Source organism: Natrix helvetica, assembly GCF_964273705.1.
Source record: "Natrix helvetica genome assembly, chromosome: 2".
NCBI lineage: Eukaryota > Metazoa > Chordata > Lepidosauria > Squamata > Natricidae > Natrix > Natrix helvetica.
Window position 1 is genome coordinate 154,560,045 of NC_138552.1, and position 72,089 is coordinate 154,632,133.

The 72,089-nt window shown below is 38.4% G+C and overlaps 2 protein-coding genes across 2 annotated transcripts; both read right to left on the reverse strand.

The window, feature by feature from the left end:
• Positions 1-22,148: 22,148 nt before the first annotated feature.
• On the reverse strand, positions 22,149-46,890 carry LOC309387970 (uncharacterized protein). The gene is made up of 8 exons (XM_081944915.1): positions 46,831-46,890; positions 45,990-46,038; positions 38,586-38,648; positions 37,365-37,421; positions 35,436-35,459; positions 32,376-32,436; positions 22,921-23,055; positions 22,149-22,222 (listed from the first exon to the last, which is right to left on the reverse strand). The coding sequence occupies exons 1-7, from the start codon at positions 46,863-46,865 to the stop codon at positions 22,961-22,963; spliced, it is 384 nt and encodes a 127-aa protein (XP_081801041.1). The 5' UTR covers positions 46,866-46,890; the 3' UTR covers positions 22,149-22,222; positions 22,921-22,960.
• A 2,703-nt stretch (positions 46,891-49,593) lies between these two features.
• Positions 49,594-60,619, reverse strand: DCDC2C (doublecortin domain containing 2C; the record flags this gene model as incomplete). The annotated part of the gene is made up of 5 exons (XM_081943874.1): positions 49,594-49,735; positions 52,777-52,908; positions 54,940-55,016; positions 55,844-55,895; positions 60,348-60,619. The coding sequence occupies 5 exons, from the start codon at positions 60,617-60,619 to the stop codon at positions 49,594-49,596; spliced, it is 675 nt and encodes a 224-aa protein (XP_081800000.1).
• Positions 60,620-72,089: the final 11,470 nt, after the last annotated feature.

Below are 72,089 nucleotides of genomic sequence, written 5' to 3' on the forward strand. Positions count from 1 at the left end.
AATAAGATCACAATGTAGTTGGCGGATGAACAGCCAGAGCTGGTATGGATCACTGAAAACATGAAGATGCTTGTAGCTTTGGCCAAAAATTGCCTAGGATATGAAAGTCAGAAAACAAAGATTAAAACAATTGTTCTCTGCTGCTGATGTGGATCAGATGGAGGATCCTAGGTGAAGCATTTTATTGTCTAGATCCTTTGCAGTGAGGATTCAAATCCAGGCATGAGAGGATCTAGTAGCAGTGGTCGCTCTGGTAGATTACCTTTGATAGAGGACCTAGCAGGTGGATTCTCCTGCTATTTTGATACTATCAACCATTGCTGGACCTTTTTGTCAGCTGCTAAATTCACTATGATCAGTGGACATTCAAGCAGTCATAATGGGGAAAGAACAGGCAATCTCAAGGTTGCTCCAATATAAGGTGCCGTAGAGTTGGACCAGGTTAGGAACAGATTGTCATGGAGAAAATCTATCAGTGTGGTTGCTAAGAGGCAACAACTTGATGCCCCATCATTATCATTATGTTAGTGGGCAAGGGTGATTATTGTAATATAATACCATTCTCTGATTGCTTCTATGATGATGAATGGGTTTCAAAGTCCAACTCAGTGTGATGCCTTGGTCTCAAAACCTTTTATGAATCTGCCTCCAGAAAATCTTTGGGCAGTGGTTCCCAATATGGGGCCATTTGATTTTTAATGGGGGCAATTTGAACCTTGTTTAAACCAAGTTAATGGTCTTTTAGGCTTCCGCCGCATGAGTAGAGTTCACTTTTTTGAGTGAAGTAAGAATTATATATCACCGGGGGGGGGGGGATCAGGATTTTAGAAATGCTTAGGTTGGGCATGGCCAAAAAAAGGTTGGAAACCACTGCCTTAGGGATTATCTCCCTCAGGTAGAATCTGCAGGGAGGGGATGCAGGTGGACATTGGGTACCCAAAGGGTAGCTCCTCAGTGCTGGTTGTGAATACTTTCCCCCCGGAGTGTTTTGGCACACACTTTCTTGATTTTCCACAAAGCTGTGAAGATTGTTATGCTTCAATGGGCACTCGGAGCTTGAGTTTTCAGTACTGTTTGATTTGTGTACTGTTGATGTGAAATTTTTATGGTCACTGGGCTGCTGTTTTTATAAAAGTTGTTTTTATAGCATGAGATTGTTTGGTTTATTGAATTTTTAATCTGATTATTGTAAACCAGCCAGAGTATAGGAAAGCAAATACATGCTGCTTATTCATGACTGAGGAAAAGACAAAGGCAGCATCAAGAAACAGGACATGGCATGCATAAAAAATGATGTTTGTGTTTTCATGTCTAGACATACATTTAGACGTATTGACTCTCTCTTAAACAGCAAAGTCTCTTATGATCCACAAGGGATTTAACAATCCTATTCTTCTTGCTTTAGCTTTAGTGAAACACAACTGGCTTATTAAGACACAGGGACGTCTGCAGGGGTGAGCAAAAGACCAAGATGGCAGATACGGCCATAGGAAAGAAAGTCATTCTTTTTTTACAAGCATAACTCATCAATGGACTTTGAGTTGGGGTTCATTTGCATGGTCAACTCACCATCTTGTCATTTGGCTCCCTCTCACAGGTGCCCCTGATGAGATACATGGGAAAGGCACATGGCTATGATGGTCAAAAAAGTCAAGATGGCACACGCAACTGGACAATTAAAGTCTTGCACTGCACTTAAAAAGACAATGCTTTGGTAGGGCAGGCACATCCATTGTCTTGACTCTTTTTGACTTCAACAAACCTCTGCATAGAAGGATAGAATAAATGGCATTAAGATCTGTCACAGAATTGGATTCATGTCCCTATATCAGTGCAACATGGCCCAGATTTAATGGTTAGCAGCATTTGCAAGTTAGGTGGGTTGCAAACAAGTACTGCAGAGGTCCACTTGCAAGACTTGTGAGATGGAATTTTTATTGTGCTGAATTAAGTTGAAGATTATGGATGTATGTCACATCTTCGAGAAGATTCTGAGTACATAATATGCCTGTTCAATCATTTAAGCATTCCTCTCTCTCATTACATCTTTACAGCAGACTATCCACATCCTTTGCAGCAATAATGAAACTTGAATTGTTTTTTTTTTCTAAAACAGAAGTACAAGTTATTTCTAATGTCCTATCTTAGCCCTGGTCTAATCTAACCAAAACACATCCCCAAATCAAACCTGTAGAGCTGTTCTATGATCAAATTAGCAGAAACAGGAAAATAGGAACTATTACAAACCCGTTTTAACAAGACAGTCTAGGGTGGACAGTGTGTGTGTGTGTGTGTGTGTGCACGCCTGCACGCCTGAGGATGCATCTCATCTCTGAATAAACCGTAAGTATCTCCAGGGCAGCAAAGTTCAATGATGTACACCACTTGACAAGTACAATTCAATTTAAGCAGATGAGAGAGAGAGAAACCAGATCTCTCTGCCTGAGAAGCTATAATCAAGGAGGATAATGAAGGAATATATTTAAGTGCCCCAATTCCAAGAGGATAACCGGAGCCAAATTATTTGTCAATGTCCTTGTTCAGCTCACACTAAGGCAGGGGGCTTTTCTGATGCCATGATGTATTGCACAAGGAAAAGAATAATGATGTTTAAGAACAATTAAGGCAAAACTCCTCCAGTTTGGGTAAGTTTAAAAGGCCTTGATTGAGAATTTTGTGAATAATGTTACTGCTTTAACATATACTAAAAAGCTTTAAGAGGACATCTTTTTCCATCTCTTAAGTCAAAAAGGAAGGAAAAATATTCAACAGGAAAAATAATTTGTATTTTGTTTTTTGTTTTAAATGGGTATTCCTTGGCCTTTATGAGCTTTAGGGAGGGAATATGTTTGCCGTTATCTGGAAAATATTTTAATGTTACACATAATCTTCAACCTCAATGGGAAAAGGTACACAGAGACATATATCAGAAAATGGAATAAAAAGATCAGAAAACCCCACCAGCAACCAGCACCCAGATGAGCATAGATTAACTCCAAGATTAACATCAAACCAACAATCAAGGAAATAATACCACAATCAAGGAACTGCCAAAGAAGCCATATACAGCCCAACCAAAGAACCTCCAAGACCACCCCCACCAACACTTACAGGGCAGACCACTAGAATATAAATTGAGAGCAAACCCCAACAGTGTTGACGTTACCTAGTTTGGTAAACTCAGAGAGCACCAAGGACCCTTCATATCAGATATGGTGTTATAGTACACAAAATGGCATGGAATTGTGCACAAGCCTTAGTTGTGCATATCATATTTTATGCACCTTTCAAAATTTGGATTATGTGTATTGCAGTGACGTGCGGTGAGGTTTATGACTGGTGAGGCACTGACACAGTGCTGAGTTTCAAATATTTTTAGACTTGTGGACTTCAACTCCCAGAATTCCACAGCCAGGCATGCTCAGTTCCAATTTAAAGCGACAGCATTTGTTTTTCTCCTTTGCTCCTTCTTTCTTTTTCTTTTTCTTCTCCTTCCCCTCCTTCCTCCCTCTCTCCCTTCCTCCCCCTCTCTCAAACACACACACACACACACACACACACACACACACACACACACAGAAGTTGGATTGGACTATCTCTCCTACCCCTTTCCTCTCTCACTCACTCTCAAACAAACCCCCCACACACACAAAAGTTGGATTGGATATCTTTTCCAGTGGCTTGAAAGCAGCTCCTCTGCAATCCCCCCCCCCATTCCCCTGCTGCCTTTCCCAAACACCTCCACCATTGCAAATGCAGCCTGCTGTCTGGGTGGAAAATGCCTGGAACACAATAAAGCCCACCCACCACCTCCTGCTGGCAGGCTGGGGTGAGAGGAGAGGCAGAGAAGCCGGAGGGGAGCCGAGCTGAGCCTTCCAAAAGAAAGAGGCTGGGGGGAAGTGTGTGTACTACAGCATGGCTCTTTGCCTGGTTTCCTGCCTCCTCCTGTGGTCTCCTCAGTGCTCGCTTGTGCTCTCCCTCCCCAAGTGTAGTTTGGTTGCAGGTGAAGCCACGTTGCCTTTTCAAACTTGTAATCAGTGAAGCTGGGCTAGATTTTTATATAGTTTTATCCAGCTGTGTGTGTGAGAGAGAAATGAATGGGGGCCTGGGGAGGAAGTCACTACACTTGGGGAGGGAGAGCACCAGTGAGGTTAAGCAGAGTCATCCACGGTGAGGCAGCAACTAGCTCAGCTTTTTCCTTTTACTTTTTTTTTCATGATGAGAGTGGTGAGGCTGTGCCTCACTTGCCTCACCTGACTGCACGTCACTGGTGTATTGAGTACACATATGCCTGGCCAGTGGTGGGATTCAAAAACTACCAGTTCTGTGGGTGTGGCTTGGTGGCATGGCATGGCTTAGTTGGCGTGGCAAGGAAAAGATACTCTAAAATCTCAATTCCCTCCCCACTCCAGGGGAAGGTTACTACAAAATCCCCATTTCCTCCCTATCAGCTGGGACTTGGGAGGCAGAGAATAGATAGGGGCAAGGCCAGTCAGAGGTGGTATTTACTGGTTCTCCAAACTACTCAAAATTTCCACTACCGGCTCTCCAGAGCTGGTCAGAACCTGCTGAGTACCACCTCTGGCCTGGCCGTTCTCTCATCAAAGATAATGGCTGCCTACATGATAAGAATTTCCTACAGTAGCATATTTCTTATATTGATATTTCCAGAATTAGAGTAATTAGAAATATAATTTCCCAAACTTCTGGATTTCTATCCTAAAGTTACATAGAAGCTCTGTATTCTCTAAGCCAATTGAGAAGGGCAGGGGGATTTCTATAAAGGGTATAGAACAGGGGTGGATTCCTGCCAGTTCTAACCTCTTCTATTAGAAGAGGTTCCACAAATCTACAGTGCCTTTTAAAACCGGTTCCAGCTCTCTCCCCACTTCAGCAATTCAAGATGAAGAGCGAGAGGAGGAATTCTGGGAGTTGAAGTCCACAAGTCTTAAAGCTGTCAAGTTTGAACACCTCTGGTTTTTTTTTAAAGGGTTAGGGGTGCAAGGGTCTTGGTAACTTGACAGCTTTAAGACTTGCACACTTCAATGCCAGAGTTCCTAAGCCAACATAACTGGAGGAGGAATTCTGAGAGTTGAAGTCCACAAGTCTTAAAGCTGTCAAGTTTGAACACCCCTGGGTTTTTTTTTCCAAAGGGTTAGGGGTGCTTGTAACTTGACAGCTTTAAGACTTGCATGCTTCAAATGCCAGAGTTTCTGAGCTAACATTTTGATTGCGTTGTTAAGTGAGTTTTACCACATTTTACAAGTTGGCCACGCCCACCCAGTCACATGACTGCCAAGCCACTCCCATCCGGTCACATGGCTGGCAAGCAACTCCCACCCGGTCACATGGCTGGCAAGCCACTCCCACAAAGCAACCCAACACCTACAGAAGAGGTTCTAAAAAATTTTGAAACCCACCACTGGTATAGAATATATATCATATAGATATACATGTAATATAGATGTGAATATTAATGGTCTTCCTAGAGTTTTCTTTTTATAATGCATACTTTCCCTTCCACCCCCATTTATTTATTTATTTAAAATCATTTAAAGAAATAATTAAATCCCTGCATAAAAAAGCAGGATATAAGAAAAGAAATAGTGGCTGAAAAATATAATCTTAGTTCGTGAACAGATAATTTGTAATTGTCATAAAAATTAGTATTCATTATTTCATTGATTAAATAATAGAATATATAAATCTAAAATCATTGTATCATCTTCAGAAACAATTAGAGTTTGTACATAACTCTAAACTGCAATGTTTATATTGATATTACTACTCTTTATCATTAGCTAAAATAAACACACCTGATCTTATAAAAGAAAAAATACAAAAATAAATGCTACAAGCAATAAGTGAAAACAATATTTTCCCATTGTACCCAATAAATTGTACGTCAATTTATTTATAAACATTAAAACTGCTTCTGAGTAATACTTTACATCAAATATTTTCAGAATATGATTCTTTAATCCCATTTCTCATTGTACACTAAGCATTTCCAATAATAAGATTACTGCAAGAATATTATTATTCATAGGCAACGGGTTAGATCTCTGGGTTTCTCTATCATGAAGACAGAACAAAACAGAATATGAAACATTCCTAGAAAGAACATTTTGCAAATATCTCCAAGTGGCTCTGGGAGAAAGAAAAATACCAAATCGCTTGAAGTATATCTCAAAAATATTCAGCATATTGGAAGTGTTACAAAAGAGGACATCAGTAGCTTGGTAAAACTCCCTGATGTTCTGTCCATGTACACAGCAATATAAAATATTGCAGAAAAGAAACAAAACATAGAAATGATCCTAAAAGACACTGGTTTTCTACTCTGTCAAAAAATAAGTGGGAGGAGTTGCTACAGTAGCCAATTTGGTAATCTGTGGGGCTGCAGCACTTCAGATTCAAAGACAAAAAGCTACTTTGGTGGCTATTGTGGTTTCGGGGACATAACGATTGTCCTTGTCTACAATGCCTGAGAGACATCGCACCTTTTCCTAAAATTGTACAACTGTCGTTCCTGTCTCACAATTCCAGGAAATGGTGTGACTGGATTAGAGACTGAAACGACAGTGGTCCTCAGCAACCACAATTGGGGTCCACAACAAGGTCTATGAGCAAAACGACTACTAAGTGAAACTACAACGGTGCCTATGATCGTATTTAAACTTTTGTTTTACAGGCCTGCAAGGATTGTAAGTGTCACTGTATGAGGCTGGCACTAAATGAGGACTATATGACAGGAGATCCACAGCGTAAATTCAAAATAACTTCATGCAATCCCCAGCCCAACAGTACCATTTTGCCTTCAGATGTGAAGATGTGAATCACTGTGTCATCATCACTGTCTCTCTTTTTTTTAGGTATGTTTCCTTGAGTTATTTATAAGCTAATAATAAAAACAGGACAAATAAATATTGTTTAAACATGCATATCCTTCTTTATTTTTTATTTTTAGTACCATATACTAAAATATTATAAACCAGACAAACTTCCACATTGAATAAATGTAATTAAATAAAACATTCTGTGATAATATTCTGACTTTGAAAACTTTCTTTTCCTTCTTCTACCTCTGACTATCAACAATTGGGTATAATCATTTTGTTGGTTTATCTGTAGCAATTCCAATTATTGTCTCAAGACGCCTGATCTTATGTTCGCTGTTGGATCCTTTCCTAAACATTTCTTCTCTGCAGCCAATATTTGGATCGATTCATAGGTTAGTGATACATGTTATCAAAGATGCCTTGGAAATATGCTGGTGCGGCTGTTCCTTTTCTGGCATCTCGGAATCATTAGGATTCTGCTTGAGAAAGGCCCCAAACATTTAGAAATGGATTGTGTTGAGCTTTCACTTTTAGCGAGTGCCCAAAAGACCTATTTTTCTTTCAGGCAATTAATTTTGCAGTTATGTTTGCCTTTAAGAAAACACGAAATGACATTTGTTCCTGATTGTTTTATATTAAACCATTCCCTCCCCTAAACACATTTCTGCATCAAACAGTACATGCCTGTTATGCGTTTATAGGCCCTTATAAAAATGTCAGAGCAAATTATACAAATCCTGTCAGTTCCCCAAGGCAGTTTTGTTGCTGGCAATGTTTAACTTTCTTATGCAGTGGTGTCCCACCTGGAGATTGTGCAGAAGCCTCCCTTATGCGCCTCAGAAGTCACTGCTATGAATAAGGGAAATGTACAGTACACTTTGATCCCTCGATTTGCCATAGGCTGCAATGCAGTGTAGTAGAGGGGAAAGTGTTGAATTTCAACTGGAAACTGAGATTCTGTTCCCATGAAGAGGGAGGTCAATTTGGCCCACTTGGTTTCTCTTTTTGAAAGCTGCTCTCAGTTTCTCCAACTGGAGAAAGTTCTCCAAGAAATTTAAAAAAAAGTCTCAACTGACTTTGTTAGAGTACTATGGTGGAAAGGAAGGAAGATATCCCTTCCAAAAGAAGATGGATTATTCTGCCAGAGGTGTGTGTGTGTGTGTGTGTGTGTAAACACACACCAGTGACGTGCAGTCAGGTGAGGCAAGTGAGGCACAGCCTCACCGCTCTAATCATGAAAAGAAAAAAATGTAAAAGGAAAAAGCTGAGCTAGTTGTTGCCTCACCATGGATGACTCTGCTTAACTGTTAAAAAAAAACCTCTAAAAAGCGCCCTCTACTATGAGGCAGGAGAACTGCATGCCTCATCTAGTCTGACTTTAGGCATTTTATGATCACTCGAGCAGAGTTAAGCAAGGGTTAAAAGCCTAAAAATTTCTGACGTAGGTGAGGCCCGCAGTTCTCCTGCCTCATAGTAGAGGGTGCTTTTTAGAGGCTTTTTTTAACAGTTAAGCAGAGTCATCCACGGAAGCCAGGCAAAGAGCCATGCTATAGCACACACACTTCCCCCCAGCCTCTTTATTTTGGAAGAATCGGATCGGCTCCCCTCCGGCTTCTCTGCCTCTCCTCTCACCCCAGCCTGCCAGCAGGAGGTGAGTGGGTGGGCTTTATTGCGTTCCAGGCATTTCCCACCCAGACAGCAGGCTGCATTTGCAATGGTGGAGGTGTTTGGGAAAGGCAGCAGGGGAATGGGGGGTATGGCAGAGGAGCTGCTTTCAAGCCACTGGAAAAGATATCCAATCCAACTTTTGTGTGTGTGTGTGTGTGTGTGTGTGTGTGTATGTGTGTGTGTGTGAGAGAGAGAGAGAGTGAGTGAGTGAGAGAGGGAAGGGTAGTCCAATCCAACTTTTGTGTGTGTGTGTGTGTGTGTGTGTGTTTGAGAGGGGGAGGAAGGGAGAGAGGGAGGAAGGAGGCGAAGGGAGAAGAAAAAGAAAAAGAAAAAAGGAAACTTATTTTGCAAAGGAGAAAAACAAATGTTGTCATTTTAAATCGGAACTGAGCATGCCTGGCTGTGGAATTCTGGGAGTTGAAGTCCACAAGTCTAAAAATATTTGAAACCCACAACTGTGTCAGTGCCTCACCAGCCATAAACCTCACCGCACGTCACTGACACACACACACACACACACACACACACACACACAGAGTCCTTGAGTTATGACCACCATTGAACCCAAAATTTATGTTGCTAAATGAAACATTTGTTAAGTGAGTTTGCCCCAGTTTACAACTTTTCTTGCCAAAGTTGGTAAGTGAATAATTGCATTTGTTAAGTTAGTAACATAGTTGTTAAGTGAATCTGGATTCCCCATTGACACTGGTTGTCAGAAAGTCACGAAAGCTGATCACATGACTCTGGGACATTGCAACCATGGGGAGGCTGCAATGGTCATAAGTGTGAAAAATGGTCATGTCACTTTTTCCACTGCCATTATAACTTTGAATAGTCACTAAATGAACTATTGTAAGTCAAGTCACTACTTGTGTGTATATACGTACATACATACATACATACATACATACATACATACATACATACATACATACATACATACAATAACATAAGCATCTAAAAACCTGAAAGGGAGATGAATTTAAGACTTCCATCATACCTGTCTTGTCATTCTTAGTAAGTTAAGAAAGTTCTCCCCATATAAAATAAATTATTTGAGAAAAAAATTCTTTCACATTGACTGGAATGGATCAGTCTAGAAATTCATCAATCAATCAATCAATCAATCAATTTTAATCAAAATTGGAAATGATTACTTCAGACATGGAATATTCTTAGTTCCTCAGCTCCACCTAGTTGTTCAATTTCATTTTTCCTTCAAAACTGTTCCTAACAGATGTGGTCCTAAATTTGGTGAATTTATCATATATTTATATTTATTCTTATTCATATTGACTGTGAATTTTAGCAAATCCAGCTCCAGGGTATCTGAAATATTTCACATTAGCCATTTTGACATTGTTACTAAAAATAATAATAATATATATCAACAAAACCCACAAACTCTTGCTATTATATTATTGTAATAACAATAATGAACAAAACAAAGATTGGATAGCAATTTAAAAAACAAGTTAACCTGTTTTAGTATATATCTAATCCTAAAAGAGAAATATAATGTGAATATCCAGTCAATATTTCTATCCTCCTAAAAATACTTTTGTCTAGATAGAAGTATTCTGCTCATCATTACTTTATGAATATAATTAAAGAAACAAAGATCAAACATGGACACAATAATCCATAACTGAAGCATTCTTCAAAACTTCAAAATCTTATTTCCCAGACGTATTTTAGGTTTGTAGTATTTTAGTAAATAGTAAATCAGGCAACTGTTAATTTCTTTATGTATTACAAATGCTTCTATGACACTCTGTTGAATTATTATTTTTTATATTGGACCCTTTTATAAGCCTTTGGGAAAATGGACAATAAAACTAGCAATGAAATTAATTACCAAGTTTACAATGTGTTGGCTAATTTTTCAAATTCCTTCATAAAATAACAAAATTTAGTAATAAACCCTGCCACTAAATGTAGTAATATGTCAATATTTATTTATTTTTGAAATTTATCCCGGTCTCAGCGCTAATGGATTTTAGGCAGTTTACAAATATTAAAAATATGTAAGATAAAGATATACACTGACAATGAAATTATTATACCAAGTATAGGAACCACTGACTTCATTGTCTGTCCCAAAAACCTTCCAGAGGTCCATGCTAATGATTCCCTCTCCTGCCCCTCCTCCCTGATTCTTAAATAGGCCCCACAGGGTTATCTAGGCAGAATCAATTTAGAAAAGGTTCTCTCTTTGATATCCAGCCTCTGATAAGCGAAAGGCTTTAAAGATAACAACCAGCGCTTGGAACTGCAGTTGGACACACAATGGCAACCCGAGGAACTCTTACAACAGTGATAATCCCTTTAGTAAGGGATTATTTTGTCAATGCTGGTCAATGCTGGACCAGTGACTCTGAGCTTTCCCTAACCCAGGTGGAGTAGTAGGGGGTGTGACGATGTAGCTATGATGACCAAAAAGGAAGGTCCTTCCTTCAGATTCACAGGTAAGATTGCAAGATGCCCCTCTATCATGTCTGTAGATTCAGCAGCTCCTAACCTGGAGTGAATGAGAGAAATTATACCCACAAAATGTAAACAATCACAGTTTAGTACATTTGCTTCTTCCACCCAATGTCTAATATGATCTGATGCACTCAAAATACTAATTATACTTATTTATTTATTATTGTTATAAACAATCTAAGGCTGCAAAACATATCCAACACATCTTCCTACTCCTATTTTCCCCACAACAAGAAGCCTGTGAGGAGGGCTGGGCTGAGTCACCCCCCAGCAAGTTTTCATGGCTCAAGGACTTGAACTCACAGTCTTCTGCTTTCTAGCCTGGTGCCTTAATGCAAATAGGGTAATTGGCAATATGCCATAGAGGTAATTAGGGCAACAAACTTTTAAATAAGGATTTGTGATATCAAAATTTGCTGTAGCGGATTGCCAATCCAGTTTAAATTTAGAATGTATACATTAAATGTTTGCTAACTTAAGTTTCGACTAAGGCCTACCCTGACAGACATCTAGCTCTTTCAAACAGTAATATCACACCGTGGGCCACATCTTTTGCAAGTAAACTACTGAATTTTAATTTCCTTCTACACAGAGAGTGTGAAAATGGTGTTTTTGTGATAACACTCTTAATGCAACTTTTATTTCAGACACAGCATATTATCTGCTTCCTTTTCTTGTTTGATAGTTTTCTTTTTTTTAAAAAATGCACATGTTTAGAAGTTGCTTCTTATGAGGTTTTGTGATTGTTGGCACATTACCAACTCAATAATGGCAACATTTGAGGCTTAATTAGTATCATGAAGGCATTCGGAAACTAAAATGTGCAGTGTGCAGGTTCAAAAGCGTTGATAGTTAGCAACAACTACTTAGGGAGTTGGGAAAATTTCAGTAACACTCTCAAGAAAAATTAAGGCTTGTTGGCAGCAGGTAAGGTTTATTTCATTCAAATGGATACTAGCTCTTCTAAATAAATTCTGTTCCAAATTCAAGCCTGAAATATAAGGAAAAATAGTAATTGCAACAAACACAAATCATTGTCATATGTTAACAGTGAAACCCAATAACAAAAGCTCAATAAGAAGAACAATAAAGCTAAATTAATCAGTGATGCAAATACCTTGAATTGTTTCATAGGTGTAGAGAAGTACTGAGATGACCTTGGAAAAGGTATGCAAAGACTGTTAATAAAGCATGAGTCCAGTCTAGGAAGGCAAAAAAAAGTGTGAGAGAGAAACTCAAGACTGCCTCCTCTTGACTTTCTTTGGTATAAGAGAGAGAGAGAAGGGGAAGCATTGTCAGGTTTTCAAAATCTGCTGTTACAGCCTTGATCAATGGAGCAGAATTCTACAATATATCCTAGTAGCAAGCTTAATCTAGAAGAATATGGTCTCTGTAGAAACGGGTTATAATGATCTGCAGTGCCTCATTAATTTAGACATTAAGCATAGTGCCCCAAATTATGCCCAAGCCATCTTTATGGCTTTTCTGTTGCATTTGTTTGCACACTTAAAAAACCCCAATTCCTCCCATCAAACTGTTCTCTATTAGAAAAGCTCCAAGGGATCACATACCCCTAAAGGCTTCTCCATAACTCGGGAGTCAGTTCCTGTGTTAGAAATGATGAAGCTTTTTGCAATCCTCTAACTTCCTGTACGGCTTTTTACAAGCCCTGGGCTTCATTTCCACGCTTCACTGATTTAATTCTCCATGCTGGGCAGCCAGGCACGCTTCCATTCTTCCAGAAAGGTGGTCTTATTTCATTCCCTCTTCACCTTGCAAAGATCAGCTGTAAAACAACGAGGAAAACAGGGCTTATGCCCTTTCCTCCCACCAATCCCAGCTACTCTGATTACCCAAGATTTATAATGTATTTACAAAAAGCAGAAGGGGAGGGGAGAGGCTTTTAATTTCTTTCTGCCAAAAGGATGATTGTAAAGATATAGTTTCCACACTCACTGCCACAACCTTTTCTAAAGGACTTTCTTAGCTAACAATTAGATGTGCCAGCACATATTTTTACCTTGCACAAAAAAAACCAGGAGGAGCGATCTGCAGAGGGAAGGCTGGCAGATAGTCGGTCCTAGTGGGAGCTACCTACAGATCTGGATCAAAGAAACAAAACGAGTCGGATTCTATGATGATGATAGTACAGACAGCTCATCTACCAAGCTGTGGTGTTTTTTATCTACTATAGAAAGCCAGAGCAGCGCTTGGAGACATTCATGCAAAAAAGGCCTCGGGCCCTTTCTGCGTTCCTGATTTATAGCATCTTACAACATCATCCAGCCATTGCTGTGTTAATAGAAATCCTGTCTTCGTTACTGATATATCGCCACAGCGATGGCCGGATGACGCTATAAGACTCTATAAATCATTGCTGTGGAAATGGCCTCAGTGTCTTATGGTTTATGAACTCACTGGGAATAGGGAAAATGAAGACAGAAATTGATTTCTCGGAGTCAAGGGGACTGAATGGCATGAGAAGGAACATTAGTCATCATGGCATTTCTCAGTCAATCCGAATAATGTGAAAGTATTCATGTGACTTTTTAATTTGCCCCTTCAAACAATAGAAACCAGATCTTTCTTTCTTTTTTAAAAAAAAAAACTGTTCCTTTGCCAGGGAACTCTTTTGCCTGTGATTGATCAGTCAAGCCCTCCCCAAAAAGGTCAACATTTGTTTTAATTGATCCATAAGATATGGGAGAAAAAACACCTAGAGGTGGACAGCAAAACAAAGAAGCATTTCCTGAACTAGGCATATAAAATAAAAGAATCACCAACCAAGTATCTCCCGCCGTCTCTCTTGCAATGTCATGTGCCATTATTACATCACTAACATTGTGAAAATGAAGGTTCCCATAACGGACTGAGATATTCTAAGAGAGAGGAGGATAATTCTGGTCCTTGTTCTCATTTCCTGGGGTCTTCAGACTAATGTCAAGAGCTCTCTCTAAATTAGCAGTTCAGACCGGTAAGAACTGTTTGGTCTTTCCATGGTAACCTTCTACGGTAAATGTTTTGTAAGGTCAAGCACCCCCCCCCTCCCCAAGGTGTATTATCAGGAGAACCCATAACATGGAAAAATCACCAGGCGGCAGACACTTCTCAGTGAATGCAGGGGTTCTTGAGATGCCCGTTTTTACCTCCTCTTTATTATGGAGAAAACAGAGTACAAGTAGTCCTTGACTTACAACCACTCATTTAGTGACCATTCAAGTTACAATGGCACTGAAAAGAGTGGCTTATGATCATTTTTCACACGACCATTGCAACGTCCCCATAGTCATGTGATCGAAATTCAGGCACTTGGCAACTGACAGGTATTTATGAGAGTTGCACTGTCCTGGGATCATGTGATCTTCATTTCCAGCTAGCTTCCCACAAGCAAAGTCACTGGAGAAAGCCAGATTTCCTTAATGACCGCTAGATTCACTTAACAATTGCAGTGACTCATTTAACAATGGTGGCAAAAAAGGTCATAACATGAGGCAACATTCACGTAACCAATGTCTTGTTTAAGAACAGAAAGTTTGGGCTCAATTGTAGCTGTAAGTTGAGGACTACCTATAGTTGATGTTGGTCATTTCTAAACAAGGAGAAATTTCAGAAGGTTTATGTTTACTTTGTATTCCGCTTGGAAGTCGCAGGAGACTGATGGTTAGACTTCCACAAGATAAGGGGTTAAGAGGATAAGAATGGAGTCTCTTTGGTTTGTGTTATAGGTCAGCATTGACTGGGTTGTGATACCTTCAGCATTTTGAGATAAGTAGAAGTGAAGATGAACCTAGGTTGACTTTGGACAATTTTGGGCTGTTGAACTTATTCACAATTTAAACTTGTTAAGATGATTTTTATTTTACATTTAGTTTCACTTAAATGTTCACACCTTTTTTTTTTGGTCTGCCTTAATCACCATAGTCTTGTACAATGGACTAATTAACTGCTTCTAAGAGCCAAAGCAAATAGTCCCAATGAAATTAAAATTAAAACCTGAGGATCTGTATGTATACGCATGGAAAAATCCAGCACTTTTACAGTATATCGTTTAGATTTTAGGGATGAATTAAACTTCACTTACTTTATCACTGCAAAATCAATAAAGTTTAACAGAGCTTAACTTCAGCAAGATTGTGCCTACATGTATTTAACACAGAATGCTTTTCAGTTTTACTTCTCTGGTTAGAATAATCTATTCAGACAATAATAATGCTGTATAATATTTCATCCTGTGAAACACGTTATTTGACATTTGTACCAATTATATTATAATTCTTAATTCCCTATTGGGCCAGCACAATAGGAAATATCTAGCTAAATCTCATTCCTTAACAGAATGCATACCCTTGAGTGAAATGTTCAGGTGCCTCCAGATCTGATTGAGGAAGAATTTCATCCATGGAAGGGAAGCAAAGACGGTAGCCTTAGATGTGTGGACTTCAACTCCCAGAAAAATTATTTTAAACTATGGTCATATTGGCTGGGGGTATTCTGGGAACTGAAGTTTACGTATTACAAAATTGCCCAGTTTAGGAAACATTGATCCACATCATAGAAAACCAGTGATCCAACTCTGGTGCAGTGCAGGCGAGTCATTTTTCTTAGAGATTATTTATATTTGCAATTGATGATATTTATCCCAATAATTCACAATCAAAGTGAAATATTTCAGCTAAGCCTGCTGCTATTTCATACATCAGGGTGGCAAATACATTTGGCAGATCTGACTGTAACAGGACTTTCCTACCAGACAATTCTTCAAGGGAGTTCTTGGGAGTTACCGAAAACTTTCATTCTGTTTTGATCTCAGGTGTTCCATTATAGATAACAAATACAGGGTCCAGTGAAAGCTGAGCACACTTTAATGACAGGTCAATGATTTTAGTGGAAGAGTTTAAAGACTGTTCTTCACTGCCTTACTGAAATCAGTGAGATATGCAGGGTAATCATTGCATATTTCTTTATCAGCAAAGTCCTGACCTTTCAGGGTCTGGCTTAATATCATGTCAATGGCTCAATTATCATACTAAAGAAGAAGCTTTCTTATAACTTCCATTCTTTGGGGGGGGGGGGAAACACTTTTGTCCTCCCAGATGCTTTGTAGGAAATATTCTCAAAATTTATCTGTATTTATATGCCTGTAATTCCAAGATATATATATAAGTCTATAAAATCTGCCTCAAAGTAAGTAAAAGGACATTTGATCAGCAGGAGAGAGCATATTCTGTGGAATTATATGTTCCAGTAGGTTACACTATCTGTCAGTCAGCTAATTTTTCCTCTGCAAACTGCCAATCCAATTGCAAAATCAAAATTAAAAGCAGAGCAGTCCCTTGAAAACTAGAAATGAATTATCACCAAATGTTGATTTAAAAGAAAAATCAATGGAGAAAAAAACTGAGCTATCTGGCTACAAGAAAAAGAAAACTCATTTGAGACAGGTCCACTAATGCATGCACTAATGCCATTTCTATTTGTAAATGCTGTATAATTAATAAACTGTCTCCAAACTGAAGCATATATAAATACATTTGTTGATGTGCCTAGACTTGTTTCCCTTCTGAATGCAACTCAGAAGATCTCCATCCTAAAAATTATCCTTCTGTAGAAATAATGCTTCATATTTTAGGTACATAAAATGCATTGATTATTTCTGGATTCTTCAAGGGAGGACTGTTTTTCTGGTGCATTATTTCACCTGACACCATCGGGTTTTTTTAAAGGTATAATTTTTGAAATTTCCCTATCACTGAGCAAGCAAATTCTTAGCACACTTGGCAAAATCCAGAAACTCCTCACCAAGCAAGTCTGCATTCTCCCAAACTTGTAACATTTTATTTTTAGCAATATCCTCCTGTTTATTTCTTTTCTCTGTAGATAACATTTTGGTTTAGATTTATCCAAAATGTTTGTTTTGTCTGGAAGGGAGCTAGATGACTTGTCATGAAGTACGTGATGATGTAACTGGTTTTAATCACAAACTGACAGTGTTATCAGTCACCCAGCAGCCAGTGTTTGAACTGGACAGGAGTGGAAGACACACACCTCATTGAGCAAGAATTGTTATGCCTTACACTTTAGCAGTTTTATCATCATCAAGACTAATTGACCATTTGCTGGAGGTGCAATAAAAAAAATGAAAATAGATCCTGCGTCCCTTTCGACTATCACATGAGTATTCCTACTGGGTAATTGGTGACTCATATGTTTATTTTTCCCCTCACTAATATTATCCGAATCTGTGACTTACACAATAGATATGAGCAGTGCTCTGTTTTATCACATCTTCTCAAGGGAAATTCCAAAAAAATTCCCCCAAGACATTACAATCTTTTTCTTCAAGAGTCACAACACAGAAAGGACTCGCTAAATTAAGAATATGAAGACTCACTGGGAAAGTACCACTCAGAATACATGGGGGGGGGAAGTTAAGGCATTTAATTTGTTACCAAAAGGGGGGCCAAACTTTGGAATACCCCCACCCCCATCATTCCGAGACAGCCTGGGGGAGGGCTGCACAAAGGATCAAGGAAAACACATTTTGCATTCCTGAGCTAGAACATCAACCTCCAAATGGGAAATTTTAATGTATGTTTTTGCAGCCTGTGAAACTGCCAACCAGTCTTTCTTATCTTGCCCACACCATTCTTAATACAGTGCTTAGTGCATCTCTCAGGCCTTTGGAATGCTAGCAGCTGCTTGGAGCTGTATGGTACAGGAGTACATTCAGTATAAGCATGTATTTAATGCAGAGCCTCCAACCCATGGGCACAGAGTCCGTATGGCAGAAAATATGGTCTCCTATTGCTAGAGAGAGACCTCGGATTGCTGCTTGTAGCACAAAGACCAACAGTCCGGTAGCACCTTTTCAAATTGACACGTTTTATAAAAAGGCGCAAGGTTCATGATTTGCAACTTACTTCATCAGACCAACTAGTCCAGACTAGTCTACAGAAAAGAAGCATTAGGGGGTGACACAATAGCAGTATTTGAAGGGCTGCCGCAAAGAAGAGGGGGTCAACTTATTCTCCAAAACGCCAGAAAGCAAGATAAGAAACAATGGAATAAAGGAAAGAAGCAATCTGGAATTAAGGAGAAACTTCCTAACAGTGAGGACAATTAACTGGTGGAACAGCTTGCCTTCAGGAATTGTGGTTGCTTCATCGCTGGAAGTTTTTAAGAAGAGATTGGACAGTGGTATAGGGTCTCCTGCTTGAACACGGGGTTAGACTAGAAGACCTCCAAGGTCCCTCTCAGCTCTATTCTGATTGATTGATTGATTGATTGATTGATTGATTGATTGAATGAATGATTGAATTTTCAACTCTATTAATTTCATCTTGCATTTTCCATCTTGCATCTGATAAAGTGAGCTGCAGTCATGAATGCCTAAACCTTTTGATAAAATGTTTGAGTCTGAAAAGGTTCCTGATTTTGGCTACCATAAGACTAACATGGCTCTCTTTCTACAAGGCTTGGAACTCAACAATTGGTGCTAGAAATTTATTTTTGATGAAAGGCAGCGTGCACTAAATAATCCACTTGACTTAGACTTTAACAGACAGTATTAGTTCTGTTAGAAAAGGTCTGAGAGATTTAAAAAGGGTAATGCATTGAAAAGGGTTCTAGAGGTGACACTGAGATGAGTGATAAGGGAGCTGAAAGAAATATCCCTTTATTGATTAGTGATCTTCCTAAAGTTATTCTTACTGTTATTTTTGACAGATATAACAATGCATCAAAAGGTTGAGCTGCTGAAAAACAATGACAGATTGGCAGAACATTAGAAATTCCTAAATACGTTAACAGATCACCAGCAAAGCTAGACAAAAACTAGATCAGCCTGTCTCTCATTCACATATATTCTACCTTCTTCTTTGAAAGAAAGCACGGTGGCCTTTCACTACAGTTCAGTTTTACACATACCAATATTTCAAAATGCTTTAATTTGCCAGTGAATCATAATTTCAAAAATCCATTTCAGAAATGACTGGGAGCTATCTTGATAGTCATTCCTCAGAAGCCAGATGTCCTTGTCTTGTTTCTCTGGATCTGTCAGCAGTTACCTCAGCAAAGCAAAAAAGCATCAGGCTAGACTAAAGATTGCTCGCTTATTGCTAAATATATTTTTAACAGTCAGGGGGAATAAGGGATATCAACACAACGTGGCAGAAGCTCTCCTGTACTTGGTAATATGTAGCTGTATGATTCCATCCTTAATCTTTTCACAGGCTGCCATATGCAATACTTGATAAGGAAATAGAAATTTTGATGCCACTGGAAAAGCTGACAGATCAATGAAAGATGATACATGAAAGGAGGGACAGCTATAAAGGTTTATGGGATATTTGTGAAGCAGAAAATTTCAAGTCTTTTATTATTTTTCACCATTGTAGTTTTAACTCAGAATTTCTTCCCCTGTTCATAAATAGCTCTGTGGCTTATTTCTGTCTCTGGTAGAAACATTTACACAAATAGGTGGCTGTTTTCTTTCATCAAATTTGTTTGAAGGAAGACACACAATCATTGAGTGGAAGGATTGGAACGCTTCAGCATTAAAGCACTGCTATAATTGGAATCCCTGTGAAGAACAGAGGTTACATGACAGACATTTAGGTTGTAGCCTGCCCCAGACAAGGACGCTTAAAGAAATTTACTAATTTGGATCAGTCACACTCTCTCAGGACAGTGAGTCACAGGACTGTTCTTTGTTGTGGCCTGCCAGTGGCCAGCAGAGCTGGTGGCAGACTCGGAAAGTGAGAAGGTTGGGGAGGAAGAGGGGCCAGTCCTGGAGTCTGGGGAAAGCTCTGATGAGGCAGAGATGGGGCCAGGGCCATCTGACAGGGCCTTCAGAGTCAGACATCAGTGAGGCAGATGAACACCTGGAGCCAGTTCCCAGTGTGTGCATGCACAGAGTTGCCAGACGAACGGAACAGCTAAGGAACAAGGGTCGACTTGGAAGTAAAACCACAGGTGGATGGTGAATGGCCCCTCCCATAGGGAATAAAAGAGGAGCAAAAGGGGAAGGGTGTTTGCAGGAGACAATTAGTTCATTCCTACATTCTTGCAAAGTATTGTGGTGTCTGAAAGATATCAGCCTGGCCACTCTCCAAGCCTGGTAAAGGTCGGTAATTGTGAACTATCTTGAAAGACTGAAGGCCAGGACTTTGCTGGAGAGAAATTCACTGTAAATTAAATAAAATAGGTTTATTGAGACGAGGACTTAGCTTTGTGCTGCTGGGGAAGCCTAGGTCAGAACATTATTCTAGATCAACCTAGGAAGAAGTAGTTCCATGTGTACCACCTTGAATTCTTGAAAGATAGGATATAATCCTAATCCATCCATCCACCCAGCCACCCATCCATTTAACCATCCGATATGATAACTTCAACATGTCCAATCTTTTCATCTTGGTTATCAAAAAGTCTTGCTTTTGGGCCTCATGTACCATACATGAGAAATTTGCAGCCTAACACAAATCTATTTAAAGATGGCACAAAAAGCCTCACTGGAAAAGAATATAGACATAGGTTAAATAAGGTAACTTGACAAGGTTTCATTTGTGATATTTCTGAAAAATGATGATGTTCAGTCATTAATCATTCTACACCCTACCAAATTTATCAGAGACAAATTTTTAATTGTGTTGGAGTAAATGGTCAAATAAGCATACATGGGCAGTACAAAGTATATGTAAAAAGAGCTTTTCCTCAAACTATCACAGGGTTACAGAAAGAACATGAGAGCCTTCTCCTTTAAATTTCTTGGCTTTGGCAGTAATAATTGTTCCTCCCATAGTTATAATATCCATGAAAAAGTAGATCCGATTGTGGTTTAAATTCTATATCTATAAACTGGGAAAACAGGCAGAGGAAGGTGTGTTTTACAAGTAACTCACAGCCTTGAGTTACCTATAAAAATAATAAAGGCAGGATGCAAATAGAATAAAAATGAATAAATAACTGAACTAGAATGAGTAGATAGAAATGTTTTCAAAAATATTGTAACAATGAATAGATCCGAAAGCTCTCCATGTCTCTAACTTAAAGGTAAAGGTTCCCCTTGCACATATGTGCTAGTTGTTCCCAACTCTAGGGGGCAGTGCTCATCTCCATTTCAAAGCCAAAGAGACAGTGCTGTCCGAAGACGTCTCCGTGCTCATGTGGCTGGCATGACTAAATGGTGAAGGCACACGGAACACTGTTACCTTCCCACCAAAGTGCTCCCTATTTTTCTACTTGCATTTTTACATGCTTTCGAACTGCTAGGCTGGCAGAAGCTGGGACAAGTAATGGGAGCTTACTCCGTTATGCAGCGCTAGGGGTTCAAACCGCTGAACTGCCAACCTTCTGATCAACAAGCTCAGCATCTTACTACTGAGCCACTGTGTCCCTCTAACTTAAGTTGGCTTAATTGGATTTGGCTGGTTCTACAAGTATTTGTAATTTATGAGAGAATGGCTATGGGTTCAAAAAACAATGTAATATGCTAAAATGCAATAGAAAGAAAAATACCAACAGCTATCACTGAAAAAAACTGTGATTAAGATCTGGACAGGGTATAATTACATTTCAGTTACAATTTTAAAATTAGTTTTAGCAGCATATCTTTCCTTATGAGATCTGAGAGTATTTTGTTTCTTAACATTCTGTGAATGTTTTCTTAGCTTCCTTTCAAGTTTGGTTTTATTAATTTATTAATTAATAATTTAACTGATGTGAAATGTATTTATTCTTCTATAACAATATAGTTTCTAAAAATTCAGATGTTATAAATTGCATCAAATTAGAGTATTCCTAAAACATTGGTGTGTTTTATCCTCAAAGCACAGGAAAAATGCTATTCTGTTTGGATATTTGAATGTTTTTTCTTCAATTATCAGATTTAATAATGAAGTTTATTCATTTCATGAGGTGGTGATTCTCTTTCAAGTACAATTATATTACACAGCAGGCTTGCTGATTATGGAGACATAGAAAGATAGTTCATCAGGAAGTTACTAAAGAATTAATCACCAACAACTTGTATAGTGAAAATCACTGTACATTGCAGTTTTGTTCAGATATTTTACATGCTCATTCTTACCAAACCTTTATGGAGGAATGCACCCAAAAATATAAATCAGACAACCCATTGCTAAAGTTTACATTTTTAATTGTGTTTGAAAGATAGAATATATCATCAATAAACATGATTTTTCAAGGGTTGGAAGATTAGAAACCTAAAAAAGAAAAGAATGAATTATTATTAGTTCATAATACTCTCATGTAATATTTCCTGTAATGTTTACTTAAAGCCTAACGAATATGCTTCAGTGGCAAGAACGATCAGGTTAATTTTGACTAATGCAATAACTATTTTAACCTAAAAGAATATGCAAACTAATCAACATTAAAAATATAGCTCTATCCTTTAATACCAACAGGATAATCCTATGTGCCACTATTTCAGAATAAGTCCTCATTTGTGTTTATTTTAGCTTTGTATTATACCTCTCTAATTCTACAGCTATTTAACTTGCAGTAAGTCCCATGAAATTTTACAAATATAATAAATATAATATATATAGTATAGTATACGTAGTTAGTATAGTATAGTATAGTATAGTACAGTACAGTACAGTACAGTACAATATAAATGTATAGGAATGTACTGCCTATTACTATACTAATATCAAACCTAATTTCTATTTTTATTAAAGGTTGAAGTTTTATCTAGATCATTTTCTCAGGTATGTGCTAAGATGTATGATAGGAGTATCATATTTGAGTTGCAAAAAGTCTGTTGACAAGAACATAGCAGTAGAATTTTCCATCTCTCATTGCTACCTTCTATTCATAATGAAGACTTCTGAAGGCAGATCTGGCAGACTTAGTACATGAGAAAATATCTTTGAAATATCAAACTTTTATATTATACCTTTATAAGAACAGGTGGCAAGATGTTTAAAATAGTTCCTTCAGTCATACCCATAGGCATCCCAGTATTCATTTTCTGGAGGGTAATCCTTCATTTCTTTCTTTCTATCTTGTTCTTCATCGCTTTCCTTTATATCTAAAAATTGTGTGCACATTATTCCAATGGTAAAGCAAATTCTATTCGTTTCTACGGCAAGAAACTGTTTCTCTTATGTGAAGAAGCAATTAGCACAATTGTGAAATGGTCATTGTTGTTAAAATATTATCCACATTTTACATTTATCAGTAAGAATGAAAAGTATAATATGGCACAATACCTCTCAGTGAAAGCACATCATAATTTCATGAAATAGCACTGCCATTACACATTCGACACTATCTGTTAGATGTAGACAGAACTTTGGGATTTTTTTTCCAGAATCTTTTATAACGGAATCACTGGATGTAAATATTATCATTCCCATTTCAGAGGTACTTACTTAAAAAGTGTAGAAGGGGGGGGGGGAGTGGAAAAAATGCTGGAGTATTTAATAGACAATAATAGATAATCAATATGATTTCAACATCTAGATTTAGGAATATTCAATGTTGCAAGAAAATCAAACCTTCAGGAAGTCAAAACATCCAGAGAAAAACATGAAATTAAATATAAGAATCCCATATACACATTCTGTGATGTTTATTTATCCGATAATCTCAAGATCGCATGCCCTTCTTCCAAGAAAGTTAATGGAACTGAATGGAACTGAATGTGGAATTATCCCATTTTAACCTTTAAACCTCTGGTAGACTAGGAAACATCTCCAGGTTAAAAATCATCATTAAGATTAGAATTAATGTTTCAAACAGAATGACCATGCTTTATGAGAGAAAGTCTACTGCCAGAAATGTTAGCTGCCCCCCTGGTTCTTTCTTTAATGTCTAATAGTGCCGACTTTCTGCTATGATGTTACAAGATTTCCACCCCTTCACTGCTTATTAACTAGTGTTAGCAGAGAGAGAAAAATATTATAGGTAGTCCTCAACTTACAACCGCAGTTGAGCCCAAAAATTCTGTTGCTAAATGAAGGATTTGTTAAATGACTTTTTGCCCCATTTTATGACTTTTTCTTGCCACATTTGTTAAGTGAATCACTGCAGTTATTAAATTAGTAACACAATTGTTAAGTGAATCTGACTTCTCCATTGACTTTGCTGATCAGATAGTTGCAAAAAATGATCACATGACCCCAGGACATTGAAACCGTCATAGATATGTGTCAGTTATCAAGCATCTGAATCAGCGTTGTAATCCTCTGAAGTATGTTACTGGTTCAGTGAGTCTGCTACTGAGTGCACACTTTGTGCACATGCTACTTGAGGCGCTCCCACGCAGTGCCAAAAAAAGAACATTTTGAAGCCTTCCAAGTCTGCAAAGGTAAGTAGAACAGCTGGGGGTGGATCAGCTGTGCCACCCGATTTAGATTAGCTACAAAAGCAGGAAATCCGATGATTCTAGCTAATATAAATCATGTGTCACAGTTGATCATCGCCCAGCTGATCATTGGAAATACCGGTTCGCCCGAACCGGTAGCATTTTTTATTACTGGTTCAGGCGAACCAGTCCAAACTGATAGTATTTCATCCCTGATCTGAATATAAATCATCTGACCATGGGGATACTTGCAGTAGTCGTAAGTGTAAAAAATGTTCATAAGTCACTTTTTCAGTAGTGTTGTAACTTTGAACAGTCACTCAGCGTTGTAAGTCGAGAACCACCTGCATATGGATACTGAGGCACTGGCTAAGCTGAACTGTGTGTCATGGCAAAAGATAACACACACTGCATTTTTAAGGCCTTCATGACTAAACGAAAAAGCCTGGATTTCTGTCTCCAATTTTCTACATTGACTACCAAAATAGCTTTAGAACAAACATTTTAATACAGTTCTGCATGATTTCATTATCACTGACTTACATGTAGCAGAAGTCTTTCTGACCGCAGTCTCTTTCTTCATTTCCTATAAACTTTCTACCAAGATCAGCAAACGAGGCAGAATCCTACATCTGACAGCTCATGATAAAACTCTATTTTATTCCCAGGCTCTCATTTCCATATTTTGTTGAATATCTCAGCGCTCCATACAGCATAGGCAAACATGTGAGACCATAATTAAATACATTTTTACCACACATAGAGCAAGAACATATGTAACCCTTTAAAGACGGCATGCATTTCTAGCACCAATCTATGCTTACAAATAAGACATTCTGGTTTCTAAATAGGATTTCTTCCACACATTTTAGAATTTAGGGTTTATTGTCCAGTAAGGATGCATCTTTTGTATACATTGGCACAATAAGCAAGATACAATAAAATTCTCTTTATAAAAACTGCAGAAACCCTCATTCTGTGGATTGCACAGAACAGGAAATTAAATGAAATCAATTAACGAACCTGATCCAGTATACAGAAGTCTTAAATCTACATAAAAGAAGGCATTTGCCTATCAAGACAAATGAGATTTCACATATTATCACTTCCCTGGAAATGGCAGGCCCATTAATTGCTGAATATTTGTAGCCTGAGGGAAATGTGAAATGTTTCCACAATATGGCAATGGAAATAAAAACAGGATATTTTAATCTGTATGTTAGGCAATTATATTGACACAAGGTACTACTACATCTGCAATAGAAATGAAATAATAATGCTCAGGACTAAGTGCCTATAATTATACCTTTTCACAAAGAAAAGTAACTGAGAGTACAAAATATTTTTCTCATTACATTTATAATGCTCAGTTATTTACCTAAACCTAATCAACCAAGAAATGAAACCTTATGTGAAAGGAAGAGTAAACAGGCTGTTGTTGTTACTATATGAATTTTAACATAAAGTTCTGAATATCATAAAATTAACTTTAGGATATTTTAATGCCTCTGTATTTAGGGATTGAATGTGGAGACAGTTCAAAGAATTAATTAAGGGGGAAAGAAAGGTTAGAAGGCTTTATATGGAAAGCAGGAAAAGCATATATATGGTGTATATGAAACTGGTAAATATATTTGACTTTCATCCGATTAAATATAGTAGATTGCAAATGGGAAAATTAGATATACTGATTTAATTTTGTGATTTCTTTTTTATTGTTAGCATTTTAGTCTCTTATATATGGCTTCTTCCTCTGACATTTTTGCTTTAAAAGCTTTGCCTTTGGTATATTACACATAAACTTATATTCCAAAAGGAATTAAGTCTTATGATAAAAACACACCTGCATTAAATTCTATGGTTAAAAGCTTTGCACTTGTAAAATCTATGTTTTCTAAATTTTTATTAATCTTCTTTTAATAAACAGCCTATTAATCTTTTGAAACTGGAAATCTGCAGCAGCATATTCATGATGCCATTTATTGAATTTAACTGTAAGACATTTATGACTTTTTTTTAAAAAAAGGGGGAACCCTATTTAGCCTCTCCAATGACAAAAACAATTGTAATAGCCATGATACCGTGTTTCCCCGAAAAGACAACATTTCCTCATAATATAGCCACGCCACATTTTTCTGGTGGGCAAAAATATAAGCCCCCCCCCCCCCCGCATATAAGCCCCCTGGACAACACCCCCCTCCAGCCAGGCAGAGAGCTGCTCACCAACCTAGCAGTATCCCGAAGGTGCCAAGCTGCGGGAACCTGGGGGGAGGCAAAGGTTATCATGTTGCTTGGCACCTTTGGGATACCGCTAGGTTGGTGAGCAATGCTGTGCCCAGCTGAAGAGGGGGGTTGCCGGGCGGTTGCTCTTTTGCAAGTGGGCTCCCAAAGAGCCGGGCACATCCTCATGGGAGAATGGCTGTGTTGCACTGTCACAGCAGCACGACACAACAGCCATGAAGCGACCACACTCACGAGCAGCCACCCGGCAAACCTCCTTTGCAGCCAGGCACAGCGCCATTGACTGACCTAAGGGTATCACCAAGCCATGTGAGCACCTGTTCGCCACTGCCCGGCTCCTGTGGCTTGGTGCTTTCCAAATGCCAGCGAATGGCGCTCTGCACGGCTGGAAAGGGGGGTTGCGTGAGCAGCTGTTCCGCTCTCGCTCACCAACCTCCCAATTCATGGCCCAGCTCTCATTACAGAGCCAGGGCAACCCCGCCACCGCCATCCCAGCCTGGCTTTTTCTGCAGCTTCCAACCCAAGTCTTTTGGCAGTGGCCACTCTGGGCGCATGGTCTATGGTTTTACGCTCTGCAGGCAGCTGGCCCACAACTATAGAGCATGCGACCAGAGCGGCCACTGCCGAAAGACTCGGGTTGGAAGCCGTGGAAAAAGCCAGGCTGGGATGGCAGCAGAGGTGCCTGGTTCCGTAATGAAAGCTGGGCCATGCATCGTGAGGCTGGGAGGCGGGTGAGCGAGAGCGGAACAGCCACTCGCACAACCCCCCCTCTCCAGCCGTGCCGAGTACCATTCACTGGCATTTGGAAGGCGCCAAGCCGCGGAAGCTGGGCGGCGGCGAACAGGCGCTCACGAGGCTTGGAGATACCCCTAGGTCAATGAATGGTGCTGTGCCCGGCTGCAAAGGGGGTTTGCCGGGTGGCTGCTCGTGAGCGTGATCGCTTCATGGCTGTTGTGTTGCACTGCTGCGAGAGCGCAACACAGCCATTCGCCCATAAGGCTGTGCCCGGCTCTTTGGGAGCCCGCTCGCAAGAGAGCAGCCACCTGGCAACCCCAAAACAAGAAACCCTCCCCCCATAATAAAGCCCAAGCCATATTTTGTAGGTAAAAAGAAAATAAGATCCTGTCCTATTTTCGGGGAAACACAGTAGGAACAAAGATAGCAATTCTCAAAAAGAAATGAAACAGCTGATGTAAGCAATGTGTGGATTAGATTACAAGTTTAATATACACTTAATATTGGAAACCATTTCAGAAGAAATAAACAATATAGTCTAAAACAGAGCCTCATTCATAACAGAGATCGGTTCATAAAGCCATGTCCATTTGGGAAAAAAAAAAGCTTTGAAGTTCTTGAATTACAGAACAGGAGGATTGATGCTGCGAGGGTTTTGCCTCTTTCATTGTGAAGAAAAACTTCTTTGAATCATTAACTGAATTATTTAAGGCTCTTTACTACTTAATGTTCATGCCTAGTTTTCTCTTCACCATAACTTTGGAATGATCATAAGCTGATCTGAATGGAATGCAAGGGAGCAAGTCTGTGATCTGCGTCACACACAGTCTGTGGTCTATGTCACACACAGACACACACATAATCACTGGAACACGTCAGAATCATAAACAAAGGCAAGCTTGATGGCAGACCTGAAAAGAGTAAGCATAACTAAATATCGATATTCTGGGAGTAAGCAAATTAATTGATCTAAGTGGGTCACTTCCTATCAGAGATCTGGATGCTCCCACCCTGATGATGTTGAGGAAGCTACCAGGCTATTCTCCTTGGCTTTGGGGCAGAGTGAAGGTTGAGTCCCTGATGGAATTGGGTTCTAGTTATATGTTGTTTTTGGGCTATCAGTTTTTTTCTACTTTTTTCTTACTTTTTAACTGTCATTGGGAATTGGGCACTATACCTTGTATAAATGAATAATATTAGCAGAGCACCTTCTATCTCAAACAAGAAAGTCACAGATGAAATTGAGTAGTCAGCAATATTCATACTCAGGTGCAACCCCAAAATAACAGAATGATCTCAATTTGAATTTAAGGTAAATCTTTCAGACTGGGGGCACTCCATGATTAAGCTCCAAGCATAAATTCAGGATAAACTGATGTTGAAAGTTCAACTTTTTTCAATACACTACCAAAAATGCTAAAGTTGAAGGTAAAACAACATATGAAATAAACTGAGAATTTGTTGTCATTGTACAAAATGAAGTATGAGGATCTCTGGGAAGCCGCTAAAAATGGCTACCATATTTTTCGGAATATAAGACGCACCAAGATTTTGAAGAGGCAAATTTTAAAGTTTTGCACTCTTCAGACCTCCCAAAAACGGGCCATTTTTTTGCAAAAACGGGCCATTTTTTGTCCAAAAAAGGGCATGAACAGCCTTTAGGAGGTTTATAGAGTGCTCCTGGGGGTTGGGGGGGCAAAAAACAGCCTGTTTTTTGCTCATTTTTGCCCTCCCCAGCCCCAAGGAGCACTCCGGAAGCCTCCTAAGGGTTATGCATGGCCATTTTTGCAAAGGGGGCAGGGTTTCAGGCAAACAAATGCTGTATTCAGTATATAAGACGCACTCAGATTTTCAGCCTCTTTTTTGAGGGAAAAAGGTGCATCTTATTCTCTGAAAAATACGGTATATGGATTTTTTGTAGTTGAGTAAATTTTCTTTTTCTTTATTATATTCTCATTTTTCTTTCTTTTCTATTTTTATTTCTATTTTTCTCTTTTTTCCTACACCTTCTAGTTTTTTTTGTTTTATTTTTTACTGTTGTAACTTTTAATCTTTAACAAAATTATCATTAAAAAGAAAACACTGCAATCAACAAACCTGCAGAAATTGATGAAATACAGCAAAACTGTTTAAAATCTTATAAAATGATGCAGTTAAAGTGGTACATGTGGATTTTAAGGAGGTACAGAAAACACAGCAGAGGCCACAAAACTGCAAAGCATTTATTTTATTCCAGGACTTTTTTAAAAAAAGTGCTAAAGAACATTCTAATGACAATTGAACTGATATCACATTACAGCATGGTAATACTAAGATTTTACAATCCAGACTTTAACAATACATAAAAGGAAAACTTTGATACATATAAATTGGATTCAGAAGAGGCAGGGCCACTGAAAACTCATTACTAATATTCAATGGATAATGGAAAATGCAAAAAGACTTCCAAAAAGATGTATATTTTTGTTTATTGACTTTTGACTGTATAGACCAGTGATGACTAATCTTTTCAGCACCAAGCTTCAAAACTGGAGCATGTGCACTGGACTGCCGGAATAGCAGCTGGCCGACACGTGCATGCGCACCGGTCCAGCTGTCTGGCATGCATGCGCATGTCGGAACCTGGAAGAGCAGCTGGTGATGGTGCGCGTGCCCACAGAGAGGGCTCTGTGTGCTACCTCTGGCACATGTGCCATAAGTTCGCCATCACGGGTATAGACTATATCTAATTAAGAATAGTTATGGATAGGAATGGATTAACAACAATGTTCTAATTATATATGACTCGAATCATGTATGATCTTAATTTTTAAAATCTGTGATAACGATACTCATAAACCTTGATAAAGAACAAGACAGATATCGACCACACTGGGATTCCAGATCACTTTAAAGATTATGCTTCTTAATGTGCAGCAATGCATTACAATATCCCTAGCATTACCCTACCCTTCCTTGAATTCAGAGTAACATGTTCCCTGAAGGTATAAATATTTTAACAGGAAGGAGTGAGGCGAGAATGCAAAGTTCTGTGTTTTTGATCTTGCAGAGTGAAATGGGACAAGGTAAAAGAAATCTGTCTCTCTCTCTTCTCTCTCCCTCCCTCTCTCACCATCACGTCACATGACCTTGAATCAAAACTGAAGCAAAATATATATATATAGGTAGTCCTCAACTTACAGCCATTTGTTTAGTGACCATTTGAAGTTACAACAGCACTGAAAAAAACTGACTTATGGATCTTTTTCACATTTACAACCATTACAGCATTCCCATGGGAACATTATCAAAATTTAGGCACTAGGCAACTGTCATGTGTTTGGGACGGTTTCAGTGTCCCGGGGTCATGTGATCCCCTTTTGTGACCTTCTGACAATCAAAGTCAATGGGGAAGCCAGATTCACTCAATAACTGTGTTACTAACTTAACAACTGCAGTGATTCACTTAGCAACTGTGGCAAGAAAGGTCATAAAATGGGGCTCATTTGTGTTCAAAAGTCGAGGACTGCCCGTAAACTAAATTAAGGTGGAGGAGGTTGCCTGAGAGGCAGGCAGGAGAGCAACCACATATTTGCCTCCAATCATTACCCCTCGAGAGGAAATACCATTCCCTTGCTGGATCCAATGGTCCCTCGCAGTAATTTCTTCCTCTGTGTGGCTCATTCTTCAATCAGACTCCAGAGACAGAGCTACAATAGCTCCCTCCCAAGTGCTTTGCCCCAGAACTCAAGTCAGATCAGCCCCCCAAACCAACCTATGTGAATAGTAGGAGGAACACAAATGGTCTCTTTATGATGGCTTTATTCTTTACTAGACAAGAGAAGAAGTAAGGCTACTTCCAACAACTAAAGCAAAAGACATGAAACTTTTCTACCCAGAACTGCATTTTGATCCCCGTCTAGAGCAAAACATATAAACTCACATGTTTTAGAACCCCAAACTATTTGTTGTGTGTATCGAAAGGTTCATACATGAATGTTTTGCATAAACCACACAGCAGTGATTGCTAGCATCCATATGGTCACTCTGTTGTTCTCTGTGATATATTTAAATTCTGGGATTATGTGCCCCCCCCCCCAGCTGCTTTTTCAAAGGCACAAGATTTATCCCACCTTCTGCAACTGGATGACCAGGAGGCCATTTTTTGGATGGACTTTTTACCTATGGCTCAAATGAGCATTTGCACAAGCTACCACAGGTGGCAGTACACAACTCTTCTCCGTTTCATACTATTCATTTTTGGGAGCAAACCTAAGAAAATGTTAAGTGGGTCCACAAAAAATATAAAGAATTAATGTAATAATGACACATGTACACATATCAAAGATCTTAAACGACTGCTAAGGCATGCCCTAAAGAAGATGTGACACAGCAGAATATTAGAAGGGAATAAGAAAAATATATTTCATAAAAATGGTCAGGTGGTACACTGAAGGACACATTGATCTGCCCCATCTTACAAACTACCCACAAGTCAGGACTGATCAAAGAATGCCAAGATGACTACAGATATAAACCTCTTACTAATTATAACAGCAAAGAGCTAAGATGTGAAAAGCTGTATGGGTCAGACCATGGGCCTAACTAATGCACAATTGCAGTCTACCTGTTGGACAGCCTATGAGCAAGATAAGAAAACAGCACCACACTGCTTATCAGGCATATCACACACTGCAAGTGGTACACAAAATATACTGTCCCACAAAGGGAGGGAGGGAGGAAGGGAGGGAAGGAGGAAGATCAGTGACCGACAGCCTTACTCTCTTTCAGTATGTCTACTTCCAGTTAAGTCCATACAGAGTTTTGGCCGTCACCAAATTTTTAAGCAGCAAATTCCACAAACTGTGCTATATCAAAAGCACTGAATCCATCCTGAATCTCAAAACACATAACTTTGAAATTAGCCAAAAGAATATAACTTCTTTTCCTATCAGTGAAATTTTCCTGAGCATCTATCACAACATCGATTGTTGATGTTAAGAATGCAGTAATAATACTAGATCAGTTGTAGGTGAAGTTGTATATCCGAAGGCATTTACGATGTTGAAAGAGTAAATACGACATACCTTTTCTCCTTGATCTACTGAAAAAGAATCCAAACATTCTTTTGAAAGAACCTTTTTTCCCCTGTAACAGAAATCAGCCATTAGACATCACGTCCTGTCGAATAGCCAGATTTTTTTATAGATAGTATATATTATATACATATATGGTATACATATGTGTATATGTGTTTGTGTATATGTATATGTTATTTGTATATATTATTTAATCCTCTTAATTTTAATCACTTTATATTATCTTTTGTACCTTTTAAATATATTGTAGGTCGCCCAGAATCACTTTATCAGTGAGATGGGCAGCATCCAATTTTTTAAAATAAATAAAGTGTGTGTGTCTACACAGACACATATAGTATATACATACACACACACACATATATAACAGTAAAGGTAAAAGTTTCCCTCTACAGATATGTCTGACCCTAGGGCATGGCACTCATTTCTGGAAGCCAGCATTGTCCAAAGACACTTCCTGTGGTCATGTGTCCAGCATGGCTATACACTGAGGCTCAGAGAATGCTATTACTTTCCCACCAAAGTGGTACCTATTTATCTACTCACATTTTCATGCTTTCAAATTGCTAGGTGAGCAGAAGTTGAGGCAAGGATGAAAGTTCACCCCGTCACACAGTGCTCAGGTCTTGAACCTGGGCAGTCAGCTTTGCAGCTGACAAGTTCAGTGTCTTTAACCACTGGGCTATCATGCCCCCTACACACACATATACACACACTATTAAAATACTATGGAAATATATTACAATTATTGTATTAAGATTATGTGTTAATATGATGTATTATAGAAAATATATGTGTCATTAATATTATATAATGCCATATAAATTATTCATGCACACACTCAAACAAGCACGTGAAGGAAAGTTGGCTTTCTCTTTCCTCTTTTTTTCCTGTTGAAACTTCTGCAGCTACTGTCCCTGAGAAATGGCAGATTTTCCAAAAGACTACAGTACAGAGCACTAGGTTAACTGGTAATAAACATATGATTTTTCTTTCACTTCACATAGATCCCAGCCTTTCCAATAATGTAGAAAATATTCTGAATTTGCACCATTTTGAACTCAAAAGTTTTGAGTCAGAAATTTAAGTGCAAAATAATTTGATTTGATTTACAGTGGTGCTAAATTTACTAAGGCCTTCTTATGTCACACAGCAGAGGCATTATATAATAGTCCATATCCTTCAAAACCAAATGACGAATGCAAAAAATTGAAATATATTGAGCGGGATTTCAAGAGACTGACTAGGAATGCAGGATGTGATTGCTTGAGAACAATAAAAAGTTGTACATTAAATGTAGACTAAGAGAATGCATGATATTCTTTAAAACCAAGGAAATAGAAACTTTAAAAAGTGTATTAATTACATTTTTCTTCATCCAGCAGAATTAAATGTAAGATTCAACCAATTGCCTTTTGATCATGGACACTAAAAATCTTACTCTAAAATCTTTGGTAATATTTATATCCAAACATAGTTTATATTCAGCATAAATATTTCTCAAGCATATTAGCTATTTATGATGCTACAATATTCTACATAAAATTATTAAATTAATGTGCATGTGTAGAATTGTGCCCAAATTTTCATTGTATGCACAGTTGAAGCTTAGATTAAAAACTTTAATTGCAAGTTAGTTCTACACATCTCTTCAGATTTCAGCTGATGCATAACAATTCCAGTGAATTAATATCAGATAATCTTTGGTAGCAATTCTAAAATATATAACTGTAGGTATTAAGTTGTGTTCCGAAAATAAGAAGAGATATTCACTTAAAAGGATTTGTGGGTAGTGCATGGAAAACCAATTAGAAAATCAATATAGATTTAATTTTTTAAAGTCACACAATTTCAGTGGGAGACAAAATGCTTCATCAAGCAATATGGACTTTATTGGCAGATTTGGCATTATTAACTAAAAGGTACTGTGTCACTGATAGTGGATTGCTGAAGCAATCAACAGTAATAAATTATTCCTATGGATTTTAGCAAATATTTAAACCACATTCCTTATAGAAGCAAATGTTTTGTAACTTTGCCAAAGCAAATGTTTTACAAATATATTTTATAGATAATATAAGAAAATTTAGGCACCTAGACACAACTTATATCTATACGTTAATAGTTATTAACTAATAATAGCTAATAGAAACTTAATAGTTTCTTATTCTAAAACTGAATCTTAACAGAAGAAAAATAATTTTACCAGAGAATAAAATCTTTAGTTATTTTTTAGATAGGATCATTGAGTTAGGATTTTAAAATAAAACTTCTGCTTATTCAAATCTATGAAAAATATGTTATTGTTTATTTCAAACATCCTGAAGGAATGACCAAACCTGAGGCTGTGTAAAATTTTTAAATTTTAAAGAACCATAGAAAAGGCTTCCCTTTATTTGTAACACAGTAGTAACTTAAATTCGATACATTATAAATATTTGATAAGAAAAAGAAGGATTTCAAGTAGGAGTTAAATTTGGCAGACTACTTCTTCAATATCCTGTCAATGCTTTCCCTAATCTGATATATCAGTTGTAATTGGCAGGTAAAACTGTAATTTAGCTTTTCTATAGCCACTTTTTCCCTATGAAATTAATCTGAGATCACAACTGAATATATGGAAAAGTGAGATGCATAAAAGTCAATTTTCTCTGTTCTGTGATGGAAGCAATATGAAAAATGGAGTTTTACTTTTTGATGTAATAAACTACCTCACCTGAAGAAATGCTTATTGTAAAGAAAAAAATTAATGTCTCCTTGGAGTTGAACTAGACTCCTAGTGACATATCCATGTAATTTGGAAATAATAAGTTAATAGCTTTCTTCTAGATTAATTTTTACTTCCATATTTTTATAGCCAGGGATTTCAAGGTAATCTCCTATTCATGTACTAATCAGAGGTGACCCTAATTAGCTTCCATGCCAGTTTGGCCACTATAAAGAGACCATAAAGCAAAAGCAAAAAGCAAAATTTCCTAACTAAAGAACTTCAGATTTTGCTATTTCATAAGTTTTAACAACTGAAAAAAAAAATTTTTTAACACTGACCTGCAGTTGCTCACCTTCTTTTGCCTACAGGAAAAAAGCAGTAAGAATTAACCTTTCCACTTTTTAGTCTTTAAATCTAAGAGGTACATTTGCCACATCTTATCGATTATAGCTGAGTACAGCTTTTTATTTTATTGTACGTTCTATAATAAACAACATTCTGGGTTACTGTTATTCAAAAAATACCTTGCAATGAAAATCAATAGTACCTAGATGTATACCAGAATAACAGGTTAGACAAAGCTCTGAATAAAAGCCGAAACAATCGTGTGTCTTAAGCACTAGTTCTCATACTTTTCGGCCCAAAGCAGTCAAGTAACATTAGTCCTATGGATGGTGCTTTGGTTGCTGGTTTATTACTGTGTGCTGGTTATAATTCTCACGTGCTTGAGGCCTGGCTGCAACCACTTGCTCCAAACACAGATAGTCCTTGACTTATAATTGTTTATTCAGTGACCATTCAAAGTTGCAATGGCCATTGAAAAAAAAGTCACTTATCACACTTATGACTTATTTCAAACTTTTGACCATAGGTTTTTTTGCACTTATGATCTTTGCAGCATACCCATGGTCACGGGATCAAAATTTGGATGCTTAGTAACTGGCCTCTTTTTATGACTATTGCAGTGTCCCAAGCAGTAATGGTATCCTATTATCTTCACTGGTGATTCGGTAGCGGGAACGCGCACATGTGTGAGCATGCGCAGAAGGTCTGTGATGATGTCTGGGTGGATGGGTGGAGCCTCACGCGTCTGCCACTAACGGTTCACCCGAACCAGTGCGAACCAGCAGAATATCATCTCTGGGCCTAAGGTCATGTGATCGCCTTTTGTGACCATCTGACAAGCAAAGTCAGCGGAGAAGCCGGATTCACTTAACAAATATGTTACTAATTTAACAATTGCAATGGTTCACTTAATGACTGTGGCAAGAAAGACTGTCCGCCCCCCTCTACATGATACTTGAGGAAGGTCAGAGAGACAATGGTCAAAATTGCTACAGATAAAATCATTTGGAGGGCAAGCATAATGTTTTCACTCTCCATAAAGAGATTGCTTCTGTCCTCAGTGGACGACTATCTGCCAGGGCTGAATTATGTAGCCTTGTGCACCCATATAAGGAGAGACAAATTGGTCAAAGCAGTGTTGTAACATTGTGATGCAAACCCTATCCCTGTTCCATGTGATGTTGCATGCATGTCCCAAATGGCTGAAACTGAGAGGAAGAAGCAGGCTATACTACTTTTGATATTGTGATTCAACAGCTTGTCCCAAAAATGCTTTTCCAAAGGCCAATCAGACCTTCTTGGTTTTTTTCTTTGAAAACTTTTTACTTCTCATCCAAGAAACTTCTTCAGTCCTTGGACGAGAAACAAAATGTTTTCAAAGAAAAAAAACAAGAAACTCCAGTTACCTTTTGGAAAAGCACCTTTGGGACAATCTTGACCTGTTGATTGGGAATCTCCATAGATTCAACAGGTGTGTGGGTGCGTGCATGTGTGTGGGTGTGTGCGTGGGTGTGTGTGTGTATAAAGCTGTGAGTATCTTGAGTAAGGTAGAAATGAAATCGAAATTATACATAATGTATACTATATATTTTTTATGTTAAACACAGAAAGAAAATTAAATAGAAATCATATTATTGTGCCCACTTCCAGGATTTGCCTAAACCATCAAACAGTTAATTATTAAGCACATAGATTTCAATACTCCTGAAGCTATGCTACCCTTCCACTGAGGTGATTAGCAAAATGTCTGTGCTGAATTTTTTTTCAGCTGTTAATTAGATCAATTATCACCAATAGTTTTGGTTATTTTACGTTCATTTCTCTTTTTAACAAATTAGGAAGCAAGCACTCAAAACTGAGATTCCATATTAAATATCTAAGTTTGCTTTCTTATATTATAAAAAAACAAAAGTCAAACTGACCTGTTCCTCTATATTCTCAGCATCAATTGTCTCATCCTGAACAATCTCAGCTGGAGCCTTGGTAAGATAAATTCTAGTTATATTTGCATAAAAGATGGAAATAAATCAAAGTTTTCCTATATCATCATGAATTAAAGAAAAGTAACTTTTTTCTACTATTTTTTTAAACTAGTCTTTTGCTTTTTGTTAGCAACCCTGAATGCCACTTCTTATGTACAGTAAATGCAAATGACAAATATCCTAAATGATTTTAGTTGCTAAATTATTTTTCGTTTTAAAATTAAAAAAACCCATTTTAAATTATAAGGATTTCTTTTTACATATCTAATATTATTCCCTATAATCCCAGTGGTGGGACTCATCTCCAGAGGGGATGAGTCTGACTATCGAAATGAGTTGGACCGGTTGCTTTCGTGGTGTAGAGACAATAACTTGGTCCTTAACACCAATAAGACCAAGGAACTTATAGTGAACTACAGAAGGAATAGATCAGACATCCAGCCCTTGCTTATCAATGGAGACCAAGTGGAACAACTGGCCAGTTTTAAGTTTTTGAGTGTTATCATAAAAGAGAACCTGACCTGCCACATTGCTGCCCTGGTCAAAAGGGTTCAGCAGAGCTTTTACTACCTGAGACCTCTCAGGAAACAACAACTGAATGAAAAACTGCTGGTGACCATCTACTGCTGCACTATAGAGAATATTTTAAATTACTGCACCTGCATATGATTTGCCAATTGCACAGTGGCAGATAGGACAGCACTCCAGAGGGTTAACGCCATTGCCCAGAGGATCATTGTTTGCCCTCTTCCCTCTCTGGAAGAGCTTCATAGCTCCTGCTGCCTTAAGAAAGTTCAAAACTTTCTTAAAGATCCATCTCATCCTGAGCACCCTTTTTTTTTAACTATTACGATCTGGCACACGGGACAGGATAATAAAAGCAAGGACAAATAGGCTGAAAAACAGCTTCTATCCCAGGGCAGGAGCTATATTGAATTCTACTGTATAGTGTACTATTAATGCAGTATCAGGGGTTTTCAATTCAATTGTATAGAATGTGAAGGATGTGTGTTTTTGTTTATTGTTTTATAGTTTTCTTATGTATGATGTACCCTGAAGATGGCATTTAATTTCGTTGTGCAAGGTGCAATGACAATAAATTAAACTAAACTAAACTATTGCTTGAAACCACCCCAAAAACAAAAACAAAATAAAACAAACCTGCTCTTTTATACTCCCAGGATCTGCATAAATCTCCTCATCCTGGATGATCTCAGCTGGAACCTTGGATAACATAAATTCCAATACAGATTTATATAAACAAAAGTAGACAACTTTCAGCTTTTTAAAATTACAGATTAAGAAAAAAAAGCAGCCAGCTATTTTTCTTTCGAGTACCAATATAAACACAAAAACTGTTGCAAATGTTATAATATATTTTTTAACAAACTTGACAAAAAAGGATTTATACCTGAGATTTCATTTGAAATAACCAGTATGAATTCAAAGGCTGTAAAAAACAATTAACAAAAAGTAACCTGTTCTTTTCTAATTCTAGGATGCAAATACCTTTTCTAATTTTGGACACTCTCCACTATAGCTTTGCTTAGAAATAAAATCTATTTAAGATTTGCATGAGAATAATTCAGTAAAATGAAATTTACCCTATATTATTTTATCACAAATAAGGGGGAAAAAGACAAGCAGTGATTTATTTCCATTAAAAGCACTGGAGTTTAAACATCCTATATTACTCTCCATGGTTGAAAAACCAGTAAGAAAACTAATACGTTTTATTGTAATCCCAGGATATGAATAAATTTCCTTGTTTTAGAAAACCTCAGCTACAGACTTTATTAGAATAAAATCCAGTTATGATTTACATGACCAGAAAAAAAAACCAAAGCGTAAGCTTTTTGGCATAACTTTATCACAATCAGAAAATAAGCCATGTTCTATTTAGCTTTTAAAAACTGATTTATCTACTTTCTACAAGCAAATCAAAAAGCCAGTTCTTACTAATGATTGTGTTTGGTCAGAAAAAAAGTTTTTAAAAAAAAATTCTCTCCTTTTAATAATGGACTATCAAAATCAGGGTAATAAACAACCAGTAGAATTTTTAAAAACAATTATAAAATATACTCTATACTGCTGCTTCTTTGAAATACGGGGCATAACCATACCTGGCCACTAGATGGCAGAAAAAATATAAACACCCCTCTTTGAAAATAGAATAGCATCTTTAGATTAGTAAGGAAAGTCATTCATCTGGAAATCATCTTAACTAAACAAGGCATGACTTTGAGTATTTTCTCATCTCATAAGTCAGTGTTCAGGAGTCTTGAAGTGGAACTAGGCCAATAGGTACGCAATAATGCGAAAGTCAGAGACGAATCTACAAAGTCAGAGACTTCTAAAGATTTTTACATCCATAATATTTTATTTCTAAAGATATAGTATAGACTGTTTTTTGAGTATACATATTAATACTGGTGACTGTATTTTCTCATCATTTTTGTTCCCTTAAAAGAACAGTCCCTCTTCCTTACTAAAAAAAAAAACCAAACACGTCTGCTACTTAAAATCTGAAATGGATATCTAGTTGGCAAGATGTTAGGTTCTTTACAGAAACATTTTGACTTTCTTAGTAGTCCTAAAAGAAAAACAAACAAGGGCAATTGGGACTAAAAATGCTAATAAATTCATTCAGAAAAAAATCTATTTTAAACTGACCTGATCAATGGGTATTTCCACTTTAACATTTTTGTCTTCTTGAATCTCATGAGCTCCTTTAATTTCTGTCGGGGATTTATGAGCTATATAGACACTATGCTCTGAAAATAAGTTAATTAAAAAAACTGTTTATCTTACTCTATGAAACCACTAACATAAACATTGTATACATACATTGTACACTATAAATGACAACTGCAGCTACATTATTTTTGCTAAGCGTTATTTGTAGCTAACAGATATTTGAACCTCATTTTTTAAGCAACAGTTGTCTAATAATAATAATTATTAGGATTAGTATTTTTTACATTAAGAATCATCCTTATTAGTAAATGAGTAAGCAAAAGGAGATATTATTCAGCTTCAGAAGCATGAATTGATAAATAATAGAAATATTTAAATTCCTAAATTTTTAGCTGCCTGCTACAAGCTGTTCAGCTTTATTTTGTATGTGTGGTTTCAATTAGTATTTCAAGGCAAATTGATCCAATATGGGCTGCCTAAAACCTAAATGCACAAAAAAGGAACTACTGTAAGCTTTGAATTTTTGAAACTGTTTTCTAAAAACAAAGAACCAAAATGAGTATAATAAAAAAAAAGTACACACATCGGTAAAAATGCATTTGTTCATTGCAATAAGAAGGTTCCTATTAGAAAAACACATACTGTGTTTTAAACAGTTATTAATTTTTCAATATTGCAATAGTATAATATAGTACTTTAGGGGGCATCATCTTACACTTTTAAGAAAAAAATACTTGAGCATTATCCACTTTGTTATTCCATTACAGCTACATTTATTTTTTGGTGCCTTTAAATCTGAAGAGTAATCCCTGAGTTTTCTTGGCAACGTTTTTTTCAGAAGTGGCTTGCCACTGCCTCTTTTCCAGGTCGGAGAGAGATAGGGCCCAAGGCTACCCAGCTGAGTTTGGGTCTCAGGTGGGAAGAGCTCATGTTCTCCTGAATTCTAGTCTGATGCCTTAACCAAACTGGCTCTCTTCAAACTGGATCTACTGAGACATAAAGAGAATGAATGCATCAACAACGTCATCTAACATGTGATGTACCAATATGAGAGAGTTACTGCCTCCTTAGTTTCAGTTATTGGTTGTACCACTTTGATAACTGCATCCAAATGTTCAGTCCTTCACATCACTAAGTAGGAATGTTAGCCAATTCTCCATGGCAAACTGCTTCATTTCAGTAGCATTTGAAGGTTTTCTAGTGTGACCCAATCACTTCAGTGCCTGCTGTGTGGTGTTTATGACTTTGATATTTTTCATTCCAAAACAATTAGTTTGTTTTTCTTTATGCATGTTCTTGGAGACTTAGTTGTATGTTTGGGATCACTACCTCATGGTTTCCACTTCGTTTAGGAGACATAAGATCTAATATTCTTCTTTGAAATCTTCCAAAACAAACAGAATTCCACTTTCTTTAAATAGTGGCACATCCAGATTCTGAAGCAGCAAAGTGTCCCTAAATTAGGATGATCTCTATGATTGATAAGTGGTATGATATTCTTCTTGTGGAATACCATGCTTGGTTTCCAATAGCCATAACCTTATGTAGCTTCAAAAATTGTACTTTTGATTCATCTGTCCACAGAACATTGCTTCACAAGTCTGGAGTCATCCAGATACTTTTCTTCCGAACTTGAGGTGAGCATTAATGTTCTTTTATGAGCCATGACTTCTGTCTTGCTATTCTCCCATGAATTTCATGTTTTCTCAGTTTGTTTTCTTTTTGTGATGTTGGAGTTCCATAAACTTATTTTAACAAAGGTTAGAGAAGACTGCAAGTCTCTGGATATTGTTCTGTGGTCCTTTGTGACTTTCTGAACAATTTTATGCTGTGCTCTTGGAGAGATTTTGACAGGATAGCTGTTCCCTATTGTTCCAAATCTTTTCATTTTAAAATCATATCTTGGACTATAGATTGATAAGATTTTGAATTTTTTTCCACAGAGACAGGTATCAATATTATTTCTATGGAAGTCTTCAGAAATTTCTTTTGAGTAGGGCACAATGTGCCACTAGGAAAAATCAAAGTTTGGGTAAGATATGTGAAGCTGGATCAAATCAGCTGATAATTTACTGAAGTACTTGTTGGTCCTAATTAACTCTTTAACTACATCAACCAAATTACAAGGAGAGGGATTAACTTTTTCACTCTGATAAATTACATGTCAGATGACTCTGTTTATTTAAAAAATGAAACAAATTTGAAACCTTTGGGTGATTTATTCACTCAAATTCCCTTTTCATGTGTAATTTTGATAAAAGCGGCAGCAGAGATATGCAAAAATTCAGAAAATCAAGAAAAGATATACTTTTTCACATAATTGTACATTAAGCACAAATACACAATCATCAGATAGGTTTATCCCAGAGAAGAAATGAGAGCATCTTAAGATACAAACAATTCCAAAATGTATCTGAAATTTTAATGTAATTCATCTTTGAATCTTAAAGTAATTCATCATTTGTCAACTTCCGGTTCCTAACATGAGTTTTGAAGTAAGTGAATATGGGATCTAAGCCATTAATAAGTGAAATTTGGCAATGTGTTTTATGGCCAAATTTCAATGGCAAATGAAAAGGGTCTGAAGGGGCTACCAAAGTTGTGCAAAATATAATGATAATTTTTTGCTACACAATTCTTAAAGAATGATATTACATATTTTGAGAATTAAAGTATAACTAAATCAACCTTGTAGCTCTAAGTAGTCACTTAAGCTCCTCAATAGGTGCCTATGCTGTCAGTTTTGAGGTTCTTTCTTTGCACAACTGATTTTAAGGCAAAAAATTTAAAGAGGTATGAACAAGAATTAATATTCTTGAAGAGCAAATTCTTCTGTTGAGCTTATAGAACTAACTGTGAAGTGTTTAAAAATGAAAGTTGCATTTGGAGACAATTGTTTTGCAATTACCGTCACATATAATTTAATCAAAATAGTTTGATGTAAGCACCAATTATATTTATTTCTCAAGCACAAGAAGAATATACAAGTACAATTACAAAGGGCCTTTTCCCACTGCGGTCCATCCATTCCTTCAGAAAGAATATTGTGTGAAAGTTTCTGTTTTCACTTGCAGTCTTTATATTATATCTGTTGTCCCTGTTCCTAATCATTGCCAATGTTTGACTTCTCTCCAAAGCAGTGTTTCTCAATCTCAGCAATGTTAAAGTTTGTGGACTTCAATTTATTTATTTATTTATTATTTATTCATTCATAAATTTTATTGGCCACTCCTCTTACCATAAGATAATTCTGGGAGGCTTACAGACATAAAAATATATCTACCTTAAAACAAGAATAAATTAAAACCAATAATTTACACATGGGGTGGGCCAGGGTAGAATGGGGAGAGGTGGAAACTGTTGTTACTTGATCAATCACTAATCAATCAACAATGCTGATCCCCCATTGGGGCTCCAAGCCAACTGGCAGGGACAGGTCTTTAGGAAAGGCCCTCAGGAAAGAATAGGAGGGTTGGAGCCACATTGGAGGGGGGCAAGATGTTCCAGAGGGCAAAAGGAACAGCAGAGAAGGCCTCCTCCCGGACCCCGCCAGCCAGAATAATCGGGCTGAATGAACCCGCAGCATATCTCCTCTTGCCAGCATGAGTGGGATGGGTCAATCCCAGTGCGGTGAGATGCTCTCTCAAGCAACTTGGACCCATGCCATGAAGGGCTTTAAAGGTCATCACTAACATCTTGAATTACCACCCGGAAGCTGACCGGCAACCAATGCAGCTTTTGGAGAACTGGTGTTATAGGGGCTACTCTTGGAGCCCCCAAAACTGCCTGTACCAGTGCACTCTGCACTGGCTTTCGTCTCTGAATGCTCTTCAGAGGTGGATCCATGTAGCGCTCATTACAATAGTCCAACTATGAGATGACTAGGAACTGAATGACTGAGTGCAGGGAATTCTGATCCAGGAAAGGCCACAACTAGTGCACAACACAAAGTTGTGCAAAGGCTCTCCTACCTGTGACAGCCACCTGCTCCTCGATCAGGCGTCACAAGTCCAAGAGAACCCCAAAGTTGCAGACCGGAACTGAATGAGGCAGTGCCACTCCATCCAGAGTCAAAGATAACAAAGTCCCAGATCCTGGAGCTCCGGGTATTCAAAGATATTCAGTCTTGCCAAGGGTCAGTTGAAGCCTGTTTTTCCTCCATCCAGTCTCCAAGCACCGCGAGAGAGTAGCCATAGCACCACTTGGGTGACCAAGAGTAGAGGTATAGAGTTGGGTGTCATCGGCATACTGCAAATACCTAAACCTTTGGTGACGGATGATGCCCAGTGATTTCATACAGATGTTGAAAAGGAGTGGAGAGAGTATTGAGCCCTGTAGCACATCACAAAATAGCAGCCGAGGACTGGATCTCTCTGGACCAATACCCAGAATTCTTCAGCCAATCATGATGGTTGAAGGATTCTGGGAGTTGAAATCCACACAGCTTAAAGTTACTGTGGTTGATAAACACTGCTCCAAAATAAAGGGGATAAAGCTTAATAGATTTTATACATCTTTAAGCTGGAATAAGGGAAAAACATGACTTTAATGCTAGTATAGTAAAGGATGACTAAACTCCCAGATCAAATCTGTGCCGCAATTAAGTGCAAGTAGGAAAAGACCCAATGTCATTCTGAAATCTTAGGCACCAGCTACATTATGTCATGTTACCATCACTGGGAGACACAGGTCTAGGAGCCTGTCTTCCTTGACTTGCTTTATTTGATTTGGCATAATAAACGGAGATCCTATCTCCTCCTCCTTGTCTTGATACTTCTATGGGAGTCACAATGCGATCTCTTTGCTTAGGTGCTTCTATAGGAGGCTGCAACAAATACAAATCCCAAAATAATGGTTTATTTCTTTGGTGTTCAGAACTCTCTTTCTCTCCCTCTCTCTGCTCTGGAGTGTCAGTGAGGTATAGAGGCTATGGTGTTGGATCGCAAGTGGAAAGACCCAGCATTAGTTCTCTCTTAGGCACAGGGGTCCTGCTTTGAGTTCAAAGCCAACTGGGTGACATTGGGCCAATCACAAAGGAGACAAGGGCAAACCACTTCCCAAACCTTGCCAAGAAAATGCAGGAACTAGTCTCAGCAATCACTAAGAGTCTATACTGATTTGAAGGCAAAATAAGTAAAATAAAAAATATAATAAGTAAAAAGAAGAAGTAAAAAAGTACAACCACATAGTACATCAGCTCACATTCAAGTGGTAACAAAGAGAAATGGACTGAAGAATGAGAACAAATGGCCCAGCTCTTTCCTTTGTTAGAAAATATCTATTTTAATGACCATTTCTTCATCAATTGTTCAAAGGTACAAGGGGCTGAATGATTTTTATGCCCCATCCTCAAACTTTGGGCAAACTTCCTTTGTTAGAAAATATCTATTTTAATGACCATTTCTTCATCAATTGTTCAAAGGTACAAGGGCTGAATGATTTTTATGCCCCATCCTCAAACTTTGGGCTGTTACTGTAGCCCAGAGGTAACATGACCTCAACCCCTTCTAAGGTGCTGCCACAAAGAAGAGGGGTAAACCTATTCTACAAAGCACCTATGGCAGGACAAGAAGAAACGGGTAGAAACTAATCAAGGAGTATTGGCTATTATATTTTTGAGATTTACCAAGGTTTTGTTTTTTGCATTGCCACAAGGGAAGAAAAACCTTTGTGCTTGATGCTACGGTATTATATTTCATACGGTAATAAATGATATGCAAAAATAGTAGAGTAGTAACTAAAGATCATTTAGACTGAGAGTTCGTCCATACATTTAGCTCAACTGCAAGACAGTGGAGCTGAAGCAACATTCAGAGTTAATGTTATATATGTACTGCATATTTCATAGTATTTAAAACAAATTCTTACCTTTTTAAGAGAGGGCTTTTCTGGAGGTTCTGGTGAATTCGAAAAATTTCTAAAATGCAAAGGACAATTTACCTAAATAATTATATATACATGTAACTGTAAATCATATTATTGTAATTATCTTTATTTAATAGAGTCAGAACTAGCATTCAGATTCATAAATAACTTTCAGATTAGTTGGTTAGAAACTACTATAATCTCAGTTGTGAGCATGAGAACATTTTTAAAAGAAGTAGAAAGGTGAGAGAATAGAAAACCTTTCAGAGACATCTTAGGATTTAAGAATTTGCAGTAGCATGCAATCTTTCATGAGCCTGGGCTTAGTGGGGGGAAAATCAATAAAGCCAGGATAAAAACTAAATTTGTACACATTTAGTTAAATTAAATTAAATTAATATAGTATAATTATTCACCATGTATTCCCTTGACACTTATGAGTAGGTCATACTAAAACTTTCAATATGCTGACATCTTTTGGTAGAACTCTGGAGCTGTACCCTAAACATTTCAGTACTAGATATTGTTCATTCCTAATTTAAGGGCATGATGTAGGTTTTGGACATAAAATTTCTTCCTAGATTTTACCTTTCAGGTAATCTTTCATTTATTTACTGCTAGATACCATCCTGAAAGCGCTTCCTTCCCATTTTTCTTTTCTGATGTGAAACAATTCAGACTGCTTGCGACCTAACCTGTTACTGTTCAGGATGGGCAATACATATAGATAAAAGAATAGAACATTTCAGATCCCACAAAGTTCTGAATGAAACAGGCCTGTTTTCAGGGCCAGATCACTCCCAGGACTTTGAAAACCAGCTCCAGATTGTAGTTTGGCAATTACCTTGAGAAATTGTCAAGTCGCCCACAAAACATCATGTTCTAGAGAACTCTGGTAATGTCTGGAAGGGAAGGGAACATTCTGGAATGTTCTGAAGCCATTCATTGCTGAATTACTAAATTTAACACGTCCTAGTGTTATTATTACAGTCCATCCATAATTTCTGGAAGTTCTCTTCCTATGGCCTATAGGCACAATTTTTCCTAGATACTTTGTTACCCTACATTGTCTTCGTCTCACCTGATTTTTTTTTTAAAATCTTTTAATAAATAAACAAACTGGCATGGTGTGAAGTAAAAATATCATTTGATAATCTCATGTTTACTTACAGCTATGCATTTCAGCCCCATAAAAGTTTCACTGAGAATGCAGAAATTATCTTGTGGAATTAATTCATCTTATTGATATTTTATGTTTGTGCGTGCCTAGGAGTCCTAGTCTATACCTGAAAATTGCTGAGCCAAACCAATTAAAATGTTTTAGGCTGGATATACTTGTAATTTAGTCTTCCTAAAAGCTTTCTAACTACCTCATTAAGTAACAACAGACTTATCTCCACCCCTCTTGATTTCAAACCATCAACATGCATTTCTAGACACTATAAACTAACAGTTACGTTTTGTATTTGTTTGGCTACTTTTATCATTCTTCTTGGGAAAATATGATATGATACCAAGAAGCATGAAAATATTTGTGTAATCACCAGCTTATAAAGAAATATCCACTTTGCATATTCTTTCCTCAAGTTACATTTGTCACTTGATATTCAAACAGTCACTTATATAAACTGCTAATTTCTTAATCAATTTCCACTATTTCATGACATTATCTGTATAGTGACATTAAGAAGCCCCCCAATCTAGAAGAAAACATGTTTTCATACTTTTTATGCTGTATTTTTTTTAGTGGGCAAATATTCCTCATCTGAAGAGAAAAATGTTTGGGTGATATCAAGTAGCACCTAAACAACAAAGAATCTTGTAGCATTATAAAAGCTATACATTTACATTTCATGGGCTTTTACTTCATAAGGATCACCTTATCTAACTCCATATTTTATGGTGGTTTCCTATTGCAGATGCATTTTATCAACTGAAGCAGTTGCAAAAGGCAAATCTGATTTTTTCCCCATAAAAATGAATCAATTTTGCTGCATTTTAAAAAAATAACCCAAGATTGTTGCCTGTTATGTAATCTCTTCTGCTTCTTACGGTATTACTTGCCGTTTCAAAACTTAATAGATGGGACTTTCCTTCCATCTGAAAGTGTGTACTGAATATGGTATGTAGTAAGGACCAATTTAGGTGATTTTTAGTTTTCTGCAAACATCAAAGATTGTGTACTGAAGTGTGGAGGGGAGGGCATTCATTGGTGGTTAAATCAGAGTGAGATGGTTTTCGAGTCTATTGCTTTTGAACTTACTCCCCAAAATGGCCAAAGTGGGAGAAATAAGTGGGAACAATAATTACAAGACTGTACTGCATTGATCTTCATTGAAGCAAAGAAACTCAGTTTGTGTTCATCCTAAATTTACTTTTGCAATGTTGACACTTAGCAAAATAGGAGCAAAACAGGTTCTCTAAGACAATGAACTATATAATAATGGTTAACAAAACAAAGAGATCAAGGACTAACATGCCCCCACCAAGCTCTGGAGACTTCCTAATGCAGCTCTGTGAATCATAAAGATCATGATAAAGAATAGATGGCTTTGAAGCTGAATCTCCAGCAATGAACTGAACTGAATGCACTGAAAATAGTTAGCTGTGAATCTCTGGATAATTTTGAGTGGATTACAAAGTGGTTCTCCCCCCCTCCCCCAGATCTGAACACATCTGCTTTACTACAGCTTATCAAATCAAGATAACTTGATCTTGATCCTAGAAAGGAAGAATTCAGCAGGGATGGTTCAATTCCATGAGATAAAAACAGAAGGTTAAAAAAAGAGACATTAGAAATATTACAGAAAAAAAGTTGATTAAAACAAGCCTAACTTAATATGAATTTCCATATTTTTAAAGGCTGTTCCAGTCTATTTAGAGTACTGTCTCTATTGTTACCTAGTAGATTCAATCTAATTTTTTCATGAAGGACAAAGAATGTCTTAAAGACAATAGAAGAACTCCCTGCTACCCACTTAATAGAAATATTTAGAATACAAGAGATTTAGTGTGTTGCTTTTTTTTAATTCCCTATAGGAATCATCTCCAAATCTATACATTATGGAATGTATGAAATTTTTAAAATGGTATCTGTACATTATGGAATGGCAGGGATATTAGAGCTTTCTTTGTAATATTTTACACATCGCATATATGGAACAAAATAATAAAATCAGTGACTAATATATTAATTAGAAGTATGCCTTCACTAATTAAAAAATAAAGGAACAGCAACAATGATATAGATACCATTGTTTTAAAAATATTTTAATATTTTAACGCAATATTATTGACATATTAACAATGAAATTATCATATATGTTAAATAAGTACTTTATTATTCCAGCAAATTAATATTAAACAAATTAGAATTAATAGAGACAAATGCGTGTATTTAAAAAGCTTTGGGTTAAAGGAGGATTTTAACAGTTAAATGTGCAGATCAACTTCATATTTTTCATTTAAAAAAAAAATCCTGTAAAATACATACAATCCAAGTAATCATAAATCTTTATCTTAACTCTAGGAAAAATAAGGTTTTTGGCTCAGCTAGAGCTGGTTTTCAGCAACTAGCTACATAAGATCAGTTTAGATAAGACCCAGCTTACCGACGAATATTTTCTGGAACTTTAGGATGTTGCCAGTATGGCAAACGCAGAAATCTTTCTTTGCCACATGCAACATAAAATTGGTTATCTTCTAATTGATCAGGTCCATGTATAGGCTGACCATTTAAAGTAAACAATCTACAAAGAAGAGGAAATTAATATGGGTATAAGTAAACCTAAACGACATTATAAACTTTACTCACCATGAAATGTTTATTTTTATATTTTGAATTCTATCTTTGGTCTTCAATTATGTAAAACCAAAACAGAGAGAAGAACTGGTAAACTTGAGGGACCTCCAAATCCAAGAAGGAACAGAATGGAATTATTATAAAAAGAGAATTAAGAAACAATGACAATAAAAAAATATATACAAACAATGACCAAACTGAAGAGATAATTTTCTGGTTCTAATATTGAAAAATTGGTAATTCAACTCCAAATTTGAGGCTGGGTAGAAAAAAGCAATATACATTAAAATACCTTTTAGTGTAAATCAGGATTAGATCTTTACTGCAAGTTAAAGGCAAGTACAGAGAAAAAACAGTTTACCTGAAACTTGCAGTGCTATCCATTGGCTATGCTGCAAAGAAATGTGATTACTTAAGTTGTAAGCCAAACCCTGCACCCCAGATGCATGTAGAAATCTTGTGTTCCTTCAACTTGCATGCAAACTGACAAGAGTTTTAAATATTCAAGAGCAAAAACAAATTAGACAATGGATTCTTCCAAACTATGGTTTACAAAACTGAAAAATTCCTCAGAATAACAGAGTTGGAAGGGACCTTAGAGGTCTTCTAGTCTAACTGACTGCTCAGGCAGGAAACCATATACCACTTCAGACAAATGGCTGTCCAATCTCTTCTTTAAAACGTCTCGTGTTGTAGCATTCACAAGTCATTCCATTGATTAATTGTTCTGTCAGGAAATTTCTCTTTAGTTCTAAGTTGCTTCTCTCCTTGATTAGTTTCTACCCATTGCTTCTTGTTCTGCCCTACCTGCTTTATAGAATAGGTTGACTCCCTCTTCTTTATGGCAAACCCTGAGATATTGGAACACTGCTATCATGTAACTCCCTAGTCCAGTGATGGCAAACCTTTTCTACATTGTGCCCAAACTGGAATGTGTGTGCCACAGCCCTAGAAACCCAAAGAGCAGATGGCTGGTGCACATGTGTGCGTCGGCCACTTGGTCTTCCGGTTTCTAGCACACACATGCACGCTGGCCAGTTGGACTTTGCATGTGTCAGAGCCCCAGAAACCCAAAGACCACCTGGCTGGTGTGCATGCTTGTGCTAATCACCTGTTCTCTGGGTTTCCGGCATGGGCATGCACTCTGGCCAGCTGGTCTTTGCGAATGCCAGAGCGCCAGAAACCCCAAAAACAGGTGGCCGGCACGCACATGCATGTCTTCGGATTTCCGGGACTCCGGCAGGCGTGAATATCAGCTGGCCACTGCGTATGCGTGCACTGGAAACCAGAAGAGCAGCTGGCGATGGCATGCATGCCCACAGAGAGGGTTCTGCATGCCACCTCTGGCACACATGCCAAAGGTTCGCCACCATGGCCTAATCATTTTTTTCATTCAGCAGCTGTTCTTTATATGTTTTAGCCTCCAGTCCCCTAATCATCTTTTTGCTCTTCTTTGTACTCTTTCTTGAATCTCAACATCATTTTTACATCGTGGCAACCAAAACGGAATGCACAATTTCAAATGTAGTCTTACCAAGGTATTGTAGAGTGTTATTAACACTTCCTGTGATCTTGATTCTATCCCTCCAGGACCGTGTTGGCTTTTTTGGCAGCTGCTGCACACTGCTGGCTCATATTTAAGTGACTGTCCACTTGGACTCCAAGATCCCTCTCACAATTACTACTATTGAGCCAGGTACCACTTATCCTACACCTGTACATTTTATTTTTCTTGCCTAAATGTAGAACCTTACTTTTTCTTTCTTCCTTTATCAACAATAACAACGTTTTGAACTTTTAACTCAATACAAGTATCACTGTAAATCATGTTTACTTTGTAAGCTCTAAATTAAAGTATAGTTTAGGGAGAGAAGGGATTCTCAGCAATGAATGTCAATTATTTGGCTCTCTGGAAAACAGTAATCTGGGCAAACGATGAAAATTTAAGAAATGTAGTATTTGCCACTACTAGTACTAAGAATAGGGTGTGAGAATTATTGTCCTCATATCCTGATAGAGTGCTTAGTATTTAGCCTGCAAAGCATTTTAATACGTTTGATTCAGCAGCAACGTTCTTCTGAAGTATTAGTGCCTTTGGTGGTAGAGATTAGGGTTTCAAAAACAATTCAAAACTACTTCAGAACTTGTGTAAGCACAAGCACAGATTGTGTGCAAGCCTGAGAACAAGATAATTCTGTTTTAAAAGTTTCATTAATCATGTAACTTTATCTTTCTTTTTAAGCTCATATGAAAGCCTACAAAAAGTTGGTCACTTTAATGAATAACAGACTGACAGCACTGTCTTAAATTTCTGCAAACTAATATTTTGATTATTATAGTTGCCTTAAAAGTTCTAATTTTAACTGTACTTTTAGGAAGGGCAAAAATTAATATATTAAGTCCTCTCTTATAAGGTTAATATTTGTTATTATTTAGTATATGGCATCTGAGGTCATGCAGTCACTGATATACAAACATAGGTTAAATAAAGCATCAGCATATATATACATATCTATATGCATCAGAGGTGTGTTGCTAATTTTTTCACTATTGGTTTTGGCGTGCTCGCATGCAACACTTCTGCGCATGCACAGAAGCGTCTGGGCGAGACTTCCCATCACCGCTGCTGATTCAGCCTGAATTGGCAACCCACCTCTGATATGCATGTAAAAGATATGTGGACAATATAATATAGGAGATAAAATGTTAAATTAAGATAAAACCATGATAAAATTACCATAATATGGGCCATAGAATTCCAATGGGATAGATGTTATAATTTGATATCTAAGGAAGCTAACCATCTAACTGCTTCTGGTGTATCTCTCCCTGCCTCCCCCCCTCCCCCTTCATATTATAGGGAAATGTGTTCCTGGAAGTGATTTTGTTGGATCTGTGTGATCTGTTTGGTTGTGGTTATTAAAAGTCACCTATCTTAATTACTATTGGTCATTCTTCTTATAGAAGTTTACTATAATATTAGCTTACCTATTAATACCCCCACAGCGAGGAATTACTTTTTCATTTACAAGTGCAAGAACACTGTTCCAATTATTTAGTGTAAATCTAGGTATAAGGATTTTCATGGGTGGTATGAAGAGATCTCCATTTGTGAAAACACTGTCAAAAACAAACATATATAAACCTAAATTTAATAGGATACATTACTCAAAATACATAAGCAAATCACATTGATGATATTTCATTAAGGATCCACCCAGATCCAGTAATAAATTTTAAATCTTAATTTATTGAATAAATTCTAAACTCCTTAGATTCTTAAAGTTCATATTTCAACAATATAAATATGTCTAGTTGAAGAACTCAAGAAAGGTTTGGCTTTTGAAAATTTAATTATTTTCTCTCTATACCAACTCAAGATGTCCTTAACAATTCCCAGAGGAAATAAAATGTAATTCTTTTAAAAAGCTAATAAAATCAATTGATTTTTCTACTGAGGCCTGTATTAGAAAATGTTTCTTCCTCAACCTGTAATTATATATGGAAGTATTGTGGGACTAATAGTACATTAATCCAGATATGGTTAAAATGAAATCAATGGGACTTATGCTCCTAAGAAACTATGATTGAGATGTGAATACAAAAATATTTATTTAAAAGGAGTGAATTTGGATTATTTATCAGGTAGGTAGGTAGGTAGGTAGGTAGGTAGGTAGATACATACATATATACATACAAATATACATATAGTTATAAACCTTCCATTCCTCCACTTTTTCTTTTACAGTCATACATGTGTGTAAGGAAAGGGAAATTCTAATAAGCTTTGTTATGCCAAGGATTGTTCTCAATACTGATGTTAACTCCCTTAAGCATTTCACTTAAGTGTGTATCTGTTCCATTACATGAAAAACTATTAAATACAACTCAACCTCCAGAGTTGAAGAATACTGTGATACCAATGTGCTATATAGTTCTGGAAAATTCATCTAGTTTCAAATTCATCTTTTTAGTTTCACATCCTACTTCTTTATCTATAGCAATATATCACTGAAACTATTTGCAGCAACTGTAGATTGTTGCTTTGAGTATTATTAAAACTGTTGTATATTATCTAGGAAAAACATTCCAATATCGTTCTTAGTACAGCAACATACCAAAATCACAATGTATTCACTAACCATCTAAATCAATTATGTAAATCTGGTTTCAGGCCAAATATTTGTGTCTGGCTGATTCTTTAAAACATGATTCTAAAGCAATGGAAGTTGAATTTATAAGATATTTGGGGCCATCTAGTGGAACTGTCATTATACACATATTAACGTTTCTTCATTGAAATAAATGTTAGTGGCACTTACATACATTTAAGAAAAGATCCATTATCTGATCATAATAAAAGGCATAGTCAAGCCCATTTGCAAACATTGTAAAACATTGTCCCTTCCTTTTCTTTTTTATATATCCCAGAAGTCTGAAAAACTAAGATTTATATTAGTGCTAACTTTATCAACGTAGCTTTATTCTTGTAATTTCAGGAATGTGAGATGAATAAATTACTGAAAGGTCAGTACTGAAAACAAGGAGTTTCTCAGGATCTTCTATATAAAAAAGAATTTGTGCCCGCTAAAGTGGTCCTGTTAGAGTCTTGTTGCAATAAAAAACAAGGAAAAACTAATGTCTGGGTGCTCCTATAGAAAACCAAACTGACCTCTTTTATTTGCTTGCAAGCCTGTTGCCCATCAGATAAACAAATATGCCTGGAAGATACCATATTGGAGAAAATGGGCTTATGATTTTTTGTGTGTGTGTTTGATCCCACACCTGCTCCAGAGTCCAGAGCAGAATGCAAAATTGTCTTCCCCTATCCCCAGAAAAGCCCTGCGAGGCAAGTAAGAAAGAAGCATAATTAGGCCCAAACTTACTTCTTTGATTGTTGTGAGCCACTCAGGGTCATTTTAGAGTCAGGTATCCTAAAAGTTTAATAAGGTATTATGGGTTGGTCATCTAGTCATCCAGATAATGAATTTGGCATTTTTATCGATCTTATTATTCTATATTGAACGAGGATTTGAATTCTAGCCCAACCTTCAAGCCATCTTCATATATCATTTTTCAGTTGGACATAAACAGCAATGTAAGAACTCTAACAAACTTACAGTCTTAATAAGTTTAAAAGTAAATACTCACTTAATATTTCTTGGTTTATTATAAATTGATTGCCATTTGGAAGGAACTTTTATATTACTATGGACTACTGGTCGAATCTGCAAGAGACAGAAAGACTCCAGAATCTTAAAGGCCAGCTCATGTTTGCCCTATATATCTGCACAGCTCTGGACAAGGCCAGATTTGAAATGTGAGAGTACCTTTCTAATTATTCAAATTCTGACTAGAATGTATTGCTAAAACCTTTCCCTTACAATTTAAGAAATCGTATCCAAGAATTTGTTTTGATTATCCAGACTGAATGATACTTATACTTCTTATACATCAAGCCCCACATTGTTGTTTTATAAATTGCAATTACTTTCAATTTTTAAAACATTTTTTTCATCAGAAACCAGAGTTCCAATTCTATTATTGACAGCAGTGACTAGATGAAGACAGAATTGAGGTGTGGGGAAAGCTGCTAAGGAAAAAAACGCTATTTCTTGTGTGGAGGACACTCAGTGAGTGACAATTGCTGCTACACACATCTGTTGCTGAGCTCCAGTCACTGATTCAGTCAGGATATTGTTATTTGCATTCAGAAACAATTCCAGATGCTGGTAGTTGTTGAATGCAGGGACATTCGTTATGTGTAGACTATGTGTAAGGAAAGAAAAAAAAATCCAGCAAGTTGGAAGGGAATATATATAAATTTATATATTATGGTTTACCAACCAGTTATAACATTTTACTGTTCTACGTTGTAATCAAATACAGGCTAAATATGTGAACTCTCTATATAAAGTAGTAAAATAAATTTGATTGCTCTTTTACTAAACCTTAACATGCTGAATTAAATTAAGTTGGTACATGATAAATTGATAAAATGGAGTCACGGTTTCCTTCAGAAGATTATTGAACATGGCACTGATGAGATACTCACCACCTCATCCCTCTTCTTTCTTTCAGGTTTCTTTGCCCCTATATCTGAGTAACTGCGGAAAAGTATAATACATCACATTCTCATTAATTTGTCAATCAACTTGTAAGTAGGGTCCAAAAGAGAAATCTGGTCCAATACAGCAATCTTGCCTTATGTAGAAGCTCAATGTACCTAGATTCTCTTCAATCAAATGCCAGAACTAAAGTAGGTTATGCCATTACTAGAGACAAAATGTACTGGTATGTAGTGATGAACATTAGAAGAATAGGTTTTATAGGGAGATACATAGGTCTGATCCAGATTAATTAAATGTTAACATATATCATTATCTACTCCTAATCCTAACCTCAATCAGTTTCTAATAACTGACTCACTACGGTATGCAGACATTTTACTATTTACTAGTCCACTAAAATCCACGCACCCTACTACTAGGGTTCTCACAATAGATTTTTCATAGAAAATATCTCTGTAGCAAAAAAATAAATAAAGCTAAATTAACAATACTCATCAGTAAACAATTTGGGCTGAAGTGTTGGTTTACTTCAAATATCATCATTTAACAAGTGTCAGTTCAACAAAAAGAATTCCATTGCTCATATCTTTACATACATTTAAAAAATGTATAAGCAACAGAACTTCAATATTATTTAATTATCCCCCAAAATGATGAACAGTCTAAGCAGGAGAAATGTATTTGATCTAAAGGCTAAACAGATAATAAACTCCCACTTAAGACTATTTTACAGAGTCAGTTTTTATTATTAATCACTCTTTACATAGGTCTCTCACAAAGCTTTCTACTTTTGGTGAGCCTCTGTGGAGGAGACAGGAGGCATGCAGTGGGACAAACTACCCAAGAATTGAGGTCCCATCAGAAGCTCTGAAATTAATTCTCAGATAAATAGTCTGCATGACTCAAAGGGAGTTAGATGACTATGAGAAATTACATCTGGATCAATTTTGTGCTAAATCCAACTTCCTTAGGGACACTTGTCAACAGACTCTTTGTTATTCTCAGGACACACGAAACCTTCACTCGCTTATCAAGTTAAACATGTCATGGAAATTGGACCACCACGTATTTTTGTGGCCCTGTTTATAGCCCCATAGCAACATAGAGCAATGGAGATTCACCACTTTTTGATGAAATAGACACAGCAGACATAGCTAACTACGATGGAAAAGGAACTCTGGCCATTTAGTATCTGGGAATTCACCAGCAAATTCTGAAAATCTGCATGAAGTCTAAGGTTCTTCCTTTCTTTCTCCTTCCTTCCTTCCTTTCCTTCCTTTCCTCCCTCCCTCCCTCCCTTCCTCCCTCCCCCCCATCCATCCATCTTATTCTTATAATACTATATAATTCTAATCATCAGATCCCAAAATTAACATTTCATTTCTTTCAATGTCTCTCACAAGGTCTCAAAAGTGGTTTCCAAGTAGAATTAAATTAAGTCAGTGTTTTCTTTAGTCAAAGCTGTCAATTTCATCATCTCCATCAATTACAGTACATCAGCTTCACCATCCAGTCTTTCATTATAGGTATTTGTAGGTCTTTCCACCTTTGTGCACATAAAAGTCTCACTGCTGTTACCATATATAAAAGTGAAGTTCCATAAGATGATGTCCATTTGCGTGTCCATTAAACCCCCCAAAAATATCTGGTTTCAATTGCACATTGACTTTTAAAATCTTCTGCATCAGACTATATGCTTGACCCCAGTATTTCCTAGCTTTCTTGCATGTCTACCAAATATGAAAAAAAATACCCTCAGTTTGATTACATTTCCAATGAATATTTGAAATTCCCCTGCATATTTTTGACAGCTTATCTGGTGTCATATACCAGCAATACATCATTTTATAAAAATTCTCTTACAGAATTTTACCCTGTAAATAGACTGGCCAGGTATCACACAGTAAGCATGTCACTACAAAACAAAACATTATCTTACAGTGGGAATTGCAGGCAGCAGCCTATTTCATTTGATATGAACACCAGCTCTCATCAACTAAGCAACTAAGAGATGTGGGTTTCAGCAAACTCAGTAATAAGTTACAGTTCAACAAATCTGCAGTCCAGTTTGCATTTACAGATAGTCCTCTACTTATGATCACAATTGAGCCAAAAAGTTATGTTAAGTGAGTTTTGCTCCATTTTATGACCTTTCTTGCAACAGTTGTTTAATGAATCACTGCAGTTGATTAATTAGTAACTGGGTTAAGTGAATCTGGCTTCCCCATTGACTTTGTCAGAAGCTTGCAAAAAAATGATCACATAACCTCAGGACACTGCAATGGTCATAAATAGGAAACAGTTGCCAAGGGTCTGAATTTTGATCACATAATCCTGGGGATACTACAACTGTAACTGTGAAAAGCAGTCATAAATCACTTTTTTTCAGTGCCACTGTAACTTTGAATGGTCACTAAACGAACTGTTGTAAGTCAAGGACTACCTGAACTGGGATGTGAGTCTCAATGATTCTAGTGAGTCAATTAGGAATAATTATGCATATAAACAAACGTCTTTGGGAAGAAGTTTAGATTATAGAGTATATTGGAGTTTCCAGTTTAATAGTAACAACATATTTTAACCAAGTGAACAATGAAACATTGTCATAAAAATGATTCTTTCAATCCAATAGCAATTGATAGATTCCTGGTAAGCAAATGATTTTACCAGCTGGCCCCTAATTTATAGGCAAGCCAATCACTACAACTCCCCCCAAAATTAGCATTATTTAAGCCAAATCAAAGTTTTTATCACTCTCTACTTTCTTAAAGAAAAAACAGAAAGTATATGACCCAAGGTAGATATACCTTATTGACTTATACTGTAATACCTCTGTTCTTAGTTTCCTTGCTCAGCAAAAGAAAGAAAGAAAGAAAGAAAGAAAGAAAGAAAGAAAGAAAGAAAGAAAGAAAGAAAGAAAGAAAGAAAGAAAGAAAGAAAGAATGTAAAAGCAAAAGAAAGAAAGAACGAAATAATGTAAAAGCTGTATTAATAAAACACATAGCTTGGATTACCCCTTTTTCTCTGAACTAATGAATAGCTTGCGATCACACAACAATCAATTGCAGAAACTCTGGCCAAAAATAAAACTGAGAGGGTGATTTGTCCTCTCTGAGTTTGTTGTTTTCTTGCAAAAACTAGGTAGGTAGCATCATCAGTGCTAGTGTTAAAGATAAAACTTAGCAAGCTTACGTGGCTACTAAGTGTGTAATCATGGATCTAGTCCACCTTTTCAGCAGAGTGCCAAAATGGGAGCGTTTGTGTGTGCCGAAAGTTTAGTGGGATTTTAAAACCACTATTCAGTGCATTTAATTTAGAACTACAGAAAAAACAATTGCTACCAACCTGGCTTCCATTGAGGACCTGTACACTGCACGAGTCAAAAAGAAGGCCATGAAAATATTTACAGACCCCTTGCATCCTGGACATAAATTGTTTCAACTCCTACCCTCAAAACAGCACTATAGAACACTGCACACCAGAACTAGACACAAGAACAGTTTTTTCCCCGAACGCCATCACTCTGATAAACAAATAATTCCCTCACCACTGTCAAACTGTTCACTAAGGCTACGTTACTATTACTATTAGTTTTCTCATAGTTCCTATCACCCATCTCCTCCCACTTATGACTGCAGGACTGTAACTTTGTTGCTTGTATCCTTACGATTGATATTGATAGTTTCCTGATTGCTTATTTGTACCCTATGACTATCACTAAGTGTTGTACCTTAAGATTCTTGACGAATGTATCTTTGTCTTTTAATGTACAGAGAGCATATGCACCAAAGACAAATTCCTTGTGTGCTCAATCACACTTGGCCAATAAAGAATTCTATTATATTCTATTCCCTGGTACCATATATATCAGCAAACTATAAATCCACTTGAATCAGTTTCTAATGCAGATTATGAATATTGCAAAGGCAACGCAGTTCACCTAGCTAGCACAAGAATGGGGGGGGGGGGGGCAGGGCCGGATTTTCCTATAGGCTAACTAGGCTTCAGCCTAGGGCCTCAAGATCAAGAGGGGCCTTTTATTTATCCGTGCCACATTTTTTATAAAGGTTAGTACCAATTACAACATGTTTCATTTAATATATTGATATATATCACAGTAATGATGTATTTTATTATCTCTCATGTAATTTACAAACTTAAAAATGGGAGGTGAAAGGGCCCCATAAGTGGAATAGCCTAGGGCCTCTTTTCATCTAAATCCGGTTGGGGGGGGGATTGCAACAAGGACTTTTGAATTTCCCACTAATATTTTCAGTTTTATGCTGAACTCCCCTACCAGCATCTTTTTTTTTCTTTTGACAATACTGGATAAAGGTTTAAAATTAGCACCGTGAAGATTTTCTTTGGAATTTGTACTACCTGGACTGTTACCTAATAAAATTGAGGAGGAAGGAGAGAAAAAGAATCTTTGCAAAACTTTTAAGATCCTACCGACTGCAATGGTCCGGTGGCGGTCTTCATACTTACTTTAGTTTCCTAAACTTCTCCCTGCCAGCAACCACATATCTACCTCCCTGCTGCAATTCCGGGAGGTCTGTAATAGTATGCCCTTGCATGGGTGTATAGATCTTCCGCACCCCAAAGGGTGTTGGCACACCTTCATTCAGCTGGATCATTAAGGCTTCAAAGTTGGGCACGTATCGAGGGTTGACTATAAATTTTCTCCCCAAGTAGAACGGATCCCCGTTACGGTAGACCCAAATTGTCCGGACAGGGGTGGAATCTGTTAAGCTGTACATCGCCCGAGACCGGGCTGTTCCAATCATGCTGAATCTACTACTGTAGGCAGAGGGCTGGGAAAAGTAGAAAATACATCCAAACAAAAACAACTATAGATCTCCTATCTATCACCCCCAAAGCAAAGTATGTGGGGCAAAATAAAGAGCTTCAGCGTCTGTCTAGGCTCGCCTTTAAAAGATCCTGCTTCAGCAACCTCCTACCTCATAGTGTCACCAACACCGATCCCCCCCACCCCAAGCCCTACCCCCCCCCGACAAGTCCTCCGATGGGCAGCTTTGTCTCGACCCCTTTCACCTCAACCCACCGGGCTGAACGTCACGCCAAGGGGGAGGATTGTGACTCACAGATTACACCAAAGGTCCCGCGAGGGAGAAGGCGGTGCGGTTGCCTCGAAACCTTATTAGGTTGGGGGAGATGGGAATAGGGCGGTGGGAGGCAAGAAGGAGAAGGTACCTCTTCCAGCACGGAGCTTTCGCTCAGGCTGCATCAAGGAGGCGGAGAAGGCGGGAGGACCTGCTCTGTATGCTCTGCAGATCGGTAAAAGAGTCTGCTCAGGTCCCCGGCTGATGTCGCCTTTCGCCCGCGGAAAAGTCTCCCAAGAAAGATTTTGAAACGTTGCTGAGTCGGGAATGGTTGGTCCTTCGCTTGTTTAGGCACAGCCCTGGAAAAGAGAAACTTTGGTCTCAGTCCAGGATGGGGAGACTAGAAAATTGAAGGCTTTGCAGCAAAGGGAAAGTGACGATCGATAAACACCCCCGAGGTTGAGCCAAATTCGGATAGGAAGAGTACCCTTGCAAGGCAAGCTTAGAGTATGGGGGATTGTTTGAGGGGGGGGGAGAGAAACTCCCAATAGAACAGAAGAAACTTTTACTTTAATAATGATTAAAATTATCAAAACAGGTAGGAGATGAAAAAGTTCAAACTAGTATAAAAATATGCAAGTAACAATTAGTAACTTGAAGGAAAAAGCTGGGACGGCTGCCAGAATGTATTTTTTATTATTTTGCAAAACCAGTTTTGGTTTTTATTTTTTATTTAAAAAAAACTTTATGTACAGTGTATATGTATCTTCTGTGTTTTGCTTGCATGCCTTAGCAGATAAGAAATTGTTGTTTAAAACAACAAAAATTTCAAGATTGTTAATTCATGCTTTTCAGCTCCCCTACACAATCCAGAAAACTTAGGTTACATGATGAAATTTTAATGTACAAGCCATCTATGAATTATTTCGTTAATCAGCTACTGTAATGATGACTTGTTAAAATAATTTAAAACAAATTATGTTTCAGAAAACTTCAAAGATAATATTTCAGATATCCAAAAATATCTCCTGAATATTTTTAAAGAGTCTGTTGTACTTTGATTTAGAATTTATACTGATAAATATTATTTGACTTCCTCATAATATGAATTGCCTTAACCAAAAGGATATCAAAGTAGTTGTTAACATTTGGTGTGCATAAGCCATCATCAAGCTTTTATTTATATTACATGCTTTACCATGTCTTTGTTATGATTATGTAAAAATGAAAACCATTTGCTCTACAGAAAACCAAGGGAATAGGTAGTGGTACAATATTTGGAAGCTCTTGATTTAGAAACAAGACTTTATAAAGGACAGTCATTGTAACTTCAAGAATTTTTCCAGGCAGTGTTTATTAAAGATTTAACAATTTGGATCCTGTCTTTATTATTTTTATAAATAACTCCAGGTGGTAAACATACCTAATAATCAATGAAGTTTCCTCCTAATTCCCCACAATTACCCTTTAAGGTGGATTGGGCTCAGAGAGAATGCTTGGTCCATGGACTCCATAGCCACCCAGCCAGCTTTCATGCCTAAAGCAGGATTAGAACTCTGAGACTGAGATGAGCCTGCAAAAACAGTCACTAACTGGTGCCTCTCTGCCCTCATTCTCCATGCACCAGTGTGCTTCCTATAGTCACTGTGGAAAGGGAGCAGCATAGATGCTTCTTAAAGTAATGGAGGAGGAGTGATGGCATTCTCTGTTTTTTCTTGTACAAGAACCTGAAGAAAATCCAGGAGTGAGATGAAGAGGCATTCCTTTCTGTGTAAAACTGCCTGTTCTGTAAATCCTGGAAAAACAAAGTGCTTCCAGTTAATTAGCTCCTCTTCCCAAAACTCTCATGAGCTTCATAACATCCTGGGAATGCACTGACAAATTTCCAGTCAGCCCTGGAATTTGCATGAGTTCAGGGCAGCCCAACAAATTAATACAAGGACAGGTGAGGGCTTCAAAGATATTTAAGTTATAAGGAAACTCTTAATAAAGGGACACTTCGTCAATATCAAAGCAGAATCCTGTTTACCGTCTTAGAAAATTAGATGACCAGAATTAATGCCAAATATAGTGGTAAGGTGAACAAGTCCTCCTCTAAAAATGAAATAAAGCTGTTTTCTTGTTATGATCATTTCTCCTATCCTTTTTGTTGTTTCTTTCAAAATGTAGGATGCAATCTCTTTTGGACAGAAAGATTCTCTACATTTTTCTTATTTTTCTTCTCTTATATTGCAAAATTAGGCTACATACAAATTATCCTCAACTTATGACCAGTTGAGCCCAAAATTTATTGCTGCTAAGTGAGCCATTTGTTAAATAGGTTTTGCTCCATTTTATGACTTTTCTTGTCACAGTTGTTAAGTGAATCATTGCAGTTGTTAAATTAGTAACCTGGTTGTGAAATGAATCTGGCTTCCCCATTGACTGCTTGTCAGATTGCAAAATGTGATCACATGGCCCCAGGACACCATCATAAATATGAACCAGTTGCCAAACATCCAAATTTTGATCACATGACCACGGGGATGTTGCAACTGTTGTAAGTGTGAAAAATGGTTATGTCACTTTTTTCAGTGCTGTTGTAATTTTGAACAGTCACTAAACAAACTTGTAAATTGAGGACTACCTGTACTTTAGGAAAAGATCCATTACCTCTCTATGTTTTGCCTGAAGGGCATACATAGAATTTTTATATTTAGCAACGTATAATATACATCAATTGTATTACGGTATATATAAAATCATTAATCAAGGTCATATATTGGTCTTATAGAAGACTCACTCCAGGTGGCAGACTTGTGCTATTTTTTCCTCAGACTTCTAAATGTTCTTTTATGTAGGAGATAATTGTTGGGATGAGATAATTCTTGGAGTAGCAAATGTGAAGTTAAACAAAACAATAAATCCAAATCTAGAAAAAAAAGTACTTGAATATGCATTTATATTGAATATGGTGGTAAACAATTCACTCTATCCCAGAAGGTAAAATAAATAATCACTGTTCCGTTATGTAGTATATTGATGATCTATTGTTTACAGATTTGCTATTGTTAGTGATGTGGCCTAAGTTTTGCATTCCTGAGCTCAGTCTAACAAACATTTCTTGTGACAGTCTGTATTTTTTATTTTTCCTATAAAAACAAATAGTTACCCTGTTCCAAGTCTTATAGCTTTATATCTCAATATTTATTACTTTCCTGAACATTATATGTGTTGGCCGAGAAATTGCTCACTGGCCACTTTCCATTTTATATCCTCCAGAAAGGACTGATCTACAAACATCTGCCTGTGAAGCTTGTTCTTGGCATGACAATATCAGGATCACCCACCATGGAAAATCTGAAGTCTGGAGGCAGAATTGTTGATAGGGTGGGAAGGTTGGGTTCATCACTCATTCGGTTTCTTTTTTTCCTCCCAGTGTTTCCCCTTGAGAGGTTAACGTACATATTATGTAGCATATGAATATATGCATCTGTATACACATCCTGTCTCCTAATTTCACAACAGGTGTAGCCCATGGAATCAAAAGGTCCTCGCATAGATGAATCAGGATGCAGTAATACATATACAATGTCAAGGCCCAGGGAGCTGAACTAGGCAAGTGATTTTAATGGTCACAATATATGTTCTGTTCATATACAGCAGTGGTTCCCAAAGTGGGCGGTACCGTCTCCTGAGGGGTGGTGAGATGACTTAGGGGGCCAGTAAGAGGCAAGGAGGGCAGCAGGAGGGCGCTAGGAGGCAAGGGGGTGGCAGGGGGGGCGTTAAGTGGGCGAGGAAAAAAAGATTGTGTTGGCTGCAGAGAGCGTCACCACCCTCCCCTCCAATTACCGCCTTCCTCCCAGGAGAGGGGCATGCGCCGCATCAATCGTCCGCCCCCCAAGTTGGCATGTGGAAAGTAAACACCGCGTAGCAGTTTCCAACTGCCGCACAGTGTCGTTTGCTGGAGACGGACTGCAGTCTGCAGAGCGGCCGCACAATCGCGATTGAAACCCCCTCCAGCTAAACAGGAGTCTTGAGGTGTAACAGGGCAGCAAAGTGACTGGGTTGAGGACTTGAGGTGGCTCGGGCTTCCTGGAGCAACTATTTTAGAGGGAACATTGCCCACAGCTGCCTTCACACAAGTTTAAGAGGGCTAAATTTGCCTCGTTGGGGGGGGGGGAGTGATTGGCCGAAACTCGCTGAAAGAAAGTTCCCTGTCTTTCTGACCTGCGTGATTAATTCAGCCTCTGAGATAAACTGTATTGTGTGAATACAGGGAGGGACTCTCACAGGGAGGGACTCCTCCGGGTGCCGTCCACTAAGCAATGCCAACGGGCGGCACCTAGGAGTAGAGCCTTCTCTGTGATGGGCCCAACCCTCTAGAATGACCTCCCCCCCGATATCAGGACCACCACCGACTTCCCTCCTTTCGACGAAAACTGAAGACTCACCTGTTCTGTTTAGCCGGCCTGGACCATTCATAACCTTATTATACCTCCTGGCAGATATATTTTAACTGGGTAATTTTAATTGGGTATTTTTAGGATTGTTGAAATATTGTTTTTATCTACTTTACTTTGTACAGTGTCGTATTGCCTCCTCTTCTATGTTTTTATGTTTGTATGTTTGTATTTTCATTTTATCTGTTTTATTTGACTGTACACCGCCCCGAGTCCCTTTGGGGAGAGGGGGCGGTATAAAAATCGAAATAAAGGTAAAGGTGAAAGCAGCCAGCTTCCCTTCCTCTCCAGCATCCGTGCCTCGATTAACACATAAAAACCCAGAAGGGGTGGGGGTGGGGGCTGGTCATGAACCAAGAATGAGTCAACTAAGCCGAGCGTGGGTTGCTCCGCAGACAGAAACCCACGCTCGAGAGAAATGGCGGCAGTGAGCTGGCAGTGAGCCTCCTGCCTTCGCTTTCCAACTCTCCACAACGAGGTAGAAAGCAATGGCAGGAGGCTCACTGCCGCAGTTTCTCTCGAGGCTACCCACCTGAGGCTCGCATTGGCAAATCCAGGGCAGCGCGGCAGCGATCCTAAATTCCCACCTAGAGTGAGCGCCAGAGAATCCAAATGCAGGAAGCAGGGTCTGTTTCCTCCTGCATCTCTCTCTTTCAAAGAGAATCTTCCTTGTTCTACCTCTCCTGACTGCAATCTCAGCTATCTTTGAGTCTCCAGTCGGTCAAGTGACATCATATGATATTTGATAACTAATTGGGATTTTCAAAGTCATTGAGAATATTTTTGCTTTTAAGCTAATTAAACTTCCTATCTGTCAGTTTATCTGTGCAATTTTGTTGGATATTTTGGGTCACTAGCAATGTTCCCTCTAAGCTGCGCATGTGTGCGGCCGCGCATGTGGCAACAAAACACCGTGCAGCAGTTTCCAACTGCTGCGCAGTGGTTTTTGTGAGACGCCTTCCACGATAATAGGAGAGGAGACCCAGCCTGGAGTCAGCAATCAGTTCTAGGTCCACAAGGCAGAACGTAGTTGAGAGAAAAGGTGTGGGGGTTGGGAAAAAGCATGGGACGGGCTCCCAGCAGCGGCTGCTCGGATTTGCCATTTGCGAGAGAGGGAGAGGGAGAGCGTGTGCGTGTGTATCCCTCCTTCCTTCAGCCCAACACTCGCCCTGGCATCCCGGCCAGACGAGAGGGACTGCAGAGGGTCTCCTCAAGTCTAGGGCAGCAAGTCATTCGATGGGAAAGTTGCCTCTTGGAAGGAATGACCCGGCTTGGCTCCCGCTTCGTCTCTCCTGCCTCTTTGCTTCTCTGTTTGGTCATTGTACGGCATATCAAAAGCAGGAGCCAAGCCAGTTCATTCCTTCTAAGAGGCAAGTTTCTCATCAAATGACTTGCTGCCCTAGACTTGGGGAGACCCTCTGCAGTCCCTCTCGTCTGGCCAGGATGCCAGTGAGAGTGTTGGGCTGAAGGAAGGAGGGATTCTCTCTCTCTCTCTCTCTCTCTCTCTCTCTCTCTCTCTCTCTCTCTCTGAGAGAGAGAGAGAGAGAGAGAGAGAGAGAGTGTTAGTTGGTGGGCAGACTTAGCACTTTGTTAAGTTTGTTTCTCTTTGTATTGTGTATATATACATGTCTCCATGGATGCAATTGTGCAAGCATTTTTTTTCCTCTTTAAAATAATTTTTGGATTTCTCCTCACCAAACCTTTAAGACTGAAAGAGTTAGAGTTGAAATATAAAGGGATTGTCAATCGCCATACTGTTAGATTGATAGACAATTATGGACTATCTTGATTATATCCTCCTTAGAAAGAATATGCTACTGTATGGTTGAGAAAAAGATCAAACTTCATTCCATGGAAACCCAACAAAGTTCATAGGGAGGGTTTCTTTCTACGATGGGCTTCTTGGGTCAACAGTGAATATCAGTTATCAAAAATGTAGGTAGAAAATTAAGCAGACAATAGGCAATTACAAAAAGGGAAGCCAACTTTTTGAATTCTGTTTCTTTGCACTTAGTGACTTATAAATAGACTAATGTTCTGAAAACCTGATCTACATTACTATATATTTTAAATGGCTGTAAAGCTATGCAGAAAAAGTTGTTCTCAAGGTATTGTGATAAATTCAATAAAAAGAAGGGAATTCTTGATGAACTTAAAGAGAAATGAGAGTATTGGATAGTAAATGGACAAATAAAATTACCAATCAAAGAGAATATTTGCACCTCAGGGTTGAAATGAGATGTTCTCTCTTACTCTTTCCTCTTCCTCTCTTCTCTCTGTCTCTCTCATCCTCTTTCTCTTCGTCTCTTTTCTCTTTCTCTCTCCTTTTCCATTCTTCTGTCACTTTCTCTCTCCTCTCTTCTCTTTGTCTCTTTCTGTCTCTCTCACCCTCTTTCTCTTTGTCTCTCTTTCTCTCTCCTTCTTACCCACTCTTCTGTCACTTTCTCTCTCCTTCTCTGTCTCTTTCTGTCTCTCTTCCCTCTTTTTTCTTCCTCTCTTCCTCTCTCCCACTCTTTTATCACTGTCTCTCTTCCCTCTTTTTTCTTCCTCTCTTCCTCTCTCCCACTCTTTTATCACTTTCTCTCTACCGCCCAACCTGTCCCCATACTTATCTTCAAATGATCATGTTTGCAATAATTTACCTTTTCTAAATAGGCGCAGTTCCCTTACCGGACCCCTCGCTCACTCACTCAAACACACACACACGCACGCACACACACAAAACCATTTTTCTCCATTATATTCAGATCCTATTAACATTAATTAAAAAGGTTTTTAATTTGGATTTTGAATAAATGTGCAATTGTTACAGTTTTGAATTTTACTGTTACTATCTTCCTTCCGGTGTGCAAACCGCCTGGTCACATGACCCCCCCCCCAGCCACGCCCACCAAGCCACACCCATAAAACCGGTAGTAAAAAAATGAATTCCACCACTGGATGACCCTCTTGAAAGGCCATCCACCCTGCCAGCAAAAGAAAGTCTTCCCACCCGCCAAAAAACGGATGCCTGGGTCAGGGAGACAGTGAAATTCGGCCTCTCCCTAGAGTTTTTCTCCTACCCCCCGAGGCGTTTCTTCTTCTGCCCCATTTCATGGGATCGGGAAAAGAGGCACCTAATAAATCAGGCTATTCAGCACCTCTTGAACATCTAGGCCATTCAGCTGGTTCCAGAGGGGCAAAAGGGACAAGGGTTCTACTCCCTGCTGTTCATTGGGGGGTTGGAGAGCAATCCTCGACCTCAAGGCCTTGAACCACCACATTATCTATCAGTTCAAGATGCACTCTCTAATGACCATCTTAAAGGGTGTCCAAAGGGATAACTTCCTCACCTCGGTGAACCTGACGGAGGCATACTTTCACATTCCAATCAGTCTTGAACACCGAGAGTTCCTTTGATTCTGCTATCGGAGGAGCCATTACCAATATCGGGCCCTGCCATTTGGCCTCTGTTCTGCACCTGGGGTATTTACCAAGTTACTAATGGCGATAGCAGCCAACTTTTGCACGCACCCCATCAGAATAATGTGTTACCTGGATAACATTCTTTTGTTGTCAGGTCCCCCAGTCAGACTCACTGGGATCTGGAAGTGACACTCAATGTTCTCAGGGTGCACGGCTTTTTGATAAATATGTCAAAAAGTCATCTGGTACCAACCACACGCATTGTCCACTTGGGCACCCTAATAAGACACCAGGCAGCACAAGGTGTTCCTATCCAGAGAGCATCAGGAGAGTCTCAGAACTTTGGCCCAACAAGTGAGGAGACAGCATCGAGTCCAGCTTATCCAGCTGTCTCAACTACTAGGCAAAATGCTTTCCAGCTTTGCAATAGTACCCTGGGTTAGGCTACACAGCAGGCCATTCCAGTGGCTGCTCCTACCATTTCAGAAAGACAGCAGCTGCTCATCAGCAAGGATCCGCTTGCCTCCAGAGGTGATCAGCTCCCTGACCTGGTGGACGTCACAGGCCATTGTGAAAGGGATCTTGTTCTGAAAGTCCCAACATGTGACGATAACCACCAACACCACCATATCCAGATGGGGCGCTCATTCAGAGACAGACGTATCACAAGGACAGTGGTCCTACATACAGCATCATCAGACCATCAACTTTCTGGAGCTGAGGGCGATTCATCTAGGACTCCTCCATTTCCAAGCAGCAGTCGACGGCAAATGTGTTGATCCTCACAGACAACATAATAGCGAAAGCCGATGTCAACAGGCAAGGCAGGACCCGATCCAGACTGCTCATGGCAGAGGCCCACTGACTGGGAAGCAGGGTGAAATCACATCTCCTCTCAATTCAAGCAGAACACATTGCGGGCACCGCCAACGTCACAGCCGATTGGTTGAGTCAATCCCAAGTGGATCAAGTAGAGTGGGAGACCCACACATCGCACATTCGGGCACTGATCAGGAGATTCGGGGTGCCAGTGGTCGATCTTTTCGCCACCAGCAACAACAGAAAAGTTCCCAGGTTCTTCGTAAGGTACGCATCTCCGAGGCGTGGAGGGGGTGGATGCCCTCCGATGTCAGTGGCCTCAGGGCCTCCTGTATGCATTTCCGTCATTTCCCCTGATCCAATGAGTCATCAGAAAATTTTTGGAGGAGCAAGCGGAGTTAATTCTAGAGCTTCACTGGCAGCACCACCCGCGGTTTGAAGATCTTCTGTCACTGTCAGTCGCTTCCCTATGGCGGATCCCTCCATCCAAAACGTCAATCACTCAGGGAACCATAGCTCATCCAAATCCAGAGTGAATCAAGTTGACTGCCTGGAGGCTGAGCGATGCTCAATGACTGCAGAAGGCCTCTCTCCGGCGGTCACTAGCATGATTCAAGCAGCCAGGAGATCCTCTACAAATTGCATCTATGATGCCACGTAGAAAGCCTTCTGCGCATGGTGCCAGGCCAAGGGCTTAGCCCCTTCACAAGCTCTGTCTTGCAACTTTCTCAAATTCCTCCAAAATGGACTAACCGTGGGCCTGTCCCCCAACATGCTTAGGAGACAGGTTGTGGCACTCACATCTGTGCTGTGCACTGTGTCCAGCAGGTTTCTAGCACACAAGCCACTAATCAAATGATTTTTGAAAGGGGCCACTAATTTACATCCACCGACGGTCCATTGATATCCATCTTGGGACTTGCCTCTCGTCCTTCAAGCACTCAAGGAGACCCCCTTCGAACCATGAGGGACACATCACTTCTATACTTGTCACAGCAAGTAATATTTTTGGTAGCAATTACATCTGCCGTCGGATTTCAGAACTAGCAGCTCTTTCTATGCGACAAGATCTATGTATCTTCTATTCGGACCGGGTGGCCCTAAAAGTGGACCCAATGTTCATTCCAAAGGTGAACTCCATCTTCCACCGAGCCCAAGAATTGGTCTTACCAAATTTCTGCCCGAATCCGGTTCACCATCTGGAACATAGGCGGCACACACTGGATGTTCAAAGGGCCATGCGAATCTATCTACATAGAACATCACCTTTCCATCGTTCAGAAGCAATGTTCATTTCATTTCAACCACACACTATGGGTTGCAAGGCGTCTTCCTCATTGTTCGGGCAGCCCCCCTTTAAACCTTTACAAACCATCAGCATCAGACATCTGACCATCAAAACAGTGTTTCTCATCGCCATCATCTCCGCCAGGAGGATTTCAGAGCTAGCGGCCTTGTCAGTCAGAGAGGACTTATGCATCATTCACCCTGACCAGGTTTTGCTTCGTTTGGACCCTACCTTCCTGCCAAAAAGCATTGCCCTCCAAAAGCCCTCCAAACCTGCTCTTACAAGAAAATGGCAAAGAAATAAAAGAATACTTTGAACAAAACTTTTAAATGAAATAAAAAGGATTGGAAAGTCCAAGCAATGCTCTAGACTGCTGAAATTTTTTTAGATACATCTACTGGGCTAGACTGAATTGAAAAACTGACTCTAACACAGAACCAAAGGCATGTCTAAAGATTTCCAATTCAGTCCGAGGCAAATAGACAGAATTTCAATTCAATTTCAATTTATTAGCGCTTATAGACCGCCCCCTCTCCCGAAAGGGACTCAGGGCGGTGTACAGTCCATGTCATAGAACAAAATTAAAACAATTAAAATTAATACATGGACAGTATATATATACAAATATAAAATAGATGGATAAGAGGAGGATAAAAGGTGCAGGACTGTATTGCTAATAAATAATTAAAATAAACAGACATTAAAATCCCAATACCCAATAAAATTAAGTCTACAGAATAATCCCCTTAAAAACCAGTAAAAATATAAATGCCAGGAGATAGGCGTTGAAATTATGCCAGGCCAGCCAGTCGGAACAGGTGAGTCTTTAGTTTCTGCCGGAAGGAGCGGAAGTCGGTGGTGGTTCTAATGTCGGGGGGGAGGTCATTCCAGAGGGTTGGGCCCATCACAGAGAAGGCCCTACTCCTTGGCGTCGCCCGCTGGCATTGCCTAGCAGACGGCACCAGGAGAAGCCCCTCCCTGTGAGAGCGAATTGGCCGCTGGGATGTATGTGGGAGGACGCGATCCCGCAGGTAACTGGGCCCTATGCCATGGAGCGCTTTAAAGATGGTGGTCAAAACCTTGAAACGCACCCGAAAGACCACAGGCAGCCAGTGCAGCTCGCGCAGGAGCGGTGTTATATGGGAGTACCTGGTACTCCCCATGACTGCCCGCGCGGCTGCGTTCTGGACTAGCTGCAGTCTTCGGGCGCGTC

What these genes read in the sequence shown, in the direction of transcription:
- LOC309387970 (XM_081944915.1), bottom strand. Translation starts at nt 46,865, where the DNA reads ATGATGTTTTGTGGGCGACTTGACAATTTCTCAAG. An exon ending in CTGGGAGTATAAAAGAGCAG is followed by an intron (nt 37,422 to 38,585) that starts GTTTGTTTTATT and finishes TATCTTACCAAG; the next exon opens with GCTCCAGCTGAGATTGTTCA. An exon ending in CTGAGAATATAGAGGAACAG is followed by an intron (nt 35,460 to 37,364) that starts GTCAGTTTGACT and finishes TTTTTCCTGTAG; the next exon opens with GCAAAAGAAGGTGAGCAACT.